Below are 72,089 nucleotides of genomic sequence, written 5' to 3' on the forward strand. Positions count from 1 at the left end.
AATGTGATACATCACATTGATAAAAGAAAAGAAAAGAACCATATGATCCTGTCAATCAATGCAGAAAAAGCATTTGACAAAATTCAGCATCCTTTTTTAATAAAAACCCTCAAGAAAGTCAAGATAGAAGGAACATACTTAAACGTCATCAAAGCCATTTATGAAAAGCCACAACTAATATCTTCAATGGGGAAAAACTGAGAGTTTTCTCTCTGAGATCAGGAACATGACAGGGATGTCCACTTTCACCGCTGTTGTTTAACATAGTGTTGGAAGTTCTAGCATCAGCAATCAGACAAGAAAAGGAAATCAAAGGCATCAAAATTGGCAAAGATGAAGTCAAGCTTTCACTTTTTGCAGATGACATAATATTATACATGGATAACCCGATAGACTCCACCAGAATAAGGGTTATTAACAGAAATAAATTTTATTGAATGACCCATCTGTATGGTACAGCAAACACCTAATTACCAAATATGTGCACCTGGTATCACCCTGTGAAGTGCATTCCTTTTCTTTGAAATCTCAGTCCTTGAATCTCTTCTCTTTAGTTCAGAGTGACATATCTACCTCATTTTGCTTGGCTGTCTTTGGAATTTACATGACTATGGATCCTTCACACATATGCCTATTAAATTAGATTTTCTCCTGTAAATAAATACATAAATAAATAACCAATGGGTCAAAGTAGAAATGTAAAAGCAAATCTAAAAAAATTTAAACTGAATGAAAATTAAAGTTCAATATCAAAATTTGTGGGATTCAGCTTGCCATTTTCAACTACGTGGATGGAACTAGATGGTATTATGCTAAGCGCAATTAGTCAGTCAGAGAAAGACAAATATCACATGACTTCACTCATATAAGGACTTTAAGATACAAAACAGATTAACATAGGGGAAGGGAAGCAAAAATAGTATAAAAACAGGAAGGGGGACAAAACATAACAGACTCTTAAATATGGAGAACAGAGAGTTGCTGGAGCGTTGGGGGAGGGAACATGGGCTAAATGGGTAATGGGCATTAAGGAATCTGTACCTGCAATCATTGTTGCACTATATGCTAACTTGGGTGTAAATGAAAAAAATAAATAAATTAAAAAATATAAAAAAATTGTGGGATTCAGCAGCACTGACAGTGAATTTATAGCATCAAATGCATACATTAGAAAACAAACAAACAAACAAAATCTCTCAAATCAATAAGCCAAGCTTCTACTTCAATAATTTAGAAAGGGAATAACAAAATAAACCAAAATCAAAATAAGGTAGACAATAATAAAGAGTAGAAGTTGAAGAAATTTAAAAAAGAAATATAATGGAGGAAATGAATGAAAAAAGCACCTGATTCTTTGAAAAGATCAATAAAATTGCCAAATTTCCAGCAAAACCACTAAAAAAGAAAAAAGACACAAATTACTAAAATCATGGATAAAAGAGAATGTCACTTCAGAACCTGCAGATATAAAACGGATAATCAAAGAATACTATGCTATGGGCAACTCTACACACATCGGTCTGACTACTTAGAGAAAGGTGACAAATTCCTTGAAAAACACAATCTACTATTACTCACCCAATATAAAATAGATGATTTGAATAATCACCTATTAAAAGAATTGAGGTTATAATTTAACAACTTTCCCCCAAATCTAAGCCCATATTATACTACTGGAGAATCTGATGTTAAGGGGACAAGTAACATCAATTCTACAAAATCTCCACCCAGAAAATAAAGAAGGGAATACTTCTCAATTCATTATGAATACCTTAATACCCAAATCAGACAAAGAAAAGAAAGAAAGAAAGAAAGAAAGAAGAAAGAAAGAAGAGAAGAAAGAAAGAAAGAAAGAAAGAAAGAAAAGGGAAAAGGAAAGGAAAAGGAAAAAGGAAAGGAAGGGAAGGGAAAGGAAGGGAAGGGAAGGGAAGGGAAGGGAAGGGAAGGAGGAAAGATGGGGGAAGGAAGGAAGGTGGAAGAAAGGAAGAAAGATGGAAGAAGAAAAACCTCTATATATCCTCCATGAGTAGAGATGCAAAAATCCTTAACAACATATTAGCAAATGGAATTCAGCAACATATAAAAACTTATACACTATGACCAAGTAGGGTTCATTCTAAGGATGCAAGGATGTTTTTCATTCTGTTACTATGGTGTACTACCTTGATTTATTTTCTAATGTTGAACTATTCTTGCACAAATCCCACTTTGTCTTGATGTATAGTCTTCTTAATATACTGTTGGATTCAGTTTGTCAGTATTTTGCTGAGAGTTTTTGCATCTATAATTCTAAGAGATCTTGGTCTGCATTTTTCTTGTGGTGTCTGTCTGGCATTGGTATCCAGGTAATAACCTCATAGAATGAGTTAAGAAACGTTTCCTCCTTTTCTACTTTTTAGAAAAGTTTGAGAAGAATTGGTAATTCTTTAAATGTTTGATAGAATTCAATATTGAAGGCATCTGTCCCTGGGCTTTGTTAGGAGATTTTTAAATACTGATTCATTAAAAATAAAATAGAATCCTAATAAGTAGCACTGTTTCAGACCTATTAAATGATTCTTTATGTAAATATTACAATACTTAAGGAAGTTTACTTGATAAAGATGTGACATTTGCTGATAAAAGTGAGTGTCTAAAGGGTTACAATTTGTGAGTTTCCCTAAAGTGGTTGAAGACAGGTTACCTGAATCAGACGTAAAGTTCCAATAGCAGATATAGATGGCTATGGCATAACAAGCACTGTGAACTAAGGGAGCTTAAAGATGTTTGGTGTGTGTGAGTGTGTACCCTTTTGTGTGTTCTTAGGAGTTCAGCTGGGTGCAGTTTCCTTCTTTCACCTAGGGTTTCTCACAAATAAACTAAACTTCAGTGAAACAGATTTGTTTTTAAGAGAAAGTTGCTTATGAAATATTTTGAGCATACACCCTCATTAATAAAATAAGTACAATAATTTTTCCTAGTAATTTTTAAATTCACGACAAAGTTATTGGCTGGATCATAAGATTAGGCATGAATTATATATTAGTTATAATATATATGTTTAATTTTAATACACATTTAATTATTATCCATTTCTTGCTGGTAATTACTATTGCTTTTAATAAGAATTCAGTTTGATATCAGTTTCCTTTCTCTCCATCGATTTTTTACATATCAAGGATATTAATGCAAGACCAACCTCCTATGTCAGGTTTATATGCGGCAAATTTTTCTTCTCAGCTCATCATCTTTCCATGTGCTCTTCAACACTTTTTTTTTTTTGCCAAGGGAGTTGTTTTAAAATATGAATACATTTTTATGGGTAAGAATTTATACTGTTCTTTGTATAAAAACATTTGACTAATATACCAGTAGCACAGAACACCACCCCGGTTTACATAGTCTTGGGCTTTCAGGAGAGTCCAAGATTTGAGTCTTGACCCCACTATTCCCCAAGAATCTCTGACCCTCTGACTTTCCCTTTCTTCCTCAGTAGACTAGTCAACATAATACCTGCCTTGAATGCATTTTGCAGGTATTTGACATAACATGCAATGCCACTCTTCATTATCAAGATAATCAGGGATCCTGGGTGGGACAAAAACACAGAAAAACCAGTCCTCTGGGTGAATGAATGTCACCCCTACCAGAAAACCTTTGGCTTCTTGGGTGAGCTGGGCCTATCACCTCAAACCATTAGGATCAAAGTAGAGAAACTCTAACTGCACAGTGCCATTTCCTGATCTATGCAACAGAAACATGCCTCCACATTTACTGTATCATATGCACCAGAATGAGTTCTGTGGCACAGTGTGTCATGGGAAAAAATCCTGGTACCTAAATGTCTTTAAATAAAGAAACAGGTCCATGAAATTCATAAGTAATGCACAACTGTTCAAAACAACTAGCTGGCTTATATGTGCTGAGAGAGAAGTGTTGCATGTGATAATGAATGATATAAACAAGCAAGACAAATTACCTGTAAATTCACATTATTTACTTCCTTAATCTCCCCAACTCACAACTATCCCTGCACACTTCAATCACTCACTATCCCATCCAGGGGCGCTCATTGACATCATTCATTGTTGTATCTCCATCTTGTTCCTAGAGGGGTAAAGAATGAATCCCAGAACTGCTTTGTTCAAACCATTTATCCTACCTTGCTTGGAAAACACCACAGCATCTTGCTCTTTGAAAGAAGTTAATTTGGTATCACGGTCTGAAATTGAAAAAAAAAAACACAGAAAAATGAATAAATGTAAAAAAAAAACAAAATAAAACACAAAGTAGGAAAACACATCACTATTCCAATTACCAAGAGCAAAATCCTGGGACACTGTCATGGCTAATGAAGAAATATCACTGGTTTTTATAATCAAAAAAGAAATACAGTACAGTGCTTCAAAGATTGAAAGGCTCCATTGTGCCTCCTGGGAGATGAGAGGTGGGGAGAATTCACACCCAGGAGAGAGCAAGCACAGCAAGAAGGGCTTGGGCTGAGGGGCCATAGTGAGATACTATCCCTGCTCTGATATTTTGAGGCTGGGTGACCTGGGACAAGTTAATTAATGTGTGTAACCCTCACCGCCTTTATATGTTCTAAGTGGAAATTTCAAACTATTCTCAATGTGTGGTATTATATTTTAAGGGTCATAGTGAATTCTCCACCTGAAAAAAATGAAAGATAGTCTGAAGAAAATATTGAGAATGAAGCCCGGGGAGACAAAATGATGGAAGATACTGAAAGAAAGGGGGCAAGAATTAAAGATAATACAGTGAATAATTCTAACACATTTAATTGGAATCCCAGAAGGTGCGAGAGAGAACAGTGCAGTCCTCCAATGGTTAAATATATCTGTCTATTGATTTAGATCTTTAATTTTTCTCATCTATCTTCTATAATTTTCAGTGAATAGGCCTTACACTTATTTTGTTAAATTTACTTCTATTCTATTTTATACTACTTTAGGGATTGATTTCTTATTTTCATTTTCTGATTGTTCATTTCTAGCATACAGACATATTTTTTATATTTATCTTTCAAAATCTGTGTATTAGTGCTAGTATTTCTTTTATAGATTTCTTAGTATTTTATACAAACAAGATTTTATTACCTGCAAATAAAAATAGTTTTATTTACACCTTTGAAATCTATATGCATTCCATTTCTTTTTCATACCTTTTTGCAGTGGCTAGTATCTCCAGTAGAATGTTGAATAAGACTGATAAGAGCAAACATCCTTGCCTTGTTCCTAATAATAAAGGAAAATATTCAGTCTTTCACCACTAAATAGGATGTTAGTTTTAGAATTTTCTGATAGAAGTGGCCCTTTATCAAGTTGAGGAAGTTCTTTGCTATTTCTGGTTTGATTTTATCCTGAATGGGTGTTGGATTTTGTCCAAAGATTTTTCTGCTTCCATTGAGTTGATCATGTAGTTTTTGTAAATGCTCATGCACAACGCCATAGTTAGTAGGCAATAAGTAGTATCTATTGTCAAGTTTACAATCAATAAAAATTAAAAGAAAAATTATCTCTAATTAGAGGTACTTATAATGACTTTTATTTGCTTCTTTATATTTTCCTATTTTTATAGAAACATTAAAATTATTGCCTAAGTTTATACCAATAATTAAAATTTACACATGTTTAGGGGCTTGGATCTAGTAATTCATTGCTATCAATACTATTGTTATTTAAATGTCCACTGGCATATGGCTACTTGTAGGTGGGTCCCCTAGTTCCTGCCCCGTGGGGAACCAAGGAATATCTGACCATGTGCCCTCTATAAGTTATCTCATTTATTCCTATGAAGAAGATAATCATCATCTCCATGCTCTAGATGAGGAAACTGAGAAACAAGAAGTATATCGCCTATGGTCATATAGCCACTGAAAAGAAAGAGGTGGTAACAAATGCCTTTCTGATTGCCAACCCCGTACTCCCCCCAAGACACTACCAAGTTCAGCTGTAATCTAGAAAATCATATTGGAGTTGAGGCCCTTCTGAACCCAAACCACTGTTCTTGTCTCTATAACATACTCATTTGGCTATAAATCATGTGCATACCAAATAGGGATTAAAATTTTTTAATGTTTTATTATTTATTTTTTTGGGAGAGGGAGAGACAAAGTGTGAGTGGGGAGGGGAAGATAGAGGGGGACACAGAATCCAAAGCAGGCTCCAGGCTCTGAGATTTCAGCACAGAGCCTGACCTAGGGCTCCAACTCACAAGCTGTGAGATCATGACCTGAGCCAAACTTGGACGCCCAACTGACTGAGCCACTGAGGCACCCAGGATTTTTTTATATTGGAAAAATTATCATACCACAAAATAGGAAGGATATTATTCCATTTAATTGTATTTTTTAAATTTTTATTTATTTATTACTTATTTTTTAATATGAAATTTATTGTCAAACTGGTTTCCATATAACATCCAGTGCTCATCCCAACAGGTGCTCTCCTCAATGCCCATCACCCACCCTCCTCTCCCTCCCACCCCCCATCAACCCTCAGTTTATTCTCAGTGTTTTTTTTAATATATGAAATTTATTGTCAAATTGGTTTCCATACAACACCCAGTGCTCATCCCAAAAGATACCCTTTTCAATGCCCATCACCTACCCTCTCCTCCCTCCCACCCCCCATCAACCCTCAGTTTGTTTTCAGTTTTTAAAAGTCTCTTATGCTTTGGCTGTCTCCCTCTCTTTTTTTTTTTCCTTCCCCTCCCCCATGGTCTTCTGTTAAGTTTCTCAGGATCCACATAAGAGTGAAAAAATATGGTATCTGTCTTTCGCTGTATGACTTATTTCACTTAGCATAACACTCTCCAGTTCTATCCACGTTGCTATAAAAGGCCATATTTCATTCCTTCTCCTTTAATTATTTTAAACTATAGAGCCTTTGAACTGTCCCATTTCTGGAATTTACCTGGCAGAAATCACTGTTTCCAAGTTTTCTATGACAAAAAAACATACAGTTGGATGGGAATTTCTGATCACTGATTGGAACAAGGAGGATGTGGGGAAATTGAGGAAACTGGAAGGTGAGTGGCTGAAGTGCCGGAACATGATTTCAGGCCAGCACCTTCAACACTGTTCAACATGACTTCATCCCCAGTTTCCTTCTTGACCTTCATCCTTAATATGCTTCTTTTCTCTCACTTTATTCCAGCCAACCTGGCCTCTGTGTGGTTTGTGAATATGCCAATTATGCTGTGTCCTCTGGACCTTTGCATTTGCTATTTTCTCTACCTGGAATACTATTTCCAAAATACCCTCTTGGCTCTCTCCCTGACCTTCTTAGGATATTTGCTTCAAAATCGTTTTATCACCGAAGCCTTTCCTAGCTTCCTTATTCATATTCCCTATTTATTACTTCCCGATTCCCTATTCATTCCCTGACCCCCACTCTCACTCTCCTCCTTCCTTATTTTCTCCTTAGCATTTATCACTCTTTATCCCACTAATATTGTACTTAATTTATTGTCTGTCTTCATCCCTTATAAAAACTGAGATTTCTGTCTTTTTTGTTAACTACTATATCCTCAATGCCTATAATATTATCTGTATTTAGAATGTGCTCAAGAAATAGTTGTTGAGTGAATTAATTAAATTTTTTATAAATGCATGGCAAGATTGTGATGACATGTTCCCACTTCTAAGGAATCTCAGGATCTTTAGGTATGTGTTATGTGTCAGGCATGGTGTTTGTTGTATGATAGATCTAAACTTATGTCTGACTCATGGTGAAAAATATTCCTCTCATAACCTTCTTACCACTTCAGGTAATTTCACAAGAAATTTTCCAACAAATGTACGCTATTATAAGATCCTGTTGTGCTGCTAATTTGTTTCTATTTCAATGGAATCATAACTTCCTAATACATATGGATGGGAACATGGTTTTCCAGTCCCTTTCTAGAAACCCAGGGTTCAGGTGGATCAGTCTTAGTTTCAAATACAGGTGCATATATGAAACATCTACACAAATAGATTTTCAGCAGTAAGGAAGGAATAGTATATTTGTGAGAATGAGAGTGGTCTAACAGGAGAGTTGAGGAAATGATGATAAGGCTACTTCTTCCTTTTAATTGAATATTTTATCAGGTAATTATGAAAGTATCACTACATATTCCTGAAAAAAGTAAAAGACAAGAATAAAGCATGAAATGTGAAAATGTCTGTAGGTGGGTCTTTACTAAAGATACTAAATAAATCTCTAGAATTTTCAACAGGTTGTGGAAAGCTATAAGCTGAATTAACATTTTAGATTATATTAACTAGCCCTCTTTTGGTTGGAAAAAAAATACAGTGCTGATGCCAGTGGCACTAGAAAAAGTTCTGGATTTCTTGATATACACAAGAGCTTTTAAAAGCCCTTGTTTCCTCACATGTTTTTTTCCCAACCTCTTTTTCTCCCAGCCTTATCAGTCTGTTTTTTGCCCTTTAGTCTGGCCTAATGCAGTCAATACTTTCCTTTTGTATGCTGTATTAGTTTGTTAGGGCTGAAATAACAAAATAGCACAGTCTGGGTGGCTTAAATAACAGGATTTTATTTTTTCACAGCTCTGGAACCTAGAAGTCCAAGATCAAGGTGTCTTCTGAGGCCTCTTTTCTTGGCTCACAGGTGGCCATCTTCTTGCTCTGTCGTCACATGGTCTTTACTCTGTGTGCACATATACCTGGTATCTCTTGTGTGTGTCTAAATTTCCTCTTCTTGTAACGACACAAGCCAAATCAGTTTAGAGCTTGTCTTAAAAGTCACATTTTAGCTCAATCACCTCTTTAAAGATCCTATTTCCAAATACAGTCAATTCTGAGGTACTGGGTATTAGGACTTCAATATATAAATTTTGAGGACACATGATTCAGTCCATAACAACCCACACTCTGGATACCCAAAATTCATTTCTTTCTCACATGCAAAATACATTGACCCTTATCTCAACAGCCCAAAAGTCTTATCCTATTCCAGCATTAACTCTAAGTCCCCAATCTCACTTAAATATTATCTAAATCAAAAATGCATGAGACTCAGGAGATGATTCATCTTGAGGCAAATGTCCTGTTAAGTAGTGAATCTGTGAAATAAAATAAGTTAATCTTTTTCCAAAATACAATGGTGGGACAGGCATTCTTATTCCAAAAGGGACAAGATCAGAAAGAAGAAATGGATTACATATCACAAACAAGTCCAAAACCTAGCAGGAAAATTCCACTTCATTTTGAGGCTCAAGAATAATTCTCTTCGACTTGATGCTCTGTCTTCCAGGCCCACAGAGATGGAAGTTTCACTTTCTGAGCACACTGAGGTGGTAGCTCCACCCCCTTGTCCCTGGGTGGCAGCTCCACCCCCAAGGCCCAAGGCTTTGCCAACTGAAACCAAAGAGGTGGCCCTGCCCTCTGAAACCCAGGGAGAGACAGCCCCATCTTTGGGGTCATCCTTATTTTTTTTCTTGATGGATAACACATGTTAAGAGCTGGATAGGTCTATTGTTCTGTCCTATAGAATCCCAGAAGTCTAATAGCTTTTCTTCATTATGTCCCATCTTTGTCTTCTTCAGTAAAAGCTGGAAGTGTTTCTGCTGGTATAACCCCACCTCTATTTTTGGCTTCTGCTGAGATGGCTGGTTACACTATGAGTCATACCCATAATCTCTCCTATGGAGTGATTGTCCAATCACATCTTTGGTGTTCTCTCCAGAACACACTTCCTCATTTTTTCAAAATGAGATGGATAGAATTTTCCAATCGTCAACTTCTGGTGCTTTTTGCTTAACGATTCCTGCTCCAATTTACCTCTTTCTTCTTACATTTTATTATAATCATTAAAAAGAAACCAAGCAATGCCTTCAACATTTTGCTCAAAATCTCTTATGCTAAATATTCAAATTCAAGACTTACAATTTCTACTTCCCACAAAATACTAGAACACAATTTGGCCAAGTCTTTTGCCACCTTTCCTCCAGTTTCCTATAGCATGTTCCTGTTTTCTTTCTGAAATCTCACCAGAAACACCTTTTAATGTATACATTTCTACCAACAGTCTCTTCATGGCAATCTAGAATTTTTCTAGCATGCATCTCAAAACTCTCCCAGCTTCTACTCATCCCCAATTCCAAAGCCAATTCCACATTTTTAGGCATTTGTTAAGGTAGCACCTCACTTCTCAGTACCAAAATTTGTATTAGGATTTTCCAGAGAAACAGAACCAACAGGATGTTCGTTTATTTGTTTGTTTGCTTTAAGGAATTAAGTCACGTGATTGTGGAAGCTTGGTATGTAAAAAATATGTGGATAGGTTTGCAGGCTGAAGACCCAGGGAAGAGTTAGAGTTTGAATCCAAAGTCAGTTTACTGGCAGAACTCCTTCTTCCTCTGGAAGATTAGTCTTTGTTCTACTAAATCCATCAACTGATTGGATGAGGCCCACCAATATGGAGGGTTTTTTGCCTTACTCAAAACTCACTGATTTTAAATCTTAATTTCATTCAAAAAATATTCATAGAAACATCCAAAATAATGTTTTAACAAATATCTGGGCACTATGGCTCAGCCACGTTTGTACCTAAAATGAACCATCACAACTGCTGTCAACAAATATTGCCTGGGAAGTCACTCCAACTCGGAACTCAAATCATAAGAAACAAAAATAAGCCTTTGAGATGGTCTTTCAAGGAGCTTCAAGTCTATCCAAAACACATAACCACCATTCTTTGAGAATAAGGTCAGTACTGTTCCCTCTGCCACTTAGTAATCTGTACCAGTAGTCTTCATGGCTGCTGCTGATTTGGAGAATGGGAATAGTAGGAGAGGTATTTAAAATGCCACTATTCTCTCTTACTAAAACACGGCAGCTTCTTTCTTAATTAAGCTTTCCCCTGGTTTTTCTAAGATTTTGACTAGATTGCAGAATTCTGTGAAAGGTGAGTTTAATGAGCTTTGCCAGCTTAGTTGTTTTTGTAGATGGGTCAGGCCCTGGAGTTATCTACTCTGCCATTTTGAGTGACATCACTTCCCTAAATTAAGCCATTTTCATGGATACCTAAAAGTGCCATGATACCTAAGCACTGTGCTTACTGTTCTTAATGGATAAGATCACCCTGGGCCTACCTAGGGTCTTCATGCCCAGAGGGCATTCTGGGTCAGTGCTTCTCCAGGGATAGTGAACTTCCTGGCTCAGATCAGCTTCAGAGTTCAGGAAAATGAGGATTCAATTCCAAGCTCTGCCCCTAACACTATGATCTTGACCAATAGACTTAACTTCTCTGAGATTCACTTTCTATCTTTTCTCACTTGGTTCTCAGAACTAATTTTAGAATTCAAACATAAAAAATGTGAAAGTGCCTAGCCCAATACTGGTACTCAAATCTAGTTCCAATTTTCTCTCATTTTCAAATTTTCCTTGAGCTTCCTATTTTCTCTTGTCACTTTTCCACAGGGAAAATTAGTGGCTGTTAATAGCTGAAAAAATTACCCCTTGGGTAGTGTTTGCATTTTTACAAAGGACACGTTTTAGCCCATAGGATTTAAACCTTTTTGATGGAATTGAAAGTCTCACTCCTTTTGGGAGAAGAGCACTTTAGAAAGAGAGACTATTTTTTCTTTTTTCGGATAGTTTGGGCATTGGCATGTGCTTTTGGTAAGGGAAGATCTCTGGTAGATGATGGTATTCCACTCTTGCAGAGTGGTGCCTTCTTCCTCAGAGGATATGATGTTTGACAAATTAGACACACTACAGTGGATATACAGATATTAACTACCTACAGGTAAGGAATTGTGTGATTTGAGACACATGACTCAAAACCTTACTTTGGCCATCTGTGAACTTGGGATAATGAAAGTAGCATGCAAAAACTTTATTATTATCTTATTTTATTTTAGGAAACAGATCACTGTATTCTTGATCTGAGACTTTTTAAATAACTTTATGTTTACAAAAGTAACAATTAAAAAAATAAAACATGTATAAATAGGTGATGGGGATTAAGGAGTGAACTTGTTGTGATGGGCACTAGGTGTTGCATGAAAACATTTTAAAAATGTGAACTTAACCAGTGGGAGGCAGTGTAATTATTGATTTATATATCCACTATTATAAAATCATAACTAATGGCAAAACGTCTACCCACAAAGCAATAACCTAAAATCTGTGTCAATACAAGGAATTTGTGATTTATATTTACTTCTCACCTTCCCTGAAGGCACACCTTCCCTACAAAATCTCTTTTAGTACAAAAGATGAAACCACAAAAATGTTAATTACTAGCAATTCCGCATATAATTTTTGTGAAATTTGTTTATATAAGGCTTTATTTCAAAAAAAATGTCAAGGCAGCTTACAAAGATAGAGGTTTGATGACAGGATTTTTTTAAGTGATGAAATTGTAAATAAAGGAAATTAAGGTAGAAAAAAATGAGTGGAATTATGAGTAAGAATGAGAGTGAGCTCCCCACACAACCTAGCTTAATAACCAGCCAGCCTTACCCCAATGTTTATAGTAGCACTATCAATAGCCAAAGTATGGAAAGAGCCCAAATGTCCATCGATGGATGAAAAGATAAAGAAAATGTGGTATGTATATATATATATATATATATATATATATATATACACACACACACACATATACATATATATGGTGTATATATACATACATACATATACATATATATGTATATATATACATACATACATATACATATATATATGGTGTGTGTGTGTGTGTATATACACACACACACACACACAATGGAGTATTACTCAGCAATCAAAAAGAATGAAATCTTGCCATTTGAAACAACGTGGATGGAACTGGAGGGTGTTATGCTAAGCAAAATTAGTCAGTCAGAGAAAGACAAATATTATATGGCTTCACCTACATGAGGACTTTAAGACACAGACAGATGAACATAAGGGAAGGGAAGCAAAAATAATATAAAAGCAGGGAGGGGGACAAAACATAAGAGACTCTTAAATATGGAGAAGAAACAGAGGGTTACTGGAGGGGTTGTGGGAGGGGGGATGGGCTAAATGGGTAAGGGGCATTAAGTAATCTACTCCTGAAATCACTGTTGCACTATATGCTAACTAATTTGGATGTAAATTTAAAAAATAATAAAAAAAAAACCACCAGCCAGCCTTTGAACACTGCCAGTATTCAGTACCTTTTGAGATTAGCCAGTTTACCCTCAGGCTATGACCACAGGAAAGGACTTTTCTTGGGGTCACCACTTTGTAATTTAACACTTAGTCATGGTCTCCCAACTATTACTCTCTACCTGATATTCTAATTTAATCACTATATATTGAGCGTTCAATATGTGTCAAAACTGTATTGACACATTAATTTCATCCTCAACCTTGTGAGATGAGTTTCTTTAAATCTCTATCTTACAGATGAGGAAAAGTAAGTTTGCAAGTGGTTAAATGACTGGCTTCCAGTTACCTTAAAGCAAAGGAGTGTGAGAGTGGTCTTTCAAACCCAGGTCTTCTGAATCTGTATACAATGCGTGTACTACTCCATGTCATCTCCCATAATATGTAAGATTTTTCTCCTCCTGTTGCACTATAAGCTAGTTGGACACTTGATAGGTTGCTGCCAGTTATTGAATAACAGATGTTACACTGAAGTGAATTCAGGGAAAACTTGAGGATCACCTCCTGACTTCACTGGGTGTGCATTGAGGACATCTGTAAAGCTAGGATTTCCTTCTTTTCTGGGATGGGAATGAGCCCTGTTCCACCCAACCTCTTAAAGGTTCTATCAGCTATGGGAAAGAAAAACACAATGTAGAGTACATTGAAGTAAATTTCTTGGTTACTTCATGCAGTATTTCAGGATAAATGAGAGATTTATAAGCCAGGGCCCTCACTTCTCCCCATCGCTGTCCCTTTATAGAATTTATAGATTCACCCATTTTATGGTGGCTGAAAATTCGAGGAACCAAATAAACCTCTTGCTTAGAGCATTTCTTAAACAAAGGGGAAAGAGTACTTCATACTTCCTCTTTTTCTATCTCTTTGGGGAGTACCAGCTATACTTCCTTTTTCTAACAAATCTCCTTGCCCTGTATATATATAACAGGTGCAGTATGATAGATGTACAGCTAATATTTTGAAAAGAATTACACAGTTAGATTTCCCTAATACACTGTTCTACCCCCAGTGAGCCAGTTAAAGATTTCATGAATTCTCCCTCTTCAATTTTGCTATAATCTACTTAATATATATATATATATATATATACACACACACACACACACACACACAAAAGGAAGAAAAAAAAAAGGAAGGGAACATAAATACACCAAACTTTTAGCAAGGCTATACTAAAATTTTTATTTTGTTTTTAGAATAGCAAACCTGTGGAAAATAATTTTCTAACTTTCCAGAATGTGATTTATTATTGCTACTCCCAAGTATTTGTTTTCTGAGTGCTTATCTTAAATTAAGGTGCACAGTGAAGTTTACTGACAAGTCCCATGGGTCAGTTGTTATATACTTAAAGTTTTTAATCCCCCTGGACTCAACTAAAAAGTCCCAAGAAACTTGAGCCTGTAATTAAATTAATAGACTTCTTTCAATCTGGAGGCTTTTTAATGCCATCATGATGATAGGTTGACTTTCTTGGTATCAGTCATTGTGAAATTAGCCTATCTGAAACTGGGCTTTGCTTTTCTCTCAGACATCTATGACCTAGCCCTAGTCTTTAAGAGTCTTTACAAGAGAACTTCATAGTCTTTCTCCATCAGTCTCTTACTCCCAGTTTTCTCTGACATTACCCTAGTCCCTGATATCGCATTTGGATTACCATATAGATTCTGTGTCTGGTCTCCTTCACTGCCCACACTTCCAACTTCACACTAACAACTTTTTTTTTAATGAACATGTTAGACTCATTTAAGACCACCCAGTCCCACTCCCTCTCATTTCCTGCTTAGAAATCCTCAATGATTCCTGTTACTTAACAGGCAAAGACTTTAACCTTCTCTGTAAAGCTTTCCAGGACTGCTCTTACTCTCTCTGTGCATATTCTCTCTGATACACCCTCAAGTGAGCTGTGTTGTCTGTCTTTACTCTCTATCTCTAACCTCCCTGCTTTATGGATCTCTTCCTGGAAGCACCTAGCCCTCTTAAAGTCTGGCCACAAATAGGCCTCTGAGCTCAGTCCCACCAGGCCTCCTCCTAGTACTTTACTTCTGTCTGTAGAACTTTTTTCCAGACTAACACTTCTCAAGCTAGGTTAAGTTGTGATTTGATTATAGTTATTGGTCCGGTGACCAGTAGGAATCATGGGGATAGATGCTATGGAAGGGGACTTGTCTTGCAAGGCAGAAGGATAAATATCATCTTCAAGCAAGATGGGAGTTAGGAGAAATGGGTAGGGTTGCCAGATTTAACAACAAAAATCCAGTTAAATTTGAAATTCAGATAAACAATGAAACTTTGTTTTAATATAATTGTGTTCCAAATATTGCATTGGACATATTTATACTCAAAAATAGCTCTTTTTTTTTCTGAAATTCAAGTTTATCTAGGCATTCTGTGTTTTTTCTCCTGGCAATCTTAGAATTGGTCCACCTTTTCAAGATAGAGGAACTGGGGGAGATGGGATCTCAAGACAGAGATAGAAGTCCCTTTATATGCTACCAAGGATGCCTTCTGACTTTTGTATTTTGCTTTATTGGTAATTAATTCTCATTCTCTTAGCCTTTCATTTTCTCTCTCCCATACATCAAGGTACTCAGCAAGAATCAGCAGATTCTAGATAATTGCTATGTCCCCCAAATCCTCTCAATTACTCGAGATATTACATTTGCACATACATTCCTTTTCACTAGTATCACTGGTAAAAGTTTTAACAATTGTACTACTATAGCATGCCAGGGACTACCTACTACCAGTATTTTACCAACTACCAGTGAATGACAGGATCCTCATTTTGTGCTTCCCAAACCCTGTTTTTGGAGTCTGTTTCCTAGGACTACTCTTGATAACACCTGTCTTAGGTAAGGTTCTGGGAGAAAATGATTATGAGATGGAGATTTGTTTGTAGGTAATTTATAGGGGCATGCTCAAAAGAATAACACTGTGAGGAAGTTAGGGAAGCAGGATTAGCAGAGAAATTGAACTGTGATACAGGTATAACAAAGGTCTCAGTTGATCCCGTGGGGAGCTCTGAAACGAAGATGGCCTTTTACAGTTGCCCAAAATTGAAACGGGAGGCTTTGGCCTTAGTATTTAACTACATAAACCCACAAATGGCTGCTGCCTGCCCCTAGGAGAGGGCATGATCTTAGGAAACACAGTTCCCTTCAGACAAGGTCAATACCCAAAAGTTGGGGAAATGGGTGCCTTTGTCCTGAGATATTGGGGCAGGGGTGAGGAATGGTTCTGGGCAGCACCAACATAGCATCCATTACAACAAATTTATCTCCACTGACTATCTCTTATCTGTTCTATCAATCTATGGAATTAAAATTTTTTTCAATTATTTCCCTCTTTACCACAGTGTCTCTTCTCTTTTGTATTCCTTGCAATCTAATCTTCGCTTATTTTTTATTTACTTAGTTCTGTCAGTTTTTGTTTCACATCTTTCTGTTGTCTATTTCTGGGTTCTCTTTCTGAATTTATGCTGTATATCAAAGCCCTTAAATGTTTTCTTTCTTTCAGCTCATTTTAAAATACTGAGATAGTTTTCATTTACTTTGTTATCTTCATTTTTCTGGTGTGTTCACATTCTGCAGGTCTGGCCTTCCAAGGTGCTACTCACACCTTTAGAGGTTTATTTTGCTGTCTAATACTTCCTTGGATCTGCTTTCTCAGGATTCTTCCCCTATCCACTACTATTTTTACTTTCTCTTACCCTTACCCAGTGCTCTGTACTATTCAATTTTGTTTCTGAAACTAGCAGTTTTCTTTGTGTATGTGGGTTTGTTCTTCTGGAGGAAAACACTATGCTGGATCATTCTGAAATCAAGGACCTAGTTCACCATAGCACTCTTTGATCTCTTGCTGATTCTGTGTAGTTTTTACCCACTTACCTGTAATTCAGAACCTCTGATGTCTTCTTTGAATGTTTCAGTTGCTCTCAAACCTATTTTTTCAGTTTTATGAAGAAATGATATCTCAGATTAGAGTGGTGGCAGTGAAGATGAAGAGAATTGGACATTAAGAGAGATATTTTGGTGATACAATTAAGGAGGATTGCTTATGGACTAATGTAAAAGTAAAGAGGTTCTCAAAAATGGTTTTGGGCTTGAGCAATTGGACGGTTTTATAGAAATGGGGAAAACTGGGAGATGAATGATTGGTAATGACAGAAGCAGGCACTCTGTATGGTTATATTAAGTTTGAAGGACCTATTATATAGCCAAGTGAATGTATCAAAGAAATGTCTTTGAATTAAGAGGAAAAGGTCTATTTAGATGTCACTTCCTTTGGAAGCCTTTCCTGAATGTCCACTTCTCATTCCATTAATTTTGTTACCCTCCAACCCAGAGCATCCTTCAGTACTATTGTAGCCTTTATCAAGTTTATATTGCAATTTCCTATTTATTGGTCTATTTACTCTGTTAGATTGTGAGCTGTTTATGGAATAGAATCTGTTCATTTTTTTCTCAGGTTCTTTACTGGCTCAATGGTGACAGCCAGCTCTTATTATTTGTTTAAGGCATCCATATAAAAAGGCAGTCAATTCTATTTTTTTCCTAAGACTGCAATTGTTGAAAATTATTTTCCAAATTCAGCCATAATTTGCCTCGATCTCCTATTTAATTGGGGATATACCTATGAGGCTAGGTGCTATTAATTTGTCTGAATACTGACTGGTAATTTGCTTAGATCACATGTGATGTTATGTCTAGATGGGTATATCTGTCTTTCAAACTAAGCATGTAATAAAAATCTCAACACTGTTTTCACATGCAATATCTTAAACTATGTCTCCTCAAATATATTTTTGTATTATCTTCTACATCCAAATGCAGGATTTAATGTTTATACCATTAAATTTAATCTTACTAGATTCAGCACTCAAATCCAGAAGTAGAGTTAATTTTGGATCCTGTATATATATATATTTAAATATCTTGACTTATACTGTAACCTCCTTGTGCTCAGAGGTAGAAGTTGGGAGCATAGCAAATGTGCCAAAGTCAGATTCTAGGTCCTTGTCTCCAGCTTCACCTAGAAAATACTTCCCAGTTAATAGAAAATTAACTTTATGATAGGGTTAACAAAAAGTGTGTTTTGTCAAAATAGTTTTTGTTTTAAAAATTTGCAAAACCACTTTCTAGAGCAAGTCACTAGTAACTTCTCCAAGAATGTAGTTAACACCACACCCTTATCCCTCCCCCAACTTGCCACCCCACCTAATTTAAATGATTTTAATGTTAAAATATTGCATGATTTACACAGTGTTGATGAGATTGGGTGCTGCTAATTTTAATAAATCATTTATCTATTTAAGTTATTTGGAAAAGATCATGGTAATTTGGTGTCTTAGTAAATATTCTTATATAGTTTTGAATTCCTACCCTCCACCTTTCAACACAAAATGGAATTATGCAAAAGAATTTATCAATTCTAAAAATGCTTACAATTCAATTGATCTTTTACTTTCTGTGAAAACAAGCTGCATTTTTTTGCCATGTTCAGAAAAGAAATTTAGCCATTTTTGTGGCTAATTCCAGTCTATTTGCTACTTTGGTTCTTCTTTTCCTTCTCCTTTCGCTAGTATACCAGATGTGTTAAAAAGAAGGGCAGTAGTATTGTAGTAGTAGCAAATAATCTTATACCAACAGTCTCATGGAATAAAAGTTAATTTGGGATCTAACTCCCTTTCAGACTATTCATTCAACCTGGTATAAACCCAAACAATCATATTATGCTTCAGCTCCTATTTACCATTTCAGTGAAATCTCAAGAAAAAACACTGTTAAAAGTCCCACCTATGTGCAGATACAACACCGTCTAAATTTATTTACTTTTTTGAATAAGATTCCTTTTTTGGACATGAATACTATAGCCTATTTTTCCTATTTCTAATGACTCCATGTTGGATTCTGATGGTATTCCCACAAGATCACACAGTCGACTTGATAGTACAACTGAGACCAGAATCCTGGGATTTGAATTCCCAGGATTACTCTTTCTACTCTACCATGGTGATGCTCAAATGCTTACAGGAAGTGCTTATCATATAAAAGGGAGCACCAGAGTAAAAAAAAAAAAGTATGAAAGAGTTTCAAGGTAATGCACCCTCACAGCCCTATTCACTTATAAATTCTTTCTTCTTCAGTTTCAAGTATTTAGTTGGTCACATTTTTAAACTTAAAACTGAACTCCAGTCTGAATATCAGCTTCTCATAAGCAAGATGTAGAATAAATGGAGTTGTTACAACTTTACACTGTGATCTCCTGAGAGGTCCTGAGAGGTTTCATCATTTCCACTCTCACTCCCAAAGTAAAATCATCTTTGGCTGGGAAATGATCATTTACATAAAACAATATGTAGAAATTAAAACACTTTAATATAATATAAACATTTCCAGAATATAGACTGATTTTGTATCAGTACTTTTTGAGAGCTTTTTAAAACTATATATCATCTAAACTTATTACAGACAGTTTCATTTTCCACTTTCAGAACTAGAAAATACAAAAATACACTGCAAATTAGATTTAACAAACAAAAAAAAAACTGATCTAAATTGCTTCATACATTTTTCTTAGAGAAAATCAAAAAACAAACACATAATAACAACAATAAAATACCAACACTAACACAAACCCAAACAAGGAATGGATTTTGTAATGCCTGGTAATTCTCTCATTTAAAATAAATTAACCTTTCATGGGCAAATAATTCACCACCACAGCAATTTGATGAATAGAAGTAGAGACAACCTCATTAAGCAAAATTACATTTTATATAAGAAATGTAATTTTTTAAAGAAAATGAGAAAAACTAACTTGAGGAAAAGGCATATTGAATACTTTTACTCCACTTGGCTTTTGTTGGAGGTTAAAGTTAACTGCTCACTTAGGAAGCATTCAAGTAACATAAATTTTATGAAATCAAACTTTTCAACTTATTTCTTCAATTCGACCTTAAGGGAACAAAACTAAAAAGCTCAAAATCCAAGCATAGACTCCTCCCAAAGCATTGTCTTTCTTCAACAGATTTCCTTTTCTGTTCTTGTGTTCTTATGTTCTTCTTTCTCAGAGGCTAGATTTATGCTTGTTTCTTCTTTCAATTCAATTTCAATTTTTACAGCCCCTAAAACTAAGCTTTCCTGAATAGCCAATGATCATATCTACCTATGCTTTTCTTCACTGGCTGTTCTTGTTTTTGTCTAAATCCATTTTCTAAACTGATTTCTTCATTTCATCCTTGGGTAAACAAAATGAAATTCCTAAAACAGACTCATCCCAAAAGATTGACTCTCTGTCTTTTCTTCAACAGAATTCTTTTTCTCTGGTTGTGTTCTTATGTTCTTCTTATGTTCTTTCTCAGTATATTTAAGCTTGTTTGTTTCTTCTTTCAATTCAATTTCAAATTATAAACACAAAAACTAAGCTTTCTGGAGCTGACACTGACTATATCCACTGCTCTTTTTCTTCTGGATGTTCCTGTCTTTGTCTAAATCCATAACTGATTTCTTCAATTCATCCTTGGGTAAACAAAACTAAAAATTCAAAATCCAAGAATAGATTCATCCCAAAGCATTTCCTCTTCTGTCTTTTCTTCAACAGGTTTCTTTTTCCCTTTCTTGTGCTTGCGTTCTTCTTTCTCAGTGGGCACACCATGGCTTTTTTTCTTTTTTCGATGTTTAAGCTTTCCTGAACTGACGCTGACTTGATCTCCCTTTCTTTTCCTTTGTCGGATGCTCTTGTCCTTGTCTAGATTTGTATCACCATAACTCTTTTTCCTTTTATGCTTCGATTGCTCTTTCTCTGACCTGTCTTCACCTTCTTCCAGGTGCCTTCTTCTCTTCTGATGTCTTCGTTTATGACCTGCTTTATGGTCACTGGTATTGTTTTCTGAGAGGTGCTTGTAAACTTCAGGTTCTACACTGTATGAGCCAAAGTTATTTTCTTGCTGACTAAGGCTCAGGGGTACTGGCTTTTCTGGAAAACAGTCTCTGATGGGTTGACAGGAGGATATAGAGTCTAGTTTCTGTATGCTGTCATGAGCTGGTAAGCAATGAGGTAACTGGTTTTCCACTACTTGGGAAATACTGTATGATCCTGTATAAGCATGGGAAGTCTCAAATGGGACTTTTTGCTCAAAAATTCTATGTTTGGGTCTGAAATCAACCTTTTCTTTGTACTTATGGATTTCTATAGAGCTATCACTAACCTTTCTGAAGCAAGTCTTTGGCTCTAGTCCTCTGGCTTTCTGCACTTTGATGTAATCTTCTAGCTCATCTTGGAAAGAATCATAAGTTCTGTTTGAATGAACTGGTAACCAATAATGCAACTTGCTTTCCACTGGGGAAATATTGTATGGTTGTTGGTAAGTCTGGGAAGTCTCAAGTGAAAATCTTTGCTCAAACATTTGTTGTCTGGGTCCAGAGTCAACTTCTCTGTACCCATGGGTCTCTGTAGAGTTCTCTCTTATCTTTCTGAAACAAAACTTTGGATCTAGTCCTCTCGCTTTCTGCACTTTGATGTAATCTTCCAGTTCATCTTGGAAAGAGTCATATGTCTTCTTTGAATGAGCTGGTAAACAATGAAGTAAATGGTTTTCTGCTGTTTGTGAAATACTGTATGATCCTGGGTATGTCCAGAAAGTCTCACATGGGAGTCTCTGTTCAAACATTGTATGTGTGGATCTAGAATCAACTACTTCCCTGTACCAATGGGCTTCCAAAGAACTCTCTTCCATCTTTCTGAAACAAATCTTGGGCTCTGGTCCTCTGGATTTCTGCATTTTGATGTAATCTGCACATTCATCTTGGTAAGAGTCTTGTGTCTTCTTGGGATTCTTCACTAGACTGATAACAATGGATTCTCTGCAAAGAAAACAGTAGAAAGTTCTTATTACTAGGCTATTTTATTCTGAATACTTTCTTTGTTTTAAAAAGATTAGTCTGGAAAAAACAACAACAAAAGTCCAAACAAATATTAAAAGCTTACTTCAATATAAACGCTGTAAATCATCACTTTTTATGCTAAAAAGAAGCAGCAGGAACAGTCATATCTCTCAGGTACCTCACAATTTTTTAAATACAAAAAAATTTTCAGGGCTGAGATGAAAGGGAAGATGGGTACAAACATGCAGACATAGCTGATACTGCCTTAGTACTAAACATGTAAGACATGTTGGGATATGTGGGAAAGAACAAATAATATTTAATGCCCTGAGGATTGTCTGATTTGAATGTCACATTATTTTAAAAGTTTTAATTAGTTCTTTGTATAGAGCTATAAATGTAATGGATATTTGTTCTGGAACCGTGAGATTTTAAAAAAGAGTCTAAATGAAGGTTAATTTGGTGAATTGCACAATTTAGCTCCTACGTATTCAGACTCAAAGTAGAAATATTTTCAAATAGAATAAAATAATTAAACAGAAACATTATGGTTTGATTTTCACAGCAACAAACCAAAAATACAATACCCAAGTGCCCCTCTGTCCTGCTATCTGACTGATCAAGTCCCTAATTGTCTACTTAATCCTCTCCTCCTTGAAACAATAGAATAGAATGGAATAAATATTTATTGTGCTATTGTGTGCCAGGCCAGGAACCTTACACATATTTTTGTATTTCATTATAACCACATTAAATTGGAAATGTCTAAAGTTATACACTTGTTAGAAAGACAAATCTGATATTCCAGTCCAGGTCTAACAGCAAGACCTTTGTTCATAACCACTATACCTTGCTGAAAGGATGATGACCAGATCACTGTATCCCTGGAACTAAGCCAACTTTCCAGGAATTATTTGAATTTTCATGGCTCAATGAGAATGAGAAGAACAATGCTGTTTGGTCACAAGAGGTGCCAATTATCCAGCTCTGCAAGTATACTATCATGGCTAGAGAACTCCCTATGAGATTCCACTACCATGTACTTTGTGACAAATACCATTAACTGTATCACCTTATAGGGAAGTGAATGCCTACAAAAGTTTTGTAAAATACATGCAAGGGTACTTGACAGAAGCCCTACTCTTTGGTATCATAGGAGCATTTTGGCAGAAAATACTTACTTAATTTGGTGTTCACTTCCTTGCATATGGGACCGGAACATTTCTAAAGATGTAAAGGTAATATTACAAATATGGCAAACGTAGGTCCTCATACTAAATGCTGAAAAAAGAGAGAGTCAAATTTAAGGAGGTCAATATGGACAGGAATTTACTAGAGATCATCTACAGAACTTTCTCAATTTAAAGATAAGGCCCAGAGAGGTCAAATGGCTTTGTCAAAGTCAAAGAGCAGGTCAGTAATAGAGCTAACCTCTCAGAGCCCATGTTTCTTAATTTAAAGCCCAGAACTCTTCACACTACACTACACTACACTACACTACACTACACTACACCACACTGCTTCTTTAGCCTTGGCCTCTCTTGAGACTACTATCTGCCTGCCTATTGTTTCTACATGGAAGTGCAGTAGACACTTCAAATTTAGTATGCCCAATTAACCTTTGCCTCTTAATCCCTTAATCAACCTCTTTTTTCTTGCCCCTAATTCTCTTGCCATCCAACAAAAACCTGAAATGTTCCAAAAGATTAAACAAAAGCAAAGTTTTACTCTCTTATGTGAAATCACTGTAGTGCATTAGTTTACCAAAAGTAATTCCCACAGACAGATATTAGAAAGGAGAGAGTTTCAGTGAGCCCCACTCTCAGGATAAAAGCTGAAAGAAAAATTCTAAAACAACTACTAGTTACTACTTCAAAAGAGTCAAAAACTATAGAATAGGTATGCCAGCTATTTCTATGTTCTGCTTCTTAGGTAGAGCTGAAAGCAGAGGATAAATTAATCTTTATTTTCTTAACCTCATCATCCTTCCAATTTCTCTTTGGTCAGAAGTAGAAAATTAATAAATTTCATAAGCCAAATATAAAATAATCCCACACTAAAGAAGAGGCAATAAATTGGTGGATGCAGTAATTTTAAGATGAAGCAAGGTCATCTTTTAAGTCAAACAGCAACTTAATCATTCAAATGATGCTAAATTAATCAAGGATATTGGTCTTGTCCAAGCAAATATTATTCATAGAAACAGAAGACTATTGTTAATGAGAAAGAAAGATGCAACTTTGAATAACATGAGGACTCTGCTTACTACTGACATAACTCTAGTGGGCCAAGGAGAGCTCAGCAGGTTATGCCAAAGACTGAATGAATGATTCCTTGTAACTATCCTCTCTTCCAGTGGTCTGATTTCATGCTAATCAAGTCTATTTCTGATTATAATTCGGCTTCTCATATTCTTTGATACCAAAAAAGGAATACCCTGGATGATATATCCAGGTTTTAAAAGCCCTAGGAACTGAAAAAAGATATTATCCTCTCCTACCATAAATCAATACCAGAATGACAATGTATTAACTTAAATTACAATGTTTCTCAGACTCCAGAATTACTTGAAGTATTATTTAAAATATAGATCCTTAAGGAGCACATGCTCAGTTGGTTGAGCATCCGACTTCGGCTCAGGTCATGATCTCATAGTTCATGAGTTCTAGCCCCACGTTGGGCTCTGTGCTGACAGCTCGGAGCCTGAAGCCTGCTTCAGATTCTGTGTCTCCCTCTCTCTCTGCCCTTCCCCCACTTGTTCTCTGTCATTCTCTCTCTCTCAAAAATAAATAAACATTAAAAAATTAAAATATAGCTCCCTAAGCCTCTCCCTGTAAAACATGATCCTCTGTCTCTGGGATAGGGAATTCATGTTTTAACAATACTCCAGGTAATTATTCTTAGAGAATGTGTGGGGAATACACTAAGAGAATACCTTTCTAGTTCCTTGATTATTTATTGGCGTTTTCTAAGTTTGTGGTCTCGTCAGTCCCTGATTTGAGGCTGGTCAACCCTGAAGATTTTGGACTTCCTGCAAAGCTAAGGACTAAATCCAGGAATCTGCATTTTCACAACAATCCTTTACAAAAAAATTATGGTGCTTGGCCAACACCATACATTTTGAGAACACCCAAGTTATGCAAGATAAGCAGGAATCCTGGTTTCGTCTGCGTTAATGGTGCTCAATGTTAGCTACACATTAGAACCATGTGGAAAACTTTAAAAATATTAATGTTACAGCTCCACATTGGACCATTTAAATCAGAATCTCCAGGAGCAGAACCAGGCTTTCTTACTTTTTGCAAGTGTTTTACAATAGCCAAATTATGGAAAGAGCCTAAATGTCCATCAACTGATGAATGGATAAAGAAATTGTGGTTTATATACACAATGGAGTACTACATGGCAATGAGAAAGAATGAAATATGGCCCTTTGTAGCAACATGGATGGAAATGGAGAGTGTTAGGCTAAGTGAAATAAGCCATACAAAGAAAGACAGATACCATATGGTTTCACTCTTATGTGGATCCTGAAAAACTTAACAGAAACCCATGGGGAAGGGGAAGGAAAAAAAAAGAGGTTAGAGTGGGAGAGAGCCAAAGCATAAGAGACTCTTAAAAACTGAGAACAAACTGAGGGTTGATGGGGGGTGGGAGGGAGGGGAGGGTGGGTGATGGGTATTGAGGAGGGCACCTTTTGGGATGAGCACTGGGTGTTGTATGGAAACCAATTTGACAATAAATTTCATATATTAAAAACAACAACAACAACAACAACAACAACAAAAGTAAATAAAATAGAAAGTGTTTTAGATGGTTTTTCTAAACAACTGTTGTTGAGCACCACTCCCCTAAATTATCAAGCTGATGATCTTCATTATGATTATAAACTCAGATTATATTTTAGGGGTTTTACCTATTTGTTTAAGTGCTTATAAAGAATATAGTATACATAATGTTCTCCTCAGTTTCTCCTTTGCTTCTTCACAGATTATATCAGGAGACTATAATATACATAATAGAGGGGTTTAGAGAAGCTTCAGGTCACATATAAAAGATACAGAGGCAGTTCTGGAACTGTAGTCTGATTACTATTACCTTAGCCTTTGTCTTTTTCATACACTGATATTCTTGTTGTTTCCTAGATACAGACATCTCATAAAATAATATATTCAAAAAATATGTCTCAAAAAATAATACATAAAAATATAAAGCACTGAGATGGATACTGCAGAATAAAATATAATCTTTTGTCTTAAGGAGGCTAATTCAGTTAAGGAGCTATAATTAATGCAATTGTCAATGAACAGTGAAATCTGTGAGAAATCACAGGAAGGGGAGAATGTCAGAGGGATGAATGTCAAGGGGAGAATAGCCAGAGTAGTGAGGGAAGTTATGATGGATCTTGGAGGACAAGAAGAATTTGAATCATAAGGAAGGTAGAAAAGGTCATTCCAGGGGATGAAAACAGTATCAGATATGGCAGAGATAGAAATGAGTATGATGTGTTGATTTCAAATAATCTGTTCAACAAACACTGAGGGCCTATGTGGCACCAGCCATCATACTAGATTCTAGGTGTACAAGATGGATAAAATGGGCAGGTTTCTCACAAACTCAAGTGAGAAACAGATATTTAAATAAAGGATTTCATTCTAATTAGGTAAAAGGTAAGAAGTATGCTTAAGGGGTATGGAAGCTCAAAGAAGTAGAGGCACTTAAGCACAGTGTGGTAGTCTGGAGAAGGCTATTGGAAGAGATGATGCCTTAGTTAAACGTGGAAGGATGAAAATTAGTTAACTTGATGAAAAGAGTTGAGAAGATTATTGTGCGTAGAGGGACTAGCATGAAAGAAGCATATAAGTGCTTATAGCTTCTTAAAATTTGGAATTGTTGTAGAATAAAATAGAACAGGACAAGATGGAGAGGCAAAAGTGTGTCAGGTCAGAGAGATGTATATGTTATGCTAAGGAGCCTAGACTCTTTATCCTGTGTATTGTGAAAACGTGAAATGCTTTAAGTAGTAAGTGACATAGTCAGGTGTGTGTTTTAGACAAATCTCTCCTCTAGCTGCAATATGGAGGATAAATTTGAGAGGAACAAACCTTAAAGCAAGGAGACCACATTTATGTAAATATACTAGGCCAGGCAAGAGATAAGGAAGGCATGGGCTAGAATACATGGAACAGGGAGATTGGTGAAATATACCATTAAAATTGGCATAACTTAGTGACTGATTGAATGTGGGATATAAGTTTACCTGAAGGGTGTGAGAAGGGGAAATGTAGAAGAGTGGAAGAGAGTCTTGGAGAGTGGGGCAGGTTTTAATACCATTGCTGAGAGGAGAGTGAAGAGGAAGGTAAAGGATTAAGTAGGACTTCAAGTCCATAGAGGTTGGATTCCAAGACTTTCAAGGTACCCAATCTGTAGCTTTACATAATTTTCCATAGCATCACCCAGTACTCTGAATATAAAAGTAGAAAAGGTGGACTGCGGAACTGATCTAGGGTTGAATTCTTGCTACTAGGGAGAGAATAACAATGAGGTATAAGTAAAGCCTTCCCAAAGGTTGTTACAGAATTGGGAGTGTGAAATGATGGTAGTGAAAACGTAATGGAAGGGTACAGGAAGGAAAAATAGTTCTAATAAGACTTGATAAGACTTGCTGATGGACAGGATGTAGCAAAATTCAGTAGACAAAGATGCCCTCAAAGATTCAAATGTAGGTGACTAATAAGTAGTGGTACTACTGGTAAAGGCCGGAATCTCGGGAAATTAAAGTTGGTTTTAGAGAAGATTATTAATTCCATTTTAGATATGTTGAGGTACAGGTGAAGGTGAGACATCTAAGTGCAATAATGAGGCTAAAAATAAGTAAAATAAACAAAACAAATACAATAAGTAAAAAATGCATACATACTTTAGTTCCATATCGTTATGGTAGCCATCCCTGTGCTAATAAGATCTGGGCTGGATGAGGGACATGAGGAAAGCAGTGAGAATGATGAAAAAAGACAGAGATTAGGTATAGTACGAACACATACAAAGTGGATGGAAAATAAGGCAGACAGAAAGAAGGGTGAAATGGGTGATAAGTGAAATAATTAAGGTGTCACATGTCAAGTTGTTTTTGTCTTACCGCTTGATTGCTTATAATATGGGTTTCTGTTCTGTTCTTTGAAATTCTCACTAGCTAATTTAAATTCTTCAGCCAGTTTTTAAATCCTCAAATATTTACTCTTCTTAAAATGGAATAGTCAAAGTAGTAAGGAAAATTTGTTCTATTATGCTAGTGGTCAGCACTCCCTCCCTGGCCAGATGAAAATTTCACCAAAATCTTTCTTCTCTTATACTAATAACCTTGAAATTTGAGAGTGCTAACATGACCCTCCCTTTAGAAGTGACCACACACTTCTCATAACTGACTCAGTTCCAATTTTACCTAATTCCAGCCATTAAATTAGAAGGTACTTATTTCAGATATCATCACCCCAGCAATAGGAAAAATACTGTAACAAGTAAAAGTTTGGCATTTCTCCAAACATCTACTACTTTCTGAAGCCCTACCACTTCTATTTCTACACTTGTCTAAGACAACATTCTTCAAAATCCTAGATAGAAACACAGATCTCTATGTAACTTTTTGGGATATGTTGAATCATATTAATTAGGAAACTTAAATACTATAAGCATAGGGTTAGCACTCAACATATCAAAATTAATAGTGCATGGATTCATATATTAAACTAATCTCTACTGAGGTAGGCCTAATCTGTGCCAGTTTCTATCTTTAACACTTGAAATACAGACAAGTTAGATGAAGTCCTTACCCTCAAAGACCTTACATTCTAGTGGGGGATAAAGACACATACAGAGAAAATTAGACACACAGGCTAAGGAAGCACAGAAGATAAGTCTTGAAGGAAGTGAAAAGGCTTCCAGGGAAGTAGCATGTTAATGAATGAGTAGGAATTGAAGAGAAGATGTTTCAGACAAAATGGCAGCATGAACAAGGGCAGAGAGATGAGAAATAGGGTAATAGTTTCTGGAAACCAAAAGCAGTTTGCAGGTTCTGACCTAACACAGATCATGGCAGGAAGTAGGAGGGGATACGCCTGGAGAAGGCAGGAAGGAACAAGATGGCAAGGAGCTATGAAGCTTAGATTTTTATCCTCAGAAAATAGAGAAACAATCGAGGGTTTTAAAGTGAGGAATGGCATGGAAAGATGTGCACTTTAGGTGAAACACTGTAGTGGTTAAATTAAGGGTAGATTTGGGGAGACAAAACTGATGGCAGGGAGAGTAATGTTCTAGAACAATGCTTCTCAAAATGTATTGTGAGTACAAATGACCTAGAGATCTTGTCAAAATGCAGTTTCTGATTCAGTAGGTCTTCAGTGAGGACTGAGATTCTTTTTCTAACACGCTCACAAATGATGCTAATGATGCTGGTCACAAACCACACTTTGAGTAGCAAAGCTCTAGGAGAGATGTTGAGGGCCTGATCTAGTGTGGAAAAAGCAGGGCTCGAGATAAGGGAACTGGTAAAACAGTCATAGCTCTGTGTTTCATTAGATAAAGAAGTGAAGAAGGTAATGTTGGGGGAGTCACAGTCAACTACAGGTTTCTACTTTGAACGAATGGAATTGAAATGGTTATGAAGTATCCAGGTAAAGCAGTAGCTGCCAGTTGGATATGAGTCCAAAGCTTGACAGAAAGATCATAAGCATACAGATAAGATGAAATAAGGGTAACAGATCAGATCATATTTGTATAGTGAGGGCAAAATGGAGCCACAGGAACACCCACATTTAGGTAATGAATTAAAAAAAGAGCCCCCAAAGAAAACAGAAAAGAAACAGAAACACACAAGAAGAGCAGAGCTTTAGGAGTTACATATGACAAAGATTAGGGCTTTAAGGAGGGAGTAATAAATATTTTCACATGAAGCAAAAAGGTCTAGTAAGGAAAGAACTGAAAAAGAACAGTGAGTGGAAGAAGAGAAGTGGGTGGAAGAGAGAATATGAAACGCGAATAAAATACACTAGTAGTGAGAAAGTGCCTGTGGGGGAAAAATGAAAAAAAAATATGGTTAGAAGAGCAAGTGGATTCCTTCAGTCAGGATCAGAATCTTTATGGTGCCTGAATTCTTGCCACTCTTTCTAGTTCCTTTGTTAATACTCTCTCCTTCCCACTTCTACAAATCTAAATCATACACTTCCTCTACGAACATTTTCTGAACCATGATGTTTTACTCCCCTGGTTACCAAAAATATGTACACAAAAATTCATGCCTGTAGCCTCTTACAATGAAGTATCATTAACGTAACTAGTTTACACACTTGCTCCTTCAGGGAAAATGGTATACCCTCATTTGTATTCCCAAGAATAAGTAGCCTAGTACCTTAGAGACACTTAAACCATACTTAGTGACTAAATAATATAACTACAGCGTCACTAATTAAAAATACTTCCTTATGTACCTACGACATAACATGAGACCATGGGAATACCTGTACTCGATTCTATAATTAATGAAGGTCATCTAAACTTTTCTGAGTCTCATTTTCTAGAAACCAACAGATGGACCCTGAAGTCCTTACTCATCTAAGATTCTATAATCCCATGAGTACTATCAACCTACTACTCAATATGAGTAAAATAATATATACATTAAGACAATATGTTTCATAAAATATAAATTTTCTATGAAAGAGTTTTGGTATATTTTTACTGTTTACCATTTGCATCTGATTTTGCTGGAAGAGGTTTCTCTCTTATCTTGTCTACAAACTTCTTCCTAGCTTCATTTCTTTTGTGTTTTTTCCCAACATAATGTTGTTGGGCCATTAATGGACTATTAAAGGAAGCAGGACAGAGCTTGCAATACTTGTTTGGATTATTCAAATCCAAAGCACTGCTGGAAGAGGAAGGCATAGTCTTGTCTTTAATCCCACCTGGAGGAAGCTTGACAGCAAGAGGCTTCAGAAAAGTTGATTCTGCAGAAGTAGTAATAGGCACACCTGCTGAAATAGTTGTAATGAGAAGTGATCAACATGTATTCAGCTATCAGATCTGCATTCATTATAAAGTATTAGGGAAATTCAGAATTCTTTGAAAACTTGCTATCTTTGGACTTTTTCCTCACAGGGCTGTTGGATAAAGGTACTCAGGTTAAAAAGAATTTCCTTCTGTGAAAACAAAAATTTGGATGCAAGTCTGGCACCAAGTTTCTCCAACAAAGGTACAGGAAGGAAGAATATTCAGCATTAGCTTTTAGCTTATTACATTAATTTGAAAAATAAACGAAAGCATGAGAGTTTAGGATGATTCTTGAAATTAGTGAGGGTAAAACAGAGGGTGCCAACTTCTAAGTTGGTGCCTTTCCTGAGTAGCACAGTAAGCCTATTCAGTCCAGATTTGTGGTGTTTGTATCAAAATAAAATTTATGCAGTTATTTAAGGCTATACAATAATGTTTCCACAATTACAGTTATTTCAGAGCTCTTATATTTCATAACCTCTCTGAGCTCAATTTGATGAATTGTGGGGACTGAAAATAAGACTTTACACGATACTTTCTATTGTAGGACATACTGATTCCAACCCTCTTTGGACTGACAGGAAGAAAAACAAATATACAAAAATTAGAGAGACTAGAATAAGTTTAAAAATAATTCTGATTTAATTTGTTAAGATAAAAGTATGTTTTAATGCTGTATGAGGCCTACAATATGAGTTGGAAATTAACGTTGTTAAATTTTCCATGCTATGCATGCCTTATTCCTAAAGTGTTGAAGCTAGTGTGAATGTGGTAACTTATTTATTGCAGAGGATTAATCATCTCATTTTTTGTTCTCATTTTTTGTTCAAAACACAAGTTTGATTTTTCCAGGGTATACTCTTCCACTTTAGGCCAGAAGTGAGATCTTTGTGATAGATTTCTCATGCGCTGGTGACTCAACATCACTGGAAGGAGGAAAGAGGCAATGTTTTATAGTTCTCTGTATCTTTGGGATCTAGCATAAAATAAGTGCTCATTACTGATTGATAATGTTGGTGGTACTTTTTCTTTATATTCAGAGGAAAAAAGCAGTGAACTATCAAGGTTGAAGGAGAGTCCATAACATATGTATTTCTTTTGCTTATAGTTATAGTCAGAAAATGCTACACCATAACTATATTATGATGAAGACACTGGTCTGAACATGTGAGAGAATGCTTTAGAAAGTACTAAAGAAAAAACTGTGATAGGTGGCAAGGGGAAGAAGTAAGAAGGAGCTAAGATTTTGTGATTTGATTAGAACCTGGACAGCTCAGGCTGCTTTTTATTGTTTCTTTATAGCAGCATAGCAAATAACTTGTTTTCATTTGTATTTAATAAACTGAAAAGGAAAGGTCATAACATTTCTTAAAATTCATCTAGCAATTACCATCTCCATATTAAATGACAAAGACACAGAAAGAGATTACTGGGCAGAAGAACAAGAATCCAGTTATTGCTCCAGAGTGAAAGTCTCTCTAATTAAAAAATGGGTAGCAGGTTGGAAAAAAAATGACAGGGAGAACCTGTATGGAAGCTAAAGAGGTGAATATAACCTTACCCAACTCTGGCTGAAATCTTGATGGAGATACCTGATCATGCTCCTCCATTAATTGCTTCAGTTTTTTAGCATGGACTTTTCCCACATAGTGAGACTGAGCAACAACTGGAGAGCTAAATATCATGTTGCAGAGATCACAAAATTTGTTTCTGTCCACTACATTACTCCTATGCACCTGAAATAAGCACAATGTTGAAATAAGCACAATCTTGTTAGAATGATTTGATAACTCAAAGTTTAGAATTATGACATCAATATAGGCCACTTACCTTAAATTTCTTAACATCCATCTTCATTTTCTTACCAGGCACTTCGTTTTGTTCCCCATGAATTTGAGAATAAAACCTAACATTTTGAGCATGTTTCTCACTCTGAAAAAAGATATAATATGGCTTTGTACATTCAATGACAGAGGCACCCCAAATTTATACCTCTCTGAATTTCAGGATGGCATTTGTGAGTTGTAATGTATGTGGTGTGTACCAAGTTTATGAAAGAGCTTCACATGCTTTTTCAAATCTCTAAATCTCAGTTAAAATGAAAATAATACTATAATTTAGAGGTCAATAACTTTATGTTCTTGTTTTTAACAGGCTCCTGGTTGCTTCTCAGTATCAAATTTCTTCTGCTTACTTACACATATTGGGCAACATACCCAGATAAAAGACTGCATGTTTCAGCTTCCCTTTCAGCAAAATGTAACCATATGACTAGATTCTGGCCAAAAAGATATAATCTGAACTGTTCGGTGGAACTTCTGAGAAACCTCCTTAACAGGCTTGGAGATGAGCCCCTCTTCCAGCCTTCTTCCCTCCTGTTTCTGGAATTAAGATGGAAAGGTCAGAGTTCGAACAGTCATCTGGGACTATGGGGGATCTTGAGGACAAAAGCTAGCTCATCAAAACAAAAAGACAGAAAATACCTAGGTCCCTGATGATGTCATGGAACTGTCATATCAGCTTTGCACTGGATACCTCTCAAATTCTTTTATGTGAAGATTTTAACCCTTCAAGGTTAATTAAGCATATTAGAGATTAGAAAAATCTCTAAAAATGTATAACAAAATATATAAGAATAACAAAAGTATTGGTGTTGTGGTAGAAGGGAAACTAATATTCCTGAGCACATGCTGTGAGACAATCACTATCTACAGAATTTTAAATTATGAAATATATCCATCTTATAGAAAAGCACAGGAAATAATATAGCTGAAGCCCATACCCACCACATATGTAGTTCTACTTCCTCATGCCCACAATCTCTTCCTCCTTCACTCTCTCCCCATTAGTAACCACTGTCTTAGAGTTGATCTATATCATTTTATTTCATGCTTTTCCTCTTTTACCACATATGCATGTACCCATAAATGGTATTATATACTATCATCATTTAAAATTTTTATGAAAATAGAACCATTATATTCATATCCTTTTCAACTTGCTTTTTATAACTCTCTATTATATTTTTAAGATTTACCCATATTGGTACAGATACTTCTCATTCATTTCTGCTACATGCTGCATAATATTCTACTCTATATGTTACCCATTTAGTCATATATTGAAGGCAGTTATATTTGTTTATTTGGCTATTACAAGCATTTCTCCATTGAATACATGTAAACACATCTCTTAATATATATGTCAAAGGCTTTCTTTAAAGTAGATACCTAGAAGTAGAATTCTCTTGACTTAAAATATTTGAGGATTTTCAACTATAATATGTATTATAAAATTTGCCCCCAAAGATGTTGCAGCAGCCCACAACTCCAAATGCAGTGAATTTAAAGGTTTCTGTCTTTGTATATTCTCCTGAAGTGTTATGTGCTATTAGATTTTAATTTTTGACATGATGATTTTGATAACACAGCTCATCACTTTAACTTACATTTCCTGTATGATCACTAGTGAAGCTGAGTATCTCTTCTATAGCCTGTTCATATTACTTTCCCATTTTTCTACTGGGTTGTTTCTTGTTCTAACTGATACATAGTCCTTTATATATTCTAGACACTAATCTTTTGTTACCTACATGAGCTATAAATACCACTCAATATGTGATTTGTCTTTTACCTTTATGATTTTTTTCATATAAATTTTCCTGACTACATCTTTATTTTAAAGCTATAGCAATGAGGCAAAACTCTTGTACAGAAAGGCAAACAAAGCAATACAATAACACAGAATAATAGCCACAAAACAAACATATATATGAAATTTAGAATATGAAAGAAGTGTCACTACAAATCAATGGGGCAAGAATGGACTGTGAAATCAACAGTGCTGAGACACCTGGCTTTCTGTATGGAAAAAATGTCATCAACACCCTCCTCCACATGCAAAAATCAATCCTAGATGGATTAACACTTTAACATATTAAATAAAACTTTTAAAGGTATTAGAAGAAAATAGAGGGAAGTATCTATATGACAAAAGTGCAAGAAATGGTTGCTTAAACAAATAAGTATATACAAAAAGGGAAATATTAATAACTGCAACATCATTAAAATTCAAAACTTCTTTGTCAAAGGTTAATTGGCCATATAATTGTAGATTTATTTCTGGGTTTTCTATTCTGTTCCATTGATCTATGTGTCCATTTTTGTGCCAGTACCATACTGTTCTTTTTTAATGTTTATTTATTTATTTTGAGAGAGAGATAGAGAGCAGGGGAGGGGCAAAGAGAGAGGGAGATGGAGAATCCCAAGCAGGCTCTACAGCTGTCAGCGCAGAACCTGACGTGGGGCTCAAACTCATGAACTGTGAGATCATGACCTGAGCCAAAACCAAGAGTCGGAGACTTAACCGACTGAGCCACCCAGGCGCCCCAGTACCATACTGTTTTGATCACTAAAGCTTTGTAACATAACTTGAAGTCCGGAATAGTGATGATACCTCCAGCTTTGCTTTTCTTTTTCAAGATTGTTTTCACTACTCCAGGTATGTTGTGGTTCCATATAAATTTTAGGACTGTTTGTTCTAGTTCTGTGAAAAATGTTTTTGGTATTTTGATAAGGATTGCATTAAATGTGTAGATGGATTTGGGGAGTATAGACATTTAACAATATTTGTTCTTCCAATCCATGAACATGGAATGTCTTTCCATTTCTTTGTGTCCTCTTCATTTCAGCAGTGTTTTATAGTTTTCAAAGTACAAGTCTTTACCCATTTTGGTTAGATTAATTCCTAGGTATCTTACTGGTTTTTGTGTAATTATAAATGAATTTATTCCTTAATTTCTCTTTCTGCTGTTTCATTATTGGTGTATAGAAATGTAACAGATTTTGGGGCGCCTGGGTGGCTCAGTTAAGCATCTGACTTCAGCTCAGGTCATGATCTCATGGTTCGTGGGTTTGAGCCCCGCACTGGGCTCTGTGTTGACAGCTCAGAGCCTGGAGCCTATTTCTGATTCTGTCTCTCTCTCTCTCTCTCTCTCTGCACCTCCCCCCCACACACTCTCTCTCTCAAAAATAAGTAAACCTTAAAAAATTTAAAAAAGTAACAGATTTCTGAATATTGATTATGTATCCTGTGACTTTACTGAATTTGTTTATCAGTTACAGCAGTTTTTTAGGTGGAGTCCTTTGGGAAAACTGGACAGCAATATGCAAATGAAACTGGACCACTTTCTTACATGACACACAAAAATAAATTCAAAATGGATTAAACACCTAAATATGAGACCTGAAACCATAAAAAACCTAGAGGAGGACATAGGCAGTAACCTCTTTGATATGGGCTGTAGCTACTTCTTTCTAGATATGTCTCCTGAGGCAAGGTAAACAAGAGCAAAAATAAACAATTGGAAATTCATCAAAACAGAAAGCTTCTGCACAGCAAAGGAAACAATCAACAAAACTAAAAGGCAACCTGCAGAATGGGAGAAGATATTTGCAAATAAAATATCTGATAAATGGTTTGTAACCTAAATATATTAAGAACTTATCAAATTCAACACCCCAAAATGAATAATTCAATTAAAAAATGGGCAGAGGAGGGGTGCCCCGGTGGCCTGGTGGGTTAAGCATCTGACTTCGGCTCAGGTCGTGATCTCACAGTTTGTGAGTTTGAGCCCCATGTTGGATTCTGTGCTGACAGCTCAGACCCTGGAGCTTGCTTTGGATTCTGTGTCTCCTTCTTTGCCCCTCCCCACCCCCCTCTCTCTCTCAAAAATAAACATTAAAACTTTTCCTTTAAAAATAGGCAGAGGACATGAATAGAACTTTTTCCAAAGAAGATATCCAGATGGCCAGCAAACACATGAAAAGATGCTCAATATCACTCATCATCAGGGAAATACAAATCATAACTACAATGAGATATCACCTCATACCTGTCAGAATAGCTAAAATCAACAACACAGGAAACAACAGATGTTGGTGAGGATGTGAATAAAGGGGAACCCTCTTGCACTGTTGGTGGGAATGCAAACTAGTGCAGCCACTATGGAAAACAGTATGGAAGTTCCTCAAAAAGTTAAAAACAGAAGTACCCTGTGGTCCAACAATTGCACTAGTGGTATTTATCCAAAGAATACAAAAATACTAATTCAAAGGGATACCTACACCCAGATGTTTATAACAGCATTATCTATAACAGCTAAATTATGGAAACAGCCCAAGTATCCATTGACTGATGAATGGATAAAAAAGAAGTGGTATATATATACAATGGAATATTACTCAGCCATTAAAAAAATGAAATCTTGCCATTTGAAATGACATGGATGAAGCTGGAGAGTATAATGTTAAATGAAATAAGTAATTCAGAGAAAGACAAATACCATATGAATTCACTCATATATGGAATTTAAGAAACAAAACAAACAAGCAAAAGGAAAAAAGAGAGAGAGAGAGAGAGAGAGATCTCTTAACTATAGAGATCAAATTAATGGTTACCAGAGGGGAGGTGGGTTGAGAACGGGTTAAATAGGTGATGGGGACTGAGGCGTGCATTTGTTGTGATGACCACCACATGTTGTATGTAAATGTTAAATCACTAAATTCTATCCCTGAAACTAATACTACACTATATGTTAAACAAAAACTTGAAAAAAAGAAAAAAATCATAACCTATAAAATCTAGAATAAAATTGATAATAAATGGAATTTTAAAAGACATATGTAGACAATTTTCTATTCTTATTAAAACTATATTGGGTTTCAAAAATGTATTTTGGAATTTTAAAGAAAAACAATTCATTCAAAAGTACTTATTTCATAATATAGTGAATAGCAAACCTGGCTCTTAGGAAATTTAGCTTTGCTTTCCCCAAAACTTTCCAGAGTAGAATAGCTTTTCAAAGGTTCAGAATTCTGTAAAATGTTTTTATTAAAAAAAGTCTTTTTGAAAATGTGTAAACTTTCAAAGTACTATAATTGGCAATGTTTTAAATATCAATCTCATTTTATAAAGTGCCAACTTTTTATTATAGGCTAGTAACAAACATTTTGTAATCATACAATGTGTAAACTTATCTGTTTGCTTTTTAGTATAATACATTTTTTACAGTGCATTTTTATTGACTGCATTATTTGTAGAGTCTATGAAAATAAGGAAAGTATATTATTTATAATTTAATCCCCCTAACAATCCAAGCTCTGAAATACTGGAAGTTCTCAATAAATATTTGTTAATAAAAAAGCCACAACATTACATAATGCCTTATCACCATGAAAATATTACAGAAAAAAATAAAAAGATGTAATGATAGGGCAGATTGTCCAGAATATGCTCTTATATGAAAAAACAAGTAAAAACCAACAGATACAATTCTCTTTTGTTAAGATGTGTGTGTGTGTGTGTGTGTGTGTGTGTGTGTGTATGCACGTTCAGAAAGCATACTGGAATCATATCAGCAAAAGAGAAGTTAAGTGATGGTTACCTACAAGTGACAGAATTATAACTGAATGTGATTTTCTCATGATTTTGTGCATTTTCTACGCTGAATAGTACTTCATAAGCCCATAAAAAGATGTTTTTTCACATTTAAATTCAAATGGTTCTAACCACAGTTATCACAGAGCCCCTTGATTGTGTGTCTCTCTTTACTAACTCTGAATCTTTGAACTCTGGCGTCTGAAGATGTACTAGGCACTCTCACATATTTGATTTCATTTAATTCTCACATGTTTAATAAGAGAGATTTTACCACCCCTATTTTGCAGGTTCAAGGAACATGCTCAGAGAGGTAAAATGACTTGCCCAGGGTTACACAGCAGTGATGGGAGTTAAAGCTTGAATGTATGTCCTCTCAATCCACATCTAACAAAATTTCCCTGTCATTACAGTAATTGAATCCCAGTCAATGTAAGAAGGAAATATAGCTACCAATAATATTAGCAATGGACAAAATGAGACATTTTTAAAAAAAAAATTTAATGTTTATTTTTATTTTTGAGGAAGAGAGAGACAGAGCGTGAGTGGGGGAAGGACAGAGAGAGAGAGGGAGACACAGAATTTGAAACAGGCTCCAGGCTCTGAGCTGTCAGCACAGAGCCCAACGCAGGGCTCAAATTCGGAAACAGCAAGATCATGACCTAGGCCGAAGTCAGACGCTCAACCGACTGAGCCAACCAGGCATCCCTAAGACAAGATGTGTTTTAAAAAGTAAAGCTGCCATTATATTTTTTTAGAGTAAATTTATCTAGTACTTTTAGTAACCCAGACCTTAGATATGAAATAAATCCAATAGCTCACTGTATAGAAATGAGAGGTAACACCAAATGAGAGAAAAGAACACTGGACATGAAAGAAGGAATCATTGTTAAGCTTAGTCATGCCAATGATGCTATGAAAAATCATGATCCCTCTGGTACTCAGTTTTCTAATCAGTAAACCAAAGGAGTAAGAACATTAAATATTCCCTCTTCTAGTTTTAGAATTTTATGGTCCTGTGCTTAAAAACATGTTGGTTAAGAGGAAACTGAGCAGCTTAGTCGGTTAAGCATCTGACTCTTGATTTTGGCTCAGTTCATAATCTCATACTTTGAGACTGAGCCCTATGTTGGGCTCTGCGCTGACAGCACAGAGCGTGTTTGGGGTTCTCTCTCTCTCTCTCTCTCTGCCCCTTCTGTGCTTGTGTGCATGCGTGTGTGCATGGGCTCTCTATCTCTCTCAAATAAATAAAAACAAACATTAAAAAAAAAACTGTTGGCTAAGTCAAATGCAAGACAGGTTAATTTTGTTTTTATAGCCTTCATTTACTGTACACAAAGACTCTGGAGTTTTATAATATGCCTTGATAAACATTAATAGTTACCTACTCAAGCTTTAAAATGCCTCCCTTATATTTACTACAAGGACTTGAAGAGACAGTGGTTTGATGAATACAAAGGGAGGCAGAATGGTGTGAAGAAAAGAAAAGAAGCTCGTAATCAAAAAGATTTTAAACTCAAATTCCCCAAACTTAAGCTAGTAAGTTACTGTCCCTCTCTGAGCCAGTCTCATCATCCATCAAAGGGAAATAATTCCACCTACTTCACAGGATTTTCATAAGAGCCAAAAACGATAAAATATGAAGTTTATCTGCCACATTTAAAAGCCTACATTAGATTCTATTCCCATTATTTTTAACCTACCTCATAATGTGAAATCCTTTGTGATTCAAACTGTAGCACCACTCCACATATATTACAAAAGTTATCTGTAAAAAGTTCAGTCTTTTCCTGTTCATTCCAAGTCATATCTATGAATAAAATAAAGGGAAGTGAGACACATTAATTAATACTTAAAGTTATCATTTTCATTCATTTCACATGTCACCTCAAATCTGAGTAGTTGTGAGGCTACAGTAATAGCTTTTTGCTTAACGAGTATGCAATTTAAATAAAATGTGTATATTAAGTATGCTTCCAATGTCTGATACAGCAAGAGTTACTTATTTAGTATGATAAGTCTAAGCAATACCATTCCAAAAGGAAAGTTATATTTATGTGGGTATCAGTAACTTCATGAAATTCGTAGAATGATCTAGGGCACCAATAATGAAAGGCAGGATTAAAAAAATAGCCTTGGAATTTTGTTTTACAGCAGATAATTATTAGAAAAGCATTGTTTTAAGGCTATCACCTGTCTAGAGCTATGGCTCCAATGTTACCTAAAAACCATTTGGAACCACAAACTTTGCTGATGGTAGGCAAACATCCTCCATTGTTTTTTTTTTTAAACTAGCATGTTCATCTGGCCAAACATGTCTCACACAAGCCCCTCAAAGCTATAAAATAATGTACATATAATAACATCTAGAAATTACACTATAGTGTTTCTCACTGTATTAATAACACATATTGAAACTTTCTGCATTTACACTTGAGGTTCACACTTCTATCAAAAGTTCTTAACAGCTGCAATGTATTCTGACAAAGTTTATTAGCTTATCTATAGGGTATAAATCACAAAACATCAAATTTTACTTGCTATTTGGTATTTAAATGAATAAGCTGATACCACATATTTATGGAGAAATGCCAATAATACATTAAATAGGTAAAAATTGTAGAACAATAAATATATCAAATTCCCAACACTAACAAAAATTAAATATACACCACATAGAAAAAATATGAGAAGTTATAAATTAAATTTAAAAGTTGTTAATTTTGGGAAATGGGGTTAGAAAAGGAACAAAGGGAGAAAATTTAACATTTTATTCTTTTCAATTATCTTGTTTTAATTTTTGCAAAATACATGTAAGCCTTTCTATTTCAGTCAGTTAAGCATATGGCTCTTGATTTCAGCTTAGGTCATGATCTTGTGGTTCATGGGATTGGCCCCACCTCGGGCTCTGTGCTGACAGCATGGAGCCAGCTTGGGATTCTCTCTCCCTCTCTGTCTAGCCTTCACCCATTCTCTCTCTCTCTCTTTTTCAAAATAAATAAACTTAAAAAATCTTTTAAATATACTTATTTTAGAAGTTATTTTGGATATCTTCAACTAAGCTTAATTTTCAGTATCACTGTATGCACTAAAAAGGCTTATTTAAAAAACTGTCCAAGATAAGAATAACTGTAATTAACATCACTAATCATTAGGGCAATGGAAATTAAAACCACAATGAGTGTCATTATACCTGTCATAATGGCTAAAATAAAAAACACAAAAAAATCACAAGCATTGGTGAGGATGTGGAGAAAAAGGAACCCTCATATGCTATCAGTGGGAATGCAACATTGGTGCAGTCACTGTGGAAAACAGTATGGAGCTTCCTCAAAAATTAAACATACAATTACCATATGATCTACTAATTCCACCACTGGGTATTTACCCAAAGAAAACAAACACACTAATTTGAAAAGATACATGCACCCCTATGTTTACTGCAGCATTATTTGCAACAGTCAAATATAGAAGCAACCCAAGTGTCCATCCATAGATGAGTGGATAAAAAAGATGTGATATCTTACTCATATGTGGAATATTACTCAGTCATAAAAAAGAATGAAATCTTGCCATCTGCAACAACATGGATGGATCTAGAAAGTAGAATGCTAAGTTAAATAAGTCAGTCAGAGACAGACAAATACCATACCATTTCACTCATACATAGAATTTAAGAAACAAAACAAATGAACAAAGTAAAAAAGATACAAACCAAAAAACAGACTCTTAAATACAGCTCAAAAACTGGTGGTTTCCAGAGGAAAGGTGGGTGGGGGAAGGAGTGAAATAGATAAAAAGCATGAAGAGTACACTTATTTTGATGAGCACTGAGAAACATAAAGAATTGTTGTATCATTATATAGTACATCTACAACTAATATAACACTGTATGTTAATTATACTTTAAAAAATAAAGAATAACTGTAATTAAGAACATGTCAGAAATGCCTTGATTGACAGTTAAATATTTATCCCTGTAATATATAGATAGCATCCCCTCTGAATTTAATTTTTTAGGTTGCTTTAGAATATATATGATTTATCTAACTCTGACTCTAAACTCAGCAAGATAAAGAGGTTAAAATGCATTTCAGGACTTCCCTTGTTTCAGAATTAACGATTATATGCAATCTGAGTATGCTGGTAAGATTTCAAATTTCCCTTAAAAATTTTTCACTAGTAAATATTTCATTTGTCAGCAATATAACTTATGGAGAGAATGTATCTTTTAAGAAGACAAAAGGAAACTACTAATTTAGAGGTTCAATAATTCCTAAAATTTAACACTCCTTTCTCTCCTAAATATGGAATTAAATCTGGAATTACTTAATTCCAGATTTCCCCAAGTCTCAGTACTCAGTGTTGGAAACTGACACTCAAATTTGGAAACACCAAGTCTGAGTATTTTAACCTAGACTTTCATTACTGGTGCCCCACATCATTTTCATGAAGCCCATGAAGTTACTGGCACCCCTTTACCTTTTTCTTTAGAATGGTATTGCCTAGATGTACTGCCTTTGACTCATTTCTTCAAACAAGTTCTTGGTCTGTTTTTCTTTATTAAATGGCACAATACTCCAGGCTTAAAATCTCAGCCTTTCTTCTCCCCAGAAAAACACTATTTCATATCAATTTTAGCTTATAACATTATTTCTTATCCATCTCTTCCTTTTCATTTCCCGTAACACTACCCTTGTTCAGGTCATCAGTGCCTTTAGGCATCATTTAACTTTGTGATATTTATTTATTTATTTATTTATTTATTTATTTATTTATTTAAAATAATTTTTGGATTGTTTATTTTTGAGAGAGAGAGACACCTAGTGTGAGCGGGGGAGGGTCAGAGAGAAAGGGAGACACAGAATCTGAAGCAGGCTCCAGGCTCTGAGCTGTCAGCACAGTGCCCGACACAGGGCTCGAACTCACAAACTGTGAAATCATGACCTGAGCTGAAGTCGGCTGCTTAACCGACTGAGCTACCCAGGCGCCCCTAGCTTTGTGATATTTATTGAAGTTACTTTCAAAGTACTATGGTAGATTCTGGAAAGAGATAAGAAAAAAGAATGAGCATCTATTGAAGGCCTTCTATGTGTCAAATAAAACAACAGCTTATTCCTATAGTCCTTAAAACAAATCTGCGAGGTAAGTGGCATTTCACATATTCTGAAGATTAGAAAATAGGGATTTAGTACAATCAAAATTACTTGTCACATCTGTTATTTGGTGGAGCTAAAACTTGAAGTTTATCTTGAATTTTTCTATTATATGTACATAACTATCCACATGTTGGAAGTGACACAGCAAGTAAATAATTCCCAATCTCAAGGAATTTACAATTTAGTAATTTTAGTAAGTGTATAGGAAGTGTATAGAAAAAACTATGACCCCCATATGAAATGTCAGAAGTGATATAAAACACAAGGTACAGTGTGTTCCTAATGAGGACTTTTGGAAAAGCTTTCTAGAGAACAGGTTCTGAACTAAGATTTAAAAGGTGTATATAATTCAGGTAAAAAAAAACTGGAATAAATGTACTTGGGGAGAGGCAAGTATATGAAAGACAATAATTGAAAGGTTGCCATGAGGCCAAATCATAATTGTCTTCACTAGGGCATTTGGATTGAATTTTGCATTCAAAAAGGGAAAAGAAGTGGCTCACAATGGGCATATGAATTAGGAATCAGTTGCAGGAATGGGTCATTGAGGCTTGAAGCCTCAGGAGGGGCAGCAAGCACAGAAAGGAAGGAATGGATATAAGAGGCATATCTGTCAAAACTAGAGGGCATTAAATTCTGAGATTAGAATTTGCTAGGAATATGATGAGCTTTTAGATCTATCACATTTAAGCTTATACAATGTTATTCCTGATGCAAGAAGTGGAGTTTTGGCCTCAATTAAATTCAATAAATTCACCTACAGTTACTTGTCAATGGCAAATTATTTCCGAGTGTAATATTAGTGTGCTGATATTCTGACTTCAGTGAGTCAAAACTGAAATGCAGAAAAATCTGAAATTAAAAAAGAAGATACTGCAGTGTTGATGCACATTAAAATGTACGTAGGAGGATTTATGCTAATTTTCTTTAAACAGCATGCTTTCCCAATCAATTCAATACTATTAAATTTGCGTTCAAAATTTCAGGAACAAATCTTCATGTAAAAATTATTCTCAATCAGGGTATCACATCAAATTCACATGCACAGTTTTTCAACATCATACATGCTGGATTAAAAAATCTCTGTGGGTAGTCCAATCCATATAATTCTGATAATCAATCATGTTGGGAATCACTGCTCTACAGTACAGGCTAGATCCTTACACGTAATGGCTATCCAATACCTATTTGGTGACTAAGCTGATTGGTATACAGGTCATCTACAATGATACTTATCAAGCTAACTGCTTTAGTCTAACCTGAAAAGATTTTGGAAAAAAAGGAAAAAAAGAAAGAAAAGAAGTATTCTTTGGCACTATCTATGTAAATCTCCAGAGTTGAAATCCAAGAATCTGAGTTTTATTTATTTATTTTTTAGTGTTTTTATTTATTTCTGAGAGAGACAGAGAATGAGCAGGGGAGGGGCAGAGAGAGAGGGAGACACAGAACCTGAAGCAGGCTCCAGTCTCTGAGCTATCAGCACAGAGCCTGACACGGGGCTTGAACCCATGAACTGTGAGATCATGACCTGGGCCGAAGTCGGACGCTTAACTGACTGAGCTACTCAGGTGCCCCAAGAATCTGAGTTTTAAGTAGGGTCCCCAAGTAATCTCTTGAACAGCCTACCTAGTGATCCTGTTCAACCTTCCACAAGATAGTTCTGAACCCTGGCTACACATTAAAGTCATTTAGGTTGTTTTTAAAACATACCAATACCCAGACACCACTCCAGATCAATTAACCAGAATCTCTGGGAGTGGTTTCCCATCATAGTTTCTTGTTTGTTTTGTTTTTTAAAGTTTCCCAGGTGATTCTGTTGCACAGTGAAGGTTGAGAATCGCTGTTAGCCAAATTTTCATGTGTATTTTCGTTGAATGGAAATTTGTTTTCCTGGAGAGTAGGGGGTCTCAAACTTTAGTGTGCATCAGAATCATCTGGAAAGCCTGTTAAAAGATTAATTTTGGGGTCCCATCCCCAAACTTCTTATTCAGTTGTTCTGGGGTTGGGGACCAAGAATGTACAGTTTTTTATAAGTTCACGGGTGAAACTGTTCCAACACTCGTCCAGGGATCAGACTTAGACCATGCTTAGCGCTTCTACTAGTCGTGGTTCTATTCCTTGAAGGCATGGTAAATATAATCCCTCTTCTAAAATGGCAATCCTCAAATATTTTAGTAGAACCATTACATCTTTATTGCTCCCCCCCTTAGCCTTTTAGTGAACTGATCCCAGCTCTGTCATCCAGCTGAATGTCCAGTGCTCTCACTGTTTACCTAAATCTCTGCAATTCATAAAGTGAATAAGCACAATCACCCTAATTGGGTCACAATAACAAAATAGTAAAATGAGATCATCACCTCATTTTTTATTGTAGTAAAAATGCATAATATAAAACTTACCACTGTAACCATTTTTAAGTGTAGAGTTCAGTAGTGTTAAGTATATTCACCTCTCTGTTTTGAATGTTTCTCTTCTATTAATATAGCCTAAGATAGCCTCACCAATTTTTTTGGTGGGCACATCATACTATTGACTCATGACAGGCTAACTTTTGTAAAACACAAGCTTCTACTGGGTGTTGTATGTAAATGATGAATAACAATTCTACTCCTGAAACCAATATTATACTGAATGTTCACTAAAATTTAAGTAAAAAATAAAATAAAAATAAACCATCCCCACAATGATAATAAATTTGTGCTTAACTTGAATAAAGATAATAGTTTTTTTTAATTTTTTTTTCAACGTTTATTTATTTCTGGGACAGAGAGAGACAGAGCATGAACGGGGGAGGGGCAGAGAGAGAGGGAGACACAGAATTGGAAACAGGCTCCAGGCTCTGAGCCATCAGCCCAGAGCCCGACGCGGGGCTCGAACTCACGGACCGGACCGCGAGATCGTGACCTGGCTGAAGTCGGATGCCCAACCGACTGCGCCACCCAGGCGCCCCAAGATAATAGTTTTAAGAAAAAAAAATTAAAAAATACAAGCTTCTTGGGGCACCTGGGTGGCTCAGTCAGTTAAGTGTCTGACTTCTGCTCAGGTCATGATCTCACAGTTCGTGGGTTTGAGCCCCACATCAGGCTCCGTGCTGACAGCTCAAAGCCTGGAGCCTGCTTCCGATTCTGTCTCCCTCTCTCTCTGCCCCTCCCTTACTCTCAATCTGTCTCTCTTTCTCTCTCAAAAATAAGTAAGCATTAAAAATTTTAGAAAAAAATACAAGCTTCTTTTTCACCTGGAGCTGTTAAACTGTCACTCTAGGACATAGTTATATAGATAGAAATTTTTATGGATCCCCAACCAGACCCAATATACACTTAGATTTGTCTCATTTAAGTTTCATTTGTTAGATTCTACCAATAATTCTGGCCTCTCAAGATCTTTTCAGATCCTGAAACTATAGACAAGAGGTTTGTAGAAGGTGGCTTCTTACAACAATTATACATGATGGGGTATTATTTTTCAGAGGGTATCCCACACTGCCAAGTTCTCTTCAAACTGCATTTCCCCTAAATTTGATATGAATGTGATGATATCTACTTTCTAAAGGTAATACCTGAGACCTGGAAAGGTCAAGCAATTTGTCCAAAGTTACACAGTAAGCATCAGAGCCAGGATTCCAATCTAAGTCTGCCCAAGATATCCCTGAGAGTTAGTTTTTAAAAAGGCCAAAGTCTTAAATGAGAAACTTCCTCTCTAGGTCTGGCATATATGAGAAATGCATGTCTACTTCACAAGAGATGCTAAATAAATGTTCCTTTGGACCCTGCTCTATCCTTATCCCCACTTTTGAGACATGATTTTTGGACTCTCAGAAGTAAATGGTCTATAGCAAATTCTAAAAGTGGGAGAGGTAATTGGTGATAGATAGTGCAGATGTTTTTCAGCCTGTCTTAGGGGGAAGACCTAGAAGGCAGGCAAACATCAGGGAATAGATGTTAAATTAGGAGTCATGTGAACAAATGATGTTGGCTGTGAGGAAGATGACTGGAACAGGAACTAATGCTTATTGTGTACTCACTATATGCCAGGAACTAAAGTTAAGTATTCTCACAAAGAACTGGGTCTTTGGAACTGGTTCTGGTAGGAATGAATACCTGAAGAAACTTCGCAATTTGTATCTCCCCCTTTTTCTTTTTTCTTCTTTGTACTCTCTTCACATCTTTTCTCTTCATAAACTGTTTAGAATTTGAAACAAATATATTTTTATTGGTTGGTTGTTAAATATGGGCTTCACACCAATTCTTAATTCCAAAAGCAGTAAGAGTTTTAAAAAGCACCAGAATGAGAGAGACTGCATGACAGTCTTTACCCTATTAACTAGCTTATGATTAATAACATATGCCACCTTTCAGATTTCCATTTCTAAAGTTTCTCTTGTACTTGACCATATATGGGTTGATAGTCACCAAAAAAAAATGTTGTATTTTAGAGAGAAATACAAAGAGAAGCAAAATTTTGGTGGGATTCTTATAGAAGGGTCCAAATATCTTAGCTGCTTCCAAATAAAAAGTCTATCAGGAAACACAAAAGATGATTTGAAGTTTTAAATAGCTATATAGTTATACAGAGTTTAGGGCCTAAAAATTCAAAAGGTCCTAATATTTTCCCCCTACTCCTCCATTATCTGCATTTCCTTATCTTTGTCCTAACCCTAAAACTGGTTCTCTCCAAGGTATTTCTTTGCAAAAACATACACAGAATTTTTATTACCAAATATAATGTTTTAGTCATCATAACTAATGTCAAATTGCTTTAAGCAAATTATAGTATTATTTTTGTTATAATATAGGTACAAGTGGCTCAGTTTTCTTTCCTGACAATGAAAACAACAAATTCATGGCAAATGGTCCTGCATCTTTCAATCTCATTTAGTTATAAGTTAGGAAAGCTATGGCTAAAAATATAAATAGATTACACATTAGAATATCAAATTACTAAATTAAATGCTGTGATGTGTGATTTCATCCCTCATCTGTAGCAAATAAAGTTTTGAACATGGGAACTTAAATCCCTCCCAGTTAATCATAGACATGTTGTTCTAATATTCCTAGCATAGTACTACTCACTTGTTCTTTATTACCTGACATATTTGGATTTTATGCCATCATAAACTTGGAAAAAAATATGGATAGGGGAACAAGATTTTATACTCAGAATCAAAGCCCGGTTTAGGTAGCTTGATAGCGAGATCTTAATGATACAATGCTGTGCTCTCAAATATGGACTGGGATATACTGTCTTTGAAACATACAGGAGCTTCTCATGCTGATAACATTTCTTTGTGTTTTAACATTAAAAAAAGCCATGAGGAATAAGAAAGTACTATCAAAAACTAGGTTCAAAATGGGAAGAGAACCTAAGGCTGATAAAGGAGTAAAGGCTTAAACCGACAGGATATGGAAAAGATAAAACCAATGTTTAATGCATGGTTCCATTTATATTCAAAGTGTAAGAGAGTAAAACTGCTTTGCAATGCTGTCCTCTGTGGTCACAATAAATGGTACACGTGTTCAGGTTGCCAACTGTTAAAAAATTAAGCATAGTTTATAAATATGTTATTTTACAGGAATTAGACACCTCATAAAGTTCTTTAGATTGGAGAAAGATGGTCATATAACAAAACTATGACCTACAGGTACAGAGTACTAGTTTGGGATGATGAAAGATTTCTAGAGATGGGCAGGGGTGAAGGTTGCCTAACAATGTGGATGTACCTAATGGCACTGAGTTGCACACTTAAAAATGCTTAAAATGGCAGTTTAATAAGAAATAAAATACTGAAAGTGTTAAAATAAAAGACAAAAGCACCTTCTTCTCCCTGAAGGGGAGTTCCCCTCCAGAGTCAACCCATCACTCAGAGGAAAATGCGTAAGTAATAAACCTTTGTTTTGCTACTATAACTAAGTGATCCTCTCTTGAATAACAATTATGAGGGTTATTTTATTTTATTTATTTATTTATTTATAATTTTTTTTTAACGTTTATTTATTTTTGAGACAGAGAGAGACAGAGCATGAACGGGGAGGGTCAGAGAGAGGGAGACACAGAATCTGAAACAGGCTCCAGGCTCTGAGCTGTCAGCACAGAGCCCGACGCGGGGCTCAAACTCACGGACCGCGAGATCATGACCTAAGCTGAAGTCGGCCACTTAACCGACTGAGCCACCCAGGCGCCCCTATGAGGGTTATTTTAAATCAAAGAGTGGTTTTGTGACAAATTATAAACAGGATCTGAGAAGAAAGTTCATGTATTTGGTGCTCCTACAATTTTACTATATTTATACATGACTTTAGCCTTTAGTGAGAGAATCAACTAAATTTCTATTAGTGAAAGTGTTTAGTCTTTTTATTTCCTTCCTACAAGAAGTGTTTACATGACTTGAGAAAGCAAAGCTTTCATAATAATTTGAAATGGGGGGAAAAACTATGACCTATAATACTGGGTAGTAGGGAAAAAAAATAAGCTTTTGAGTTGGTCAAACATATCCAAATCCCATCTCGATCTCTAACTATATACCCTTCAGCAAATTATTTAACCACTTGGAGCCAGTTTTTTCATCTAAAAAGTAAAGAAATATACTGTCTCTCCCAGGATGTGGTGAATATTAAATGAAACAAAAATTTAAAAAAAAATGTTCGGCACACAAAGTCACTTGATAAAATATGCTCGTTTACTAATTCAGAAGCTGAAATTTTTACTTAGGATTATATATAGTCAGTTTATTTCAGATCAGAGTAATTTTAGAGATAATCTAGTCCAACATTTCTCACTCTTGGCACTATTGTCACTTTGGCCAGATAATTCATTGTTATGAGGGGCTGTTCCATTCACTGTAAGACACTTAGCAGCATCCCCCAGCCTCTACCAACTAGAAATTGGCAGCATTTTCCAGTTGTCAAAACCAAAAAATATCTCCAGATATTAACACATGTCCCTTGTGGGGCAAAACTGCCTCTAGTTTATAGCTGATTTAGTCTAATGTCCTCATTTCAAAATAAGGAAGCTAAGGCCCAGAGAGATTATAGGAAATAAAGGATTGGGAAAGCTAAAATTTAAAATATATGATTCTAGATTTAGGTAGATTTGGACTATGAAAAAGTTCCAGAAGTTTGAGGAGAGGCATTAGTAATAGCTGAGAGATGTTTTAAGTAAGTGAAACGCAAATGTAAGGACGAATAATTCACATTCTATGGATTAAAATCCCCCATGTTGATATAAAAATATTCAATTCAGCTTGTTCCAGAGTACCTGCCTTTGATGATATAGAAAGCAAAGAGGATTTACTTCCTAGAAACTCATTTTTGTGGAGACCATTGTTGGATTGTGTCTACTCCAAATAGCTGCATTATTATGCTAAAGTTTTATAAAATATCATTAACCTCTGTATACAAAAGTGCAATTGAGTGTGAAATCAAAATTATCCTATTTGAAACTTTTTCCTAATACTACTAGATAACACCAGACAACTTAGGATGAAATACATTTTTGTGATAAAAGAAAAACAATTATGGCTTGAGTCAGACAAAAATGATGAGTCTATGCCTACAATTTGGTCCACCCTTGCTAACGAAATTAAAAACCACACAGGATCTCTGAGGAAAGGAAGATTATAATATCCTTCAGTTCTAAGTAAGAGAACTTTGCTTTCACTAGAATTAAATGTTACTTGGTTACCCTGATAAATTTAAGCTTATTCAAATTAGATCACTCTATAAATGGCTACATTTAATAAAATGAATCTCACTTGCATGATAATTAGATTTAGTTGTACCAACACCAAATTTATTCCTCAAGATAACCCATCAGATGTTTATGGCAATAACTATTTATTAACTGTTTTAATGCTTTGTTGAGGTGGGAATTGCATAGTCCAACTGATCTTGATGCAAAAAAAAAAAATCTAACATTGTAAAAAACTCTTTGCATCCTATTTTTTAAATATGAAATTTATTGTCAAATTGGTTTCCATACAACACCTAGTGCTCATCCCAACAGGTGCCCTCCTCAATATCCATCACCCACCCTCCCCTCCTTCCCACCCCCCATCAACCCTCAGTTTGTTCTCAGTTTTTAAGAGTCTCTTATGCTTTGGCTCTCTTCCACTCTAACCTCTTTTTTTTTCCTTCCCCTCCCCCATGGTCTTCTGTTAAGTTTCTCAGGATCCACATAAGAGTGAAACCATATGGTATCTGTCTTTCTTTGTATGACTTATTTCACTTAGCATAACACTCTCCAGTTCCATCCACGTTGCTACAAAAGGCCATATTTAATTCTTTCTCATGTCTTTGCATCCTATTTTATTAAAGTGACAAGAATGAAAAACTCAAAAGAGTTGGATGCAATAATATAAATCTCAGTCACAGATTTAAAGTCAGCTATTAATAAATCCAAGAAATCATCATTTTAATTCTGCAAAGAGCATACGTGCTGTATTCTCCATGACCGCACCTTTTGAGATAGCCTCCCTCAAGCGTTCTTGATTTAAAAGCATTTTTTAAATAGCTGACTTGGCCTTTGCAATTTTTTAAACTTTTTTAAACATTTTATTTATTTTTAAGGGAGAGAGAGGGGCAGAGATAAAGGGAGACACAGAATCCTAAGCAGGCTCCAGGCTCTAACATGTCAGCACACAGCCTGACGCGGGGCTAGAACCCACAAGCTGTGAGATCATGACCTGAGCCCAAATTGGACGCTTAACCAACTGAGCCACCCAGGAGCTCCGACCTTTGTGATCTTTTAATACCATTCATATAAAGGAAAGATGAACAGAGCTCAACACTAAGTTATAGTGGAAAATGGACCATGTTAGCCTTGCCAAGGTATTTTAACACTGTTTCCCCTAAATGTCACAACCCATTTAAGGAGTTTTCAGAAATATTATTTGTGCTAGAAGTGCAGATGTGTACCTGTAAGCATTATGAACACCCAGTTATAATGCTATCTAGTATCTTTATTTTCTCAGTTTATAAGATTAGTACCTGACCTATAAGTTTAGCAAGTTTTGGGTGTTTTACACAGATTCTCACAATAAAAAATAATGAAGGCTTTCCTATAGCATATTTATAATTACAAAATGTAATGTAATTAATAAAATAACTGGGAATACTAGTTATAAGTTTAATATTTACTTTGTCTTTAAATGAAATATGTGACCTTCATAATTATAAGCACTCTGTGGCTAGTTAGCTCAGGAGTCCTGCCTGCTTGTGAAGTTACAAACTGAATTCAAGTCCTGTGTAAATCCACTAATTTACTTGATCCCATGACAGCTACATTGCATCAGAAAGTCACCATGCCATTCATTCCAATAGGTTAGTAAATGTGAATGGATCTCCAAGATTGGTTTCAGATGGAAAAGAATCAAGGTTCATATCCAAACAAATATGTGATTAATACATGAAGGGGCAGGCTTAGTCAATATTTTCACATATTGACACCTAAAGACACATAGAGACAGAAGATCAGAAACTAACAAGTGGTCATTAACCTCTCTCCAGACATTCCTACCCTAACAAATGCAAAGAATAAATGTTAATTCTAACAGTTTGCTAATTATTCCTTCCTAGATACCAACATTAGATTTATAATGTGTTTTAGTGTACCTATAATATATAAGACACCATGGGTAGAATGCAGATTTATAATAAACAATGGGAGGGCCCTGATAGTTTAAGAGTCTGACAAATGATATTTAAGATTGAATTTTCCTCAATTATTTATTTATTCATTTTATAATTTCATTATCAAGCAATACTATTGACTTCTTTAATCTAGAGTTCTTAGACACAGCTGTGTCTAATTTAACTGTATCCTCATCACTGAGCATAGTGACACACACACAGGAGTTCAATAAACGATTCTCGAATAAATGAAGGAAAGGCCATTAACTAGGTTTTCTTATGATGGACTTGAAACTTCACTGAATAATACGGAGACAAAGGTAATTGTTAGGTAATTACTGTACAAATGGATTATTAACTAAAGAAAAAGCCAGCATGTCCTCCAATCTAAAACAGAATTCACTTAATAATTTATTTTTTTAAATGAAAAGGTAAACAAACGAGAGTTTTTGTTTATTTTTGTTTTGATGTTTACTATGATTACATTGGAACATCAATATTGGGTGAAAATTCCTTTTTTGAGCCATTAAACATGAAGTGTCCTACAAAATCTCATGACTGCCTTTACCATGAATTCTAGGCAGGTATGTTTTGTCATATGTCCATTCACCTGGCATTTGTTTTGTTTGTTGTTTTGTTTTTAAGTTTATTGCCCAATTTCCCAGTTGTAACTTTTGAAACTTCTCATCTTCCCTGCTTGGCAATTTTTAATCTTCACTGTCATTTGCTCATTACCAACCCCAAGACAGATGAGATCCTTAGGAGTGTTGGCTATAGTTGAAAAAAGATCACCAAATGCTTTATTAAACGACTTTTAATGGTTCTATCTGGAGTATACTTATAACAACTGTAATCTTGACAATTCTTTGTCACATTTTAGAGTAATCTCCTAACCAGGGCTAAAAAAAAAAAAAAACAAAGCAAAAGATACTGGCACACCATCAAGAAACATTTTTCTCTCTTCTCTTTTATCCAGTATCTTATAACTGGCAACTATTTATAGTCTTTAGAAATATCCAAACAAAAATATTTTACGATGTAATAGTGCTTTGGACAGTGTACTATATTACATATTTATCTTTTGTTAGGTGGAAAGGTAAAAGTTTTGGTTTGGAGTGAACACATAATTAAGGATATTTACCTAAAATGAAATAGTAAGAGATAATTTTTAGGTAGCAGTTATATTTTTTTTTCATAGCTTAGTAAATTGTCTCAACACTAACAACACAGATTTAATAACTCACTGAATGTCAAGTGATAACTATGGCCAAAGTTTCTTATGGCTTATGAATTACTGTTCTAGTGCACAGCCATGGAAATGTCATTAAGAGTATGTATCAATGCAGAACTGCAAAATCATGGTTCATACTGTCAGACCAGAAATCAACCTTAAGAATCTGGCTGGTTCAATACCTCTATTTCAGAAATGTCAAAACCCAAACCCAGGAAGTTTGTGATCTGTTCAGGGTCACAAAATCTAATGGATAAACAACAGAACCTAAGTTCACTGCACCAGACTTCTATGCTAGAGCTCTCCTCGTTTTGTCAGTTAGTAATAGTGTAGACAGGGTATGGTTGCTACATTATGAATTTATACCTCTTAAAGCCATTAATACCTGCATAAATTAAAAAATACTATAACCAATCCAGTCACAGAGACAGGCAAAAAGCCATTTGCTGCATGAGATACTGGTCCTAAACCTTACTGTGAAAAGGCCATGAGAGCCAGACTGAATTGTGATCTTGACCACCTATAAAACTGTTCTCTCGTTCTTTCCGGTTACATAGAAAGTTTGGTACAGAAACAAACAAACAAAAATCCAGGTTTCATATTTTCATCCCGAAACAACTGTACAAATCCAGGCTGACTGAAGACAGTAGAATCTTTCCAAGGTTGCCTTCAGTAAGAGAGTTAATAAATAAAAAGACATCACCATATCGCAGTGTATTTCTAACTTCCATATTTAGTAAGTGGCATTTATGTCATGTGCCTATGACAAATATTGTAAAGGATTTTTTTACTGCTTTGCCATTCCCCCAAAGTGAAAGGTGTGAAAGGTAATAAATAGCACACAGGGATATATCACTTAAGAATGTGAAGAGAAAATCATTTTTATGGGCTAATTTTAATGGGGGGTTCTAAAGAAAAGGAACTTAAACTCCATTTTGGTGTCCACGTCGTTCACTTTGGAGGCAAGTTAGCAATATAAGGTAACACACAAATAACGGAAATTAATTACAAAATTTACGATGGCAAAACACTTTACTGAGATCTTTTGTAGTGGAATTGGTCTCAACAACCTAAGAAGCATTTCCAAACACTGCTTTAAAATGAATCTCAACGGCAAATTTTACAGTTTGCTGTTTACTAGTATATAGTATTTGTGTGAACTAAATAGCATTTATACTGAAATAGTCAAGAAATCTCTTTTTTATGTTAGGAGTAGTATGTGTTGGTAGGTACAACAGCACTTATTAAAATCAAAACCATCTCAAAGATGGGTCCCTAAACCTTGCTCTACAAGGTCACACCCTCAAATAGCCAAAGAAAACTCTGCAATGTGGTATCTGAAATCTGTGCTTCTCCCACACTTCCTTTACTCTCTTCTTAGCACAACCCCCTCCATCGGACCCTATGACCCTAAAATCTAACAGCTCCTACTTTAAAGCTCATGTATACACTCTAACCTCCCCAAATTCCTAATCTCCTCTCTAAATATCCTATTCAAAGTTTCTACACTGCAGGATGCTGAATTTCACCAAAGGGGGTTTCTCCCCTCTTATTTATTTCTTCAGCGCTTTCTTTTATCTCTGCCCCCTTTCTCCATCAGTCCCCCTTCCCTTTCCCTGACCCTCCAGTTCCACAGCACCTCTACCTTGTCTCCTTTCTACCAAATCACACCTCAACTTCACAGAGCATACTAAGGCGCCCTGGTTGGGAGAGAAACTAAGTGGTATTTTTCTTCCCTTCAAATTCCTGCTTTGTGAATACCTGCAGCTCCTTTTCCTGGGGACCCCCCCATCTTTTTCGGGGGTGTGGGGAGAAGTAGGGAAGACCCTCTCTACTTCGGTCCATCTTGCACACTCGGGGCTACTACGGCGGGGCGGGGCGAGCTTGGCCTTTACTGCGCCACAGCAGGTGGGGGGGTGGGGCGGTGGTGAACCGCGCCCAGTCTGATCGCGGACGGGCTGGAGAGGCAGCGAAGGAGATGGGGCAGCCCCCACACCCCGGGACGGGAACTCACCTTCTCTGAGGCAAGGGCGGGTGTCTACTTTAAAACTACTGCCCCCCCTCCCCGCCGCCGCCATAGTGGAGCCGCCAAAGCCGCCGCCGCCGTCGCCACAGCCACCGGCAGGCGGGCTGGCAGGGGTGGAGGTGGCTGAGGAGGCAGGCACAATCACTGCCGCCACTGCCGCCGCCGCCGCGCAGGCGGTGTAGGAGGAGGAGGCGGCAGGGACGGTAGCTTCCTGAGGGGAAGACTCCGCCGCCAGCAGTGTGACTGTGCTCGGCGCCGCCGCCATCGCAGCGAAGCGCGGACAATTGCACTTGCGCCTCGCTCCCGTTAAGCTCTTTTAGCCCCGCCTCCCGTTAGCCCCGCCCCCTTCGCCCCTCTTTTCCACGCTACAGCTCGAGCCTCGTTCTCGCTCCTTCTCCACACCAATAGGAACACTTTAGATCCACGGGCTGCCCCTCCCCCTTCACCAACTGCTTGGCGTCACCCTCTTCCCTTTGGAGGGGAAGCAGGGCCAAGGGCAAAGGGTAAAAAGAGCGGGATGTAAAAGCACGTGGGCCTCACATAGTGAGGCCTCTTCCCTTAGAGGAACTGATCTAAAACCAATTTAAGGTAAAAAACAAAATGACTGGAAACCCATTGATTCCACCTCCAAAATGCTAATTCTCATAGCCCTAAGTACAAAGAGCAGAAATAAGCAGAGTACGTAGTCATGACATTTCGTTCATGGAGCCATAAACGACGATTTATCCATCCATCTATCCATTTAAATTACAGTAGAAACCTGTGAATCTGGTACCCAGCCAAAGAACTAGAATATTTATTGATAATTTAAATCTCAACATTTCCCCCAAACTGCCCTGCTGAAGAAACCATTATCTTGATTTATGTTTATTACCATGATCTTTTTACATATATTCTTATCACATACATGCATGCCTAAACAATGTTTTTTAGTTTTGTTTTCAAATTTCACAGCACTTTGTATCTGTTTCTATGTAGTAATTTGGGACTTGTTTCTTTCGCTAAATGATTTGTTTCTAAAATTCATCCATGTAGATGTAGTTCATTCACTTTGAGTGCTGTGCAATATCCCATTCATTTCCCTGTTGATGGATATGTGTCCTGGTGCATCTGTGCAAAACTTTCGCTTGTGTATGCTCTCCTTTCCAGTCTCACTTCCATTTCCCAGTCTCAAGTCTTCATTATCTCTCATTAGAAGTAAGGCCTCTGATCTATGGGTCTTCCTTCTTCTGATCTCAATCACTTCCACTGCCCCTACCTCACCACTCTTTCATTTTATGGTTCAGCAATATTAAATTTCTTACAGATTCCTATGAAGACTGTCATTTCATTATGCAATGTTGTATGTATTGCTCCCTCTTCCTGAAATGCACTTTCCCCACATTAGGGGCTCTTATACATTCTTTGAAGCCCAGATAATAATACATCACTTCTTCCAGTGACCTGTCCGACTTCGACTTAATTCCACCCTCCTCTGTGATGCACCCATATCTTGTGCATATTTGTATTGTGTGCCTCTCTTCTCCATAGCCTGGGACCCTTTTGATACAAAATACAGTTTGTATCATTTCTGAATTTTTCATTTTTCATTTTGATTCCTCATGCTCTAGCACATGCTCTAGTCCTATGGCCAAGGCCAAGGTCACAAACTAGTTGTTCCTAGGGCTAGATCCTTAAGTCCCTAGGTCTGGCCCACAGATATGTTTTGTTTATTTACTTCCTTGTCAGTATTTGAAAAGGTCACTTCATACCCCCCCCCCCCAAAAAAAAATCTCTTAAAATCATTTGAAAATTTGGCAGTATTGGCTGTACATTCCTTACTGGAAACAACTGGTTGGAGCTGAATAGCAAATTTGGAGACTTGGAATGCTGGGCTCTTAGGAACATATCTTTGTTGTTTTTGTGGTTCAGTAATTTACCCAAGATTATCTGAGTTGTTGGATTATTTCTCTAATTTTCTATCCTGTTCTTCTGGAAGTTAGTGCAATGTTTACTTACCAAAGAAATTACTGGATAGATTACACATAAGAAATGTTCCACTGAAATAGCCAATAGGACAAGGTAAGGATAAAGAGGGGGTGTAATTTTATTCCTTCCAATACTGTGTGTAGGGGGGAGGAAATCCCTCAAAAACATTACTTCTCAAAATATGGATCACAGTCCACTTCTATAAGAACTATTCAGTCAGAATCTTTGAAGAGTGTACATAACTCAGGATTTAGACAGCAAAAGAGAAACTGCACTAGGTATTTTAAACAGAAAATTTAGGGGCGCCTGGGTGGCTCACTCGGTTAAGCATCCGACTTCGGCTCAGGTCATGATCTCGTGGTCCGTGAGTTCGAGCCCTGCGTCGGGCTCTGTGCTGACAGCTCAGAGCCTGCAGCCTGTTTCAGATTTCCGTGTCTCCCTCTCTCTCTGACCCTCCCCCGTTCATGCTGTCTCTCCCTGTCTCAAAAATAAATAAACATTAAAAAAATTAAAAAAAAATAAACAGAAGGTTTAATATAGGAAATCTGGTGTTTTAAAAAATCAGAAAGTTTAGAGGAATAGAACTCAGAGGATGTTTCCAGATATTGTCAGCTAGCACTTCTATCCATGCACTCCCCCGTGTTGCAGAAGCTGGAAGCCCATCAATTACATTTCTTAGATTTCTTGGCCAGCAAGATCTGTATATGGTTTGGGTCCTACCAGTGATACATATTTGCATGACATTTAAAAATAGAGTGGGATGAGAAAAGCCAAGGGTCCTCCTACTTCTCCCTCAAAGGTTTCTATTTAGTTAATTAATTAATTAATTAAATATTTATTTTTAAGTAGGCTCCATGCCCACTATGGAGCCCAATGCAGAGTTTGAACTCACAAAGCTGAGATCAAAACGTAGCTGAGATCAGGAGTCAGATGCTTAACCAACTGAGCCACACAGGCACCCCCTCTGGAGAAGGAATGGAGGTTTTTCAAAAAACTGAAAATAGAACTACCCCATGATACAGCAATTGTACTATTAGGTATTTACCCAAATGATTAAAAAATACAGATTTGAAGGTGTACACGCACCCTAATGTTTATAGTAGTATTATCAATAATAGCCAAATTATGGAGAGAGCCCAAATGTCCATCTACTGATGAATGGATATAAAAGATATATAGTATACACACACACACACACGCACACACACACACACACACACACACTGGAATATTACTCAGCCATCAAAGAGAATGAAACCGTGCAATTTTCAATGAAGTGGTTGGAGCTAGAATGTATTATGCTAAGTGAGATAAGTCAATCAGAGAAAGACAAATACCATGTGATTTCACTCATATGTCAAATTTAAAAAACAAACCAGATGAACATATGGTAAGGGGGGAGACAAAAGAGAAGAGAGGAAAACAAACCACAAGAGACTCTTTAACAATAGAGAACAAACTGAGGGTTGAGGGAGGGATATGGGTGAGAGATGGGCTAGATAGGTGATGGGTATAAAGGTGGGATTTTGTTTTGATGAGCACTGGGTGTTGTATGTAGGTAATGAATCACTGAATTCTGCTCCTGAAACCAATATTGCATTGTATGCTAACTAAAGTTTAAATTAAAAAATAAAATAAAATAGGGATAAAACCCATTATTTATATGGATTCCAAAAGATATCAAACATGAATTTCTGTGGTGGCTTTAGCATTCTTCCTCAAGTTTGCACCCAAAGGCTCTGAGGACATGTAAGATTAGCAATGGTTTTCTGCAGCCCCCTGACCTCTGCGTGGTAGTTATAATTTCTTGTCTTTGGACTACAGCATTGAATAAATATTTATTTTTCATTGTAATTCGAGTTAGTTAACCTACAGTGTTATATTAGTTTCAGGTGTACAATATAGTGATTGAACACTTCCATAAGTCATCCTGTGCTCATCACAAGTGCACTCCTTAATCCCCATCACCTATTTAACCCATCCCCTCCAGCCACCTGCCCTCTGGTAGACATCAGTTTGTTGTCTATAGTTAACAGTCTGTTTCTTGATCTCTCTCTCTCTCTCTCTCTCTCTCTTTCTCTTTATTGTTTTATTTTGTGTCACAAATTCCACATATTAGTGAATTCAAATTGTATGAATTGTACTGACTTATTTAGTTCAGGATTATACTCTCTAGCTCCATCCATGTCTTTGTAAATTGCAAGATATCATCCTTTTTTATGCCCAAATAGTTTTCCATTTTCTCTCCCTCTCTCCCTATATATATATATATATATATATATATATATATATATAATATTTGTAAAGTTTATTTATTTAACTAGAGGGAGAGAGAGAGAGGAGGAGGAAGAAGGGCAGAGAGAGAGAGAAAGGGAGAGAGTGAATCCCAAGCAGACTCTGCACTATCATTGCAGAACCCAATGTGGGACTCAAACTCACAAACCATGAAATCATGACCTGAGCTGAAATCAAGAGCCTGATGCTTAACTGACTGAGCCACCCAGGTGCCTCTACCATATCTTCTTTATCCATTCATCCATCAATGGACACTTGGGCTCCTTCCATATTTAGCTATTATAAATAATTCTCTTATAAACATACAGGTGCATGTATCACTTTGAATTAGTGCTCTTTATTCTTTGGGTAAATACCCAGTAGTGCAATTGCTGGATCATAAAGTAGTTCTATTTTTAACTTTTTGAGGAAACTCCAAACTGCTTTCCACAGTGTCTGCACCAGTTTGAATTCCCACCAGCAGTGCATTAATAAATATTTATTAAATTTTGGAATTAATTCTTTCTTCTTAGGCTCCATGGAAAATTATGTGTCAATCAAACAGTAAAAAGAGGGGAGAGGACAATGCACGAAATAAAAGTAGCTAGTTAATTTTTCCCCATTCCCCAACTCCATTTGGTGACATGTCATAATACAAAAAAATTCCACCAAATCTCAGTCATACATTATGACAATGAGCGTGCACTTTCCTTTCCAACTCTTACCATTGCTCTCTATGACAGTAATGCTAAGTGAGTGCCAAAGTAATTTATTTCACAGGAGAGAGGAGGTGGGATGTGACAGAGTAACAATTGATGAAAGCCTGCTGTAGGCTAGACATTTTCCATAATTTTCATCTTCTCACACCAGTGATGTTATATTGTGCTCATTAATCCCATTTAAAGAATGTAAACTGAACCTCACTGATGTAATTAACTATTCCATTGTTTTTACTTTACTGATTGAAATGATGTGTTTCCATCACTTGGCCACAGGGAGGACACTGTATTGCTTCAACTAAGTTTTAACTACCAACTCCCCAAATAATAGAAAGAAGATGCAGGTGGGGGCATGTGGAAAAGGTCTAAGGTGGAGTTCAGAGATGCCAAAAAGAAACAAAGGAATATATCTTTGCATATCTGAGAAATCAGCTAAAAAAAAGCATACCAGTGTGCCTGGGTGACTCAGTCAGTTAAACGTCTGACTCTTTCAGCTCAGGTCATGGTCTTGTGGCTTCGTGGGTTTGAGCCCTGCATCAGGCTCTGTGCTGGCAGCGCAAAGCCTGCTTGGGATTCTCACTCTCTCCTCTATTTCTGCCCCTCCCCAACTTGTCCTGTCTCTGTCTCTCTCAAAATAAATAAATAAGCTTTAAAAAAAAAAGCCTACCAGTGGTCCTTTTATTATATTTACAGTGAAATATAATATGCTTTTGGGGGGAATAATATGGGGGAATTAAAATTTTGTTATCATCAAACACAATATACTTAAAGCCATCAGAACATTAAAACATGATTTAGTGGCATATAAGTAATGTAACTGGCATAAAAATGAATCTAAGTAGACTTAGTTTTAAATAAAAATATATACATATAAATATAATGGTTAGAGAGGGAGGAAGCCAAAACATAAGAGACTCCTAAAAACTGAGAACAAACTGAGGGTTTATGGGGGGTGGGAGGGAGGGGTGGGTGGGTGATGGGTATTGAGGAGGGCACCTGTTGGGATGAGCACTGGGTGTTGTATGGAAACAAATTTGACAATAAATTTCATATTAAAAATAAATAAAAAGAAAGAAAGAAGAAAGAAAGAAAGAAAGAAAGAAAGAAAGAAAGACATTACTGTGGTCTCCGTCTCAGGCCTGATCAAGTAAAAATAAATAAATAAAAAAATAAACATATAGATATAGCATTTGAATTATATACAAACATAAAATATATGTGGAGAATATATAAAAATACTAAGAGTAGAGAGTGTATAGCAAATCAGGGTTACAATTAAAATATAAGACAATTCACATATTTCTTAATTGTTTAAGCAGTAAAGGTTATAGATAACATTATTATAGCATAGAATGTATCAATTGGAAATTGATGTTATAGAAGTAAATTTGTATTGACATGAAAAGTTGCCAAATAGTTAAGTGAAAGGAGGTTATACAGAGCTTTTACAGAAAATATATCTGTGTATGACTAATATTTGTTTCAGTGTACACCTTCATATATTCTCTTTCTTGTTCTCTGCTCCCCACCACCATCATACACACACACACACACACACACACACACACACACACAAACACAACTTTTCTTTTTGGTCTACAGAGTGTCTGAAGGCAACATCCTACCATATAATTTAGTATCCAGACCTCTGCCAAAATTACTCTTAATGGCTCCTATGCTACATAAATATCTAGAAAGTTTCAGAAGGTTCTCACTGATTGAGAACTATACGAAAGTGTTTTCCATAACATAAATTTAATTTCTATGATTGGTTGAAGGAAGAACAAATTTTGGTATTCATCAATCACCCAATGGAGTTTGGAGTCATGGAACAATTTCCACACCTCATTCCCTCTTGTTTCATGTGTTTTACTGATCTCTGATTTTTATATTTTGTGCTGTCCGTTCTCTTTACAGCACCATGCAGCTCTTACTTTAATAAATATCAGCTTAGGTCTCATCTAGAGTTCTTTCAGCTAGAGACTATTCTCTCCACTCAAGTGACAATGAAGTTAAATAAATGTAATTGCACAAGTAACAGTGTGCATTAGAAGATTTTTAACTTTTAGAACTAATCTTACCACCCAGCTAATAATTATTTTCTGGATGTAAAGAATGTGAGAATAAATGTCACTGTAGCCATTTTTATTTATTGCTAAAGAGTACTACTTCACACAGGCATTTAAAAGAAAAATTTAGCCTTCTTCCCTACTTGTTCTCTCTCTATAAAATAAAATATATAATAATAATATAATATAATATAATATAATATAATATAATATATAATAATGTAATACTATACACACACACACACATATTGCTTAGGTGGCTCAGTTAGTTGAGTGACTCTTGATCTTGATTTTGGCTCTGGTCATGATCCCAGGGCAGTAGGATTGAGCCCCACATTGGGCCCCATGCTGAGCATGGAGTCTGCTTAATGCTTAAGATTCTCTCTCTCCCTCTGCCCCTCTCCCCTACTTGCTCTCTCTCTCTCTCTCTCTCTCCCTCTCTCTCTACATATATAGATAGATTAGATAGATAGATAGATAGATAGATTAATAGATCTACTTAACATGATTGTAGAAGATTTTATCCTACAAGAAGGGTCTGAGAATTTAGTTTGACATCTGGTGTGTGTGTGTGTGTGTGTGTGTACTGAATAGACTAGATCAAGTGTTTGAATTCCCTTTTAATACAGTCACTCATTAAAATTTTTCTCCAGGAAAGATTTTCTCTAAGATAGCTTCATTCTACCACCCTGGTCTTCACAGCAGCTGTGCATCCCTGGTAGAGGAGTACTGGTATGCACAGCTTACAGCACCATGCTCCCACCTGCCCACCTGTGCTTGCTTTGTGGAGTGGCCCAAGCTTGCCTAGGTCTCCCTGAGAGCTACATGTTTCCTGTGGAGAAGAACAAGTGCCACCTAATTAAAAGTGCAGGTTCTGCCCACTACTTTCAAAAGCAAGAGACAGAACTGCCTTTTCTAATACAGAGAAACAAACACAGAGAGTTAGGCAAACTGAGGAGACAGAAGAATATGCCACAAATGAAAGAACAGGACAAAACCACAGCAAGAGACCTAAGTGAAATGGATATTAGTAACATGCCTTATAGAGAATTTAAAACAATGATCATAAAGACACTCACTGGACTTGAGAAAAAAATGGAGAACATCAGTGGGACTCTTAACAAAGAGACAAAAAGAACAAATTAGAGATGAAAAGCACAATAAATGAAATTAAAAATACATTGGATGGAATAAATAGCAAGTTAGAGGAAGCAGAGGAATGAATTGTGATCTGGAAGACAGATTCATGGAAAGTAATCAAGCTGAGCAGGTGAGAGAAAAAAATTATGCAAAATGATAATAGACTTAAGGACTATTAACTCAGTGATTCCATTAAACATAATAACGTTCACATTTAGGGATCCCAGAAGAAGAAGAGAGAGAAAAGGGAGCCCAAAATTTATTTGAAGAAATAATAGCTGAAAATGTATCTAGTTTTTGGAAGGAAACAGACATCCAGATCCAGGAGGAACAGCGATCCCCCAACAAAACCAACCCCAGGAGGTCCACTCCAAGATACATAGTAATTTAAGTAGCAATAGATAAGATGACAGTTATACACAAGGCAAACACTTGTTTCTAATTTTTCAGCAGAAAGTTTGCAGGCAAGAAAGAAGTGGCATGAAGTATTCAAAGTGCTGAAAAGAAAAAAATCTGTAGCCACGAATACTCTATCCAGCAAGGTTATCATTCAGAATAGAAGGGGAGATAAGAGTTTCCCAGATAAACAAAAACTATAGTTCATGACCATTAAACCACCCCTATAAAAATATTAAAGGGGACACTTTGAGTGGAAAAGAAAGGCCATAAGTCAGAGTATGAAAAGTAGAAAACACAAAATCAACAAAAATAGGTATTTCTACAAAAATAATTCAAGGGATTCACAAAATAAAATTTTGTAAAATATAACATCATATACCTAAATTTTTTTTGGGGGGGAGAGAGGAGAAAAGAAGAGGTTTGAACTTAAGCAACCATCAATTTAATATAGACTTCTATATACAGATTTCATATACAAACTTAATAGTAACCACAAATCAAAAACCATTAGTAGATAGGCAAAGAATAAAGAAAAAGGAATCCAAGTATATCACCAAAGAAAACTAACAAAAAATGAAAGAGAGAAAGAGAAGAAAGTATCACAGAACAAACAAAAAACAAGTAACAAGATGACAATAAATATATCTATCAATAACTACTTTGAGTGTAAATAGAGTAAATGCTCCAATCAAAAGACACAGGGTGACAGAGTGGATAAAAAAACAAGAGTCATTGGTATCTAGCCTACAACAGATGCATTTCAGACTTTAAGACACCTGCACATTGAAAGTGAGGGGATAGAGAAATATTTACCATGCAAATGAATTTGAAAATAAAGCCAGAGTAGCAATACTTATATCAGACAAAAGAGACATAAAACAAAGACTGTAAAAGACACAAAGAAGGACACTATATGATAAAGGGGACTATCCAACAAGAAGGTGTAACAATCATAAATATTTATGCACCCAAAATGAAAACACCAGAATACATAAAACTGTTAATAATAAAGGTAAAGAAACTAATCAATAGTGATATAATAACATTAACACCCCGCTTACATCAGTGGACAAGTCATCCAAACAAAAAGTCAACAAGGAAGCAGTGGCTTTACACAGCACACTGGACCAGATGGATTTAACACATATATTCAGAACATTCCATTCTAAAACAGCAGAATACACATTCCTTTCAAGTGCACATGGAACATGTTCCAGAATAGATCACATATTAGATCGCAAAAGATTGAAGTCATACCATGCATCTTTTCTGACTGCAATGCTATGAAATTAAGTCAACCACAAGAAAAAATCTGGAAAGACCACAAATACATGGAGGTTAAACAATGAATGAGTCAACCAAGAAATCAAGGAAGAAATCAAAAAGTACACGGAAACAAAAATGAAAACACAACAGTCCAAAACCTTTGGGATTCAGCAAAAATGGTTCCAAGAGGAAAGTTTATAGCAATACAGGCTTATGTCAGAACTACCTTACGACCCAGTAATTGTACTACTAGGTGTTTATCCAAAGGATACAAAAATACTGATTGGAAGGGGCACACGTGCCCCAATGTTTATAACAGCACTATCAACAATAGCCAAATTATGGAAATAGCCCAAATGTCCGTCGACTGATGAATGGATAAAGAAGATGTCATATATATCATATATATATATATATGATATTACTTGGTGTATATATATATATATATATATATATATATATATATAATGATATTACTTGGCAACCAACAAGAATGAAATCTTGCCATTTGCAACAAAATGGTTGGAACTAGAATGTATTAAGCTAAGCGAAATAAGTCAGTCAGAGAAAGACAAATATATTATTTCACTCATATGTGGAATTTAAGAAACACAACAGATGAACCTAGGGTAAGGGCAGAAAAAATAAGATAAAAACAGAGAGGGATGGAAGCCATAAGAGACTCTTAAATACAAAGAACTAACTGAGGGTTCCTGGAGGGGAGGTGTGAGGGGAATGGGCTAAATGGGTGATGGGCATTAAGGAGGGTACTTGTTGGGATGAGCACTGTGTATTATATGTAAGTGATGAATCACTGGGATCTGCTCCTGAAACCAATACTACACTGTATGTTAACTAACTTGAATTTAAATAAATAAATAAATAAAGTAAGTAAGTAAGTAAATAAATAAATAAGTAAATCTAAAATATCAGATTTAAAAAAAAAGAAGCAAGAAAAATTCCAAATAAATAACCTAACCTTACACCTAAAGGAGCTAGAAAAAGAAACAAAACCCAAAAAACAACAGAAAGAAACAATAAAGATTAGAAATTATTTGTTTAGATTTATTAATAATAAAGATATAGAAACTAAAAAGCAGTATAACAGATCGATGAAACCAGGAGCACATTCTTTGAAAAAGTCAACAAAATTGATAAACTTCTAATTAGACTCATCAGCAAGAGAGAGAGAGAGAGAGAGAGAAAGAGAAGGAGGGAGAGAGAAGACTCAAACAAAATCGCAAATGAAAGAGGAGAAATAACAACACCACAGAAATACAAATGAGTGCAAGAGAATATGAACAAGCATTTGCTAATAAATTAGACAACCTAGAAGAAATGGATAATTTCTAGAAATATATAACCTACCAAAACTGAAACAGGAAGTAATAGAAAATTTGAACAGGCTGAATTGAATCAGTACTGAGATTGAATCAGTAATCAAAAAAAAAAAATCCCAATAAAGTCCAGGAACAGAATACCTCAAAGTGAATTCTACCAAACACTTAAAAAGGAGTTAATAACTAATCTTCTCAAAGTATTGCAAACAATAGAAGAATAAGGAAAACTTCCAAATTCATTCTATGAGACCAGTACTAACCTGATACCCAAACCAGATGAAGATACCACAGAAAAAAGAGAACTACAGACCAGTATCTCTGATAAACATAGATGCAAAAATCCTCAACAACGTACTAGCAAACTGAATCCAACGAGACATTGAAAAATCATTAATTATGATCAAGTGGGATTTATTCCCAACATGCGAGGGTGGTTCAATATTCACAAATCAATCAATGTGATACATCACATCAGTAAGAGAAAGGGCAAAAACCATATGATCATTTCAATAGATGCAGAAAAAGCATTTGACAGAGTACAACATCCATTTATGATAAAACCTTCAATCAAGTAGGTTGGAGGGAATATACCTCAACATAATAAAGGCCATATCTGAAAAATCCACAGTGAACATTCTACTCAATGGAGAAAAACTGAGAGCTTTCCCCCTAAGGTCAAGACAAGGATGTCCACTCTCACCACTTTTATTCAACATACTACTGGAAGTCCCAGCCACAGCAATAAAACAACAAAAAGTAATAAAAGATATCCAAATTGATAAGGAAGAAGTCAAAGTTTTATAATTTTCACATGACATGATTCTATATAGAGAAAACCTGAAAGACTCCACCAAAAAACTACTAGAATTGATAATAAATTCAGTAAAATCACAGGATACAAAATCCATTTGCAGAAATCTGTTGCATTTCTATACACTAAAAATGAAACACCAGAAAGAGAAATTAAGAAAACAATCCCATTTATAATTGCATCAAAAATAATAAGATGCCTAGGAATAAACTTAAGCAAACTAGTGAATGACCTGTACTCTGAAAACTATAACACACTGATGAAGGAAATTGAAGATGATACAAACAAATACAAAGATATTCCATGCTCATGGATTAAAAGAACAAATATTGTTAAAATGTCTATTCCACCCAAAGCAATCTATACATTCAATGCAATCCCTATCAAAATACCAACAGTCTTAGGGTAGGTCTATTTTTAATTTTCTGAGGAACCTCCACACTGCTTTCCAGAGTGGCTGCACCAGTTTGCATTCCCACCAACAGTGCAAGAGGGTTCCCGTTTCTCCATATCCTCTCCAGCATCTATAGTCTCCTGATTTGTTCATTTTGACCACTCTGACTGGCGTGAGGTGATATCTGAGTGTGGTTTTGATTTGTATTTCCCTGATAAGGAGCGACGTTGAACTGATGAATGGATAAAGAAATTGTGGTTTATATACACAATGGAATATTACGTGGCAATGAGAAAAAATGAAATATGGCCTTTTGTAGCAACGTGGATGGAACTGGAGAGTGTGATGCTAAGTGAAGTAAGCCATACAGAGAAAGACAGATACCATATGGTTTCACTCTTATGTGGATCCTAAGAAACTTAACAGAAACCCATGGGGGAAGGGAAGGAAAAAAGAAAAAAGAAAAAGAGGTTAGAGTGGGAGAGAGCCAAAACATAAGAGACTGTTAAAAACTGAGAACAAACTGAGGGTTGATGGGGGGTGGGAGGGAGGGGAGGGTTGGTGATGGGTATTGAGGAGGGCACCTTTTGGGATGAGCACTGAGTGTTGTATGGAAACCAATTTGACAATAAATTTCCTATATTAAAAATAAATAAATAAATAAATAAATAAATAAATATGAATTGCTGGGACCTTATGAAGATAAAAAGCTTCTGCACAGCAAAGGAGACAACCAACCAAACTAAAAGGCAACCAATGGAATGGGAAAAGATATTTGCAAATGACATATCGGACAAAGGACTAGTATCCAAAATCTATAAAGAGCTCACCAAACTCCACACCCGAAAAACAAATAACCCAGTGAAGAAATGGGCAGAAAACATGAATAGACACTTCTCTAAAGAAAACATCCAGATGGCCAACAGGCACATGAAAAGATGCTCAACGTCACTCCTTATCAGGGAAATACAAAATCAAAACCACACTCAGATATCACCTCACGCCAGTCAGTGTGGCCAAAATGAACAAATCAGGAGACTCTAGATGCTGGAGAGGATGTGGAGAAACGGGAACCCTCTTGCACTGTTGGTGGGAATGCAAATTGGTGCAGCCGCTCTGGAAAGCAGTGTGGAGGTTCCTCAGAAAATTAAAAATAGACCTACCCTATGACCCAGCAATAGCACTGCTAGGAATTTATCCAAGGGATACAGGAGTACTGATGCATAGGGCCACTTGTACCCCAATGTTCATAGCAGCACTCTCAACAATAGCCAAATTATGGAAAGAGCCTAAATGTCCATCAACTGATGAATGGATAAAGAAATTGTGGTTTATATACACAATGGAATATTACGTGGCAATGAGAAAAAATGAAATATGGCCTTTTGTAGCAACGTGGATAGAACTGGAGAGTGTGAGGCTAAGTGAAATAAGCCATACAGAGAAAGACAGATACCATATGGTTTCACTCTTATATGGATCCTGAGAAACTCAACAGAAACCCATGGAGGAGGGGAAGGAAAAAAAAAAGAGGTTAGAGTGGGAGACAGCCAAAGCATAAGAGACTGTTAAAAACTGAGAACAAACTGAGGGTTGATGGGGGGTGGGAGGGAGGGGAGGGTGGGTGATGGGTATTGAGGAGGGCACCTTTTGGGATGAGCACTGGGTGTTGTATGGAAACCAATTTGACAATAAATTTCATATATTAAAAAAAATTTACTAAAAAAACCAAGAACAAAAACAAAATACCAACAGTCTTTTTTCACAGATACAAAGCAAACAATCCTCAAATTTGTAGGGAACCACAAAAGAATAGCCAAAGAAATCTTGAAGAAGAAAAGCAAAGCTGGAGGCATCACAATTCCAAAATTCAAGTTGCAGTACAAAGCTGTAGTAATCAAAAGAATATGGTACTGGCATAAAAATAGATCAATGGAACAGAGTGGAAAATACCCAAATAAACTCACAATTATATGGTCAATTAATCTTTGACAAAGCAGGAAAGAATATCCAATGGTAAAAAGACAGTCTATTCAACAAATTGTGTTGCAAAAACTGGTCAGCTACATGCAAAAGAATGAAATTGGACCACTTTCTTACACTATACACAAAAATAAAATACAAATGGATTAAAGACCTAAATGTGAGACCTTAAACCATACAAATACTGGAAGAGACCATAGGCAGTAAAGTCTCTCACATTAGCCATAGCATCATTTTTCTAGATATGTCTCCTGAGACAAGGGAAATAAAAGCAAAAATAAACTATTGAGACTACATCAAAATAAAAATCTGCACAGCAAAGGAAACAATCAACAAAACTAAAAGGCAACCTATGGAATGGGAGAAAATATTTGTAAATGACATATCCAATAAAGTGTTAGTATTCAAAATATAGAAAAAAGTATATACCTTAACACCCCCCCAAAACAAATAATCCTGTTAAAAAATGGGCAGAAGGCTTGAACAGACATTTCTCCAAATATGACACCCAGATGGCCAACAGGCATATAAAGAGATGCTCAATATCACTCACCATCGGGAAATGCAAACCGAAACTACAATGAGATACCAGCTTACACCTGTCAGAATGGTTCAAAATAAAAAACACAAGAAACAAGTGTTTCGAGAATGTGGAGAAAAAGAAACACTATGGGGTGCCTGGGTGGTTCAGTTGGTTGAGCCTCTGACTGATGATTTTGGCTCAGGTCATGATCTCCTAGCTTGTGAGATTGAGTCCTGCTGTCAGCACAGGGCCTACTTGGGATTGTCTCTCTCCCTCTCTCTGTCCCTCCCCTTCTGTCTCTCTCTCTCGAAATAAATAAACATTAGAAAAAAATAAATCATTATGCATTGTTGGTAGGAATGCAAATTGGTGCAACCAGTGTGGAAAATGGTATGGAGATTCCTCAAAAAATTAAAAATAGAACTATCCTAAGATCCAGTAATGGCACTACTATTTACCCAAAAAACACAAAAACACTAATTCTAAGGGATACATGCACAGAGATATTTATAGCAGCATTATCTATAATAGACAAATTATGGAAACAGCCCATGTATCCATTGATTATCTATAATAGACAAATTATGGAAACAGCCCATGTATCCATTGATAGATGAATGGATAAAGAAGTAGTGTATTATATAATGGAAGATTTT

General features: G+C 36.1%; 1 protein-coding gene across 2 annotated transcripts; it reads right to left on the reverse strand.

The window, feature by feature from the left end:
- Positions 1 to 19,767: 19,767 nt before the first annotated feature.
- Positions 19,768 to 56,812, reverse strand: ZMAT1 (zinc finger matrin-type 1). 2 transcript variants are annotated; one of them, XM_047843871.1, is made up of 7 exons: positions 56,536 to 56,812; positions 40,212 to 40,318; positions 32,902 to 33,003; positions 32,633 to 32,807; positions 30,987 to 31,055; positions 23,211 to 23,310; positions 19,768 to 22,008 (listed from the first exon to the last, which is right to left on the reverse strand). In XM_047843871.1, exons 1-7 carry the CDS (start codon positions 56,810 to 56,812, stop codon positions 20,688 to 20,690), a joined length of 2,151 nt encoding a protein of 716 aa, XP_047699827.1. In that variant the 3' UTR covers positions 19,768 to 20,687. The 2 variants fall into 2 exon arrangements, with proteins under 2 accessions (XP_047699827.1, XP_047699826.1); XM_047843870.1 differs by having other exon boundaries at positions 30,771 to 31,055.
- Between the last annotated feature and the right edge of the window lie 15,277 nt (positions 56,813 to 72,089).

Source organism: Prionailurus viverrinus, chromosome X (genome assembly GCF_022837055.1).
Source record: "Prionailurus viverrinus isolate Anna chromosome X, UM_Priviv_1.0, whole genome shotgun sequence".
Lineage (NCBI taxonomy): Eukaryota > Metazoa > Chordata > Mammalia > Carnivora > Felidae > Prionailurus > Prionailurus viverrinus.

Excerpts from the sequence above, each read along its gene's own strand:
- ZMAT1 (XM_047843870.1), bottom strand. The coding sequence starts at position 56,812 with ATGGCGGCGGCGCCGAGCACAGTCACACTGCTGGCGGCGGAGTCTTCC. Across the intron at positions 32,808-32,901 it reads TGGATGTTAAGAAATTTAAG|GTGCATAGGAGTAATGTAGT; the intron begins GTAAGTGGCCTA and ends TGCTTATTTCAG. Across the intron at positions 31,056-32,632 it reads AAGATTTCAGCCAGAGTTGG|CAGGTGTGCCTATTACTACT; the intron begins GTAAGGTTATAT and ends CAACTATTTCAG.